We start from the raw sequence: 61386 nt of genomic DNA, 5'->3' as shown, positions 1-61386 counted from the left end.
ATCCAAAATATATTTTCATTACTCGGCAGCAAACACAAAATATTCTCGGAATATTTTCATCCATTTTTACGTAATTGTTTCCTTTTTTATCACCAGAACACGTCACCATCTCTTCTAATTAGATAGAGAAAAATTCTCGACATAATGACCATTGAAAATCTCCAAAAATAAGCAGAAGTTAACCACAAAATACTCGGTATGTTTTCTTCCCCTGTTCTTCGTTCTTCACTGTTTTTCTGTTGCTGCTGCAGATTTCTCTGTAGCAATTCTATCGACTCTGTAGCCTCCCCCAATCACTCCATGCCCCTGCCTTCGACTCCAGAAACTTATTTATACCTCTTCCGACCAAGAAAACTTCTCATTAATCCAAAATATCTTTTCATTACTCGGCAGCAAACACAAAATATTCTCGGAATATTTTCATCCATTTTTACGTAATTGTTTCCTTCTTTATCACCAGAACACGTCACCATCTCTTCTAATTAGGTAGAGAAAAATTCTCGACATAATGACCCTTGAAAATCTCCAAAAATAAGCAGAAGTTAACCACAAAATACTCGGTATGTTTTCTTCCCCTGTTTGACGAGATTAAACCCAAATCTTCCTTATCTACTCACACTCGTGTTCTGGGATGGAATTCCTTGTTTAACTTGGCTTGATTGGTCGAATCTTGTTGAATGAAGAAGAAAATATTCTCCCATGCAATACGTATCATCCAAAAATCTCGTGATAATCTCCCATGCATCAAATGCCCTGATTTCTTCTGCCCGACGATGTAGCCCAAATTTACCAGTTCTGGTGGACTTACCAGTCCTTTTTGGGTCTAATAAAGTTATCACAAAGAAATCAGCGATTGAATCTCTCCCTAGAATGCCCAAAAATCAAACCCTAAATTCTGTTCTTCACTGCCATATTTTCCCGCCAAAACTGTTCTTGTTATTTCCATCAATCGTTGATTATCCAACCAAATGTAACTGAAACAAAGCATATTACCACCTATGTTTAGGCCCTAGGAACAAACCCATTTTATTTCAGCGCTTTAGTCTCTTCTTAACGCCTTCAAATCTTCAACCCTAATTCTGCAGCCATTTTCCCGCCAAAGTTCAAAATTCAAACGAAGAAGATGACTGCCCCTTATCCAGATCCAGTGTCCCTTTAGCAATATGGGGTATATTTAGTAATTCTTGGGGTGCGAACAGTAATTGGGTTACCCCTTAGTAATTGAGGTGCCCCTTAACCAGCGATGAGAGTCCGAATAACACGCGTCCTCCGGGGTACAAAAACCACTTTTCGAGCAACTTTCTCCATAAGAGCTTATTTCACAAAAACACCTACAAACAAGTTTATTAGTGATAAAATGAGTCCTTGCTAATGTATTTATGTGTGAAAATGTGTCGCACTTTCGTGCTCATCAGTAAAATTATTAGTTATACCTTGCACATTCCATGAAATAATTTTGATTTTGAAAACAAAAGAAGTTAAACAAAACAAAGGATTAAAGAAAATAAGAATTACCTTAGCTTCCTTTGTGTTGCAGTTTTGATTATCCCTTGTTGTGACCATTTGAGTTGTATGTGTGTTCATATGATTGTCAGAGCTTGAAGCAACATGTTCGAAAATAGGACTTTCTGGAGCATTATTCCTTTGCCTTTTTCCTAGCCTTTCTCCTACATCAGTTTTATTTCCAGCAACAATGTTGGCTCCAATTACATATCCATCCTTTTGCGGGACAAACCCATTTGCTTTAACAATGTTCTTTTGATTAAATTTGGAACTTGATCACCCCCCCCCCCCCAAATAACAATCTGCTTCCTTTCTCCTTTTTAGTTTCACCAAAGAAATGAGGCTTTCCATGAGCCTTAGCAAGATAGTCAGCAGCAGCCTTACAAGCACCTTTAGTATGATTAAGAATGTAACAGTTGGGACAGATCTTGTGTGGCTGCTTCTCATCAAAAAACTTAATCCACCTTGTAGAACTACATTAGTTATTGCCATCACACCCCTTCCCAAAGGAAAATTAACATCAACTTAAACACAAACTTTGACATAGTCTTCTGCAACTAGAATTGCATGTTCAGGATCAACTGCAATGCCCTCCCCCATAATCTTTCCAATCTTAGTTACATCCTTTACATTCATATGCTCAGGAAGAATCTTTTTCAGCGGAATCCAGTAACATTGTATCCCCAGGTTCAATTCTTGATAAATAATTTCAGAATTATATACATAAAGAATAACAAGTTGACCATTGATACACCAAGTTAGAGTATCAAAAACCTTCTTTCAAGTATCTTGATCCTTAAAGAAAAATTCTATTATATTGTTATCCAACTCAAAAACTTTAAGGTCTCATTCTGGAATAAAGTCCCATGTAAAAGCAATAAACTTTTCCACCATCTTCAATCCCATTTTTCCTTCAATAATAATGTTACCAACTGTTAGAGCACTGCTCGGTCGAACTCGCAAGCGTTGCTATCTCAAGTTTAGTTGCCAAAACTATAAGTCTTGATTTCTAGTCTACTTATAGCTAAGTCTCAGAGGATAGAAAGTGTAGCTGAGCTCTAGACTCCACGGCGTTCATCATGCAAAGAAGAAGAACTACTCAAAAAACTGCTGGAACTTCATCAACTAAAAGGTATGTGGAGACTTTTAACTTATCTATCACTCAAAAAGTCTATTTACTCTATCTCCTATCTTGAGACAAAAGTCGTATTGCTATATAGACTTCCATTATACACATTTGCTATTTTGTGCCGAGTTTATCTCGCTTATATATTTCTCGAAATATGTGTTGGTAAGCTTTCTCTTTGGCCAAGTTCATCTTTACAAGTGACGAAAGTCATATTGATTATTTAAATATCTTGAAAATCGCTTTGATGAAAAATAGTGTGTGAATAACCTCTATTTAACATCCTCTAAGAATGTTTCAATGATTGAAATGAGAGTTTAGAATATATAACCTTTAATGGGTATAAACATTGTATGTGAACTCATACTTGTGTAAGTCCAAAATCCTTGAACCAAAGTATGCGTACTTTGCTGCTCAGGATAACCGGAAAGTCCGTGTACCTGTACGCGTACTTCCGGAAGTTAACGTCCCGTGAATTTCTGCTGGAGTTTGTGAACTGAAAAAAAACTCAATCCGGGTACTAAAGTATGCGTACCGGTGTGCATACTTGAGTGGGTTATTTTCTAAAAACGGTTTATTCGTGAACTTAAACTCATATAAACTAAGGAATGCATATTTGCAAACCGTGGCTATGATTTCGAGTGAATCAAAATCATTTTTGCTTCGATTGTGTCTTGTATACTTCTATGAGATCTAAGCAATTGAACAACTCTCTAACTAGTTCTTTTGAGTCATTTGAACTAGTTATGGTGAAGATGAATATGGTTGATATGAAAGTGCTCATATGGCTAACCATTTGGTTAAATACTATTGAACCAACTAGGTGTACACATTTAGGTACGGTTAAATAAACATAAATGAACGTGCATTTCATTTGTGTATAACAAGCTAAGTTCGATCTAACGGTTGAAAAATATTAGCTTGAATCTAATCAGGTTTTCATCTAATGGTGAATATTGAATGCTTTGTTACCAAGGTAACTTAGATTGCAAACCTTGATTTAGAGACTATATAAAGGAGAACTCTAGCAACTGGGAAACCTAATCCCCATACCTCATGTGTGATACTAGTTGTATAAGCGAGAGTCGATTCTCCTTTAACCTTAGGTTTCTACCGAGACCAAGTAGGTTAACGACTTGAAGACTTCATTCGGACTGTGAAGCCATACCCAACTATTTTCTTTGTAGTTGTTGATCTGATCTTGATGTTTCTATCGTGATTGAGTACAATCGTATGATTGGCTTGAGATTAATTTCTCCGATAGGCAAGATAGAAAAGTAGTCACAAATATCTTCGTCTCATCGTTTGTGATTCCACAATATCTTGTTCCGCTAGTCGATTAAGATTATTGTGAGGTGATTGATATTTCTAGGATGTTCTTAGGGAATATAAGTCTTGTATATCAATTGGTTCCTGTTCAGCTTGATTTATCAAAAGACGGAACAAAACTCGTAGGTATTTCTATGGGAGACAGATTTATCTATTCTTTTAGACTTTTCTGTGTGATACATATTTGTTTATTAAAGTCTTCAACTTTGGGTCGTAGCAACTCTTAGTTTTGGGTGAGATCAACTAAGGGAATAAAGTGCGTAGTATCCTGCTGGGATCAGAGACGTAAGGAGCGCAATTGTACCTTGGATCAGTGTGAGATTAATTGGGGTTCAACTACAGTCCAGGCCGAAGTTAGTTTGTAGTAGGCTAGTTCTATATAGCGGCTTAATACAGTGTGTGTTTTCAATGTGGACTAGGTCCCGGGTTTTTCTGCATTTGCGGTTTCCTCGTTAACAAAACTTCTGGTGTCTGTGTTATTTCTTTTCCGCATTATATTTTGTTATATAATTGAAATATCACAGGTTGTTCGTTGAATCAATCAATTGGTAAATCCGACCTTTGGTTGTTGATTGAAATTGATTGATCCTTGAACATTGGTATTTGGTACCGTTCAAGTTAATTTCTCTTGTATTCAATTAGACTCGCAGATTTCTATTTGCTTGAGTAAGTATTGAATCGAGAAATTGAGATATAACTCCTTGATATATTTTTTATTAAGATTGAGTCTGATGGTCTAGTTGATTCTCCTGAAAGTATATTGGAGTTAGTCCATACAGATTGCTAAGCGAATTTTTGGGTGAGGTTGTTGTGCCCCACTTTTTCAATTTGTATAAGAGCAGGCAAACACGTTTAAAGACCTCATAAGTCTGTGTTTGTAGCGATCTGACTCTATGGACAGAAATTTTATCTCCATAAACGTACCACCAGTCTTCGGTGGCTCAAACTACTTGTGGTGGAAAATCGCTATGCGTGCTTTTCTTCAAGCTCGTGATTTTCAAAAATGGGTACATGTTGTTAATGGCTATGATCCCCCGGTTAATACAGAAGGCGATGTATCTATACCAAAGAATATTGGTAGATATAGTCCAGAAGAAATCCTTGCTGCAAAGCGAAATTCTGACGGCTTAAATGCTATCATACATGCCATTACCCCATACCTTCAGCATCATGTGACTACGTGCACAAAGTCTAAAGATGTCTGGGATATTCCGTATTTTAAGGGAATACCTGTGAAAAAGAATCTAGGCTTCAAAACCTAAATTCTGATTGAAAAAACCTTCGTATGGCAGATGAAGATTCATTTGATGAATTTAATCACAAAGTGTCTGAAATTGTTAATCTATCTTTTGCATTGGGTAAGACTATTCCTGAAAAGGATATTGTGATGAAGATTCTCAGATCCCTGCCATCTAGATACGATTCTAAGAAGCATTCCATCGTTGAAGGAAATAATCTCGAAACGCTTTCCAGAAATACTCTGGTTTGGAAGTTAAAGATCTTTGATCATGAGCATACATCCAAATCTGGAAAGGATGTTGCTTTCAAAGCACAAAAGAACATTAAATTACGTGACAAACGTAAAAGTGTTTGCATCTCTAAAGATGATCTTTCTGAGGCTGATTCATCAGATGAAGATCTTGACAAGTCAGTCTCGTTGATCACAAGACAGTTTAGGGACCTTCTTTTGAAGAGAAGTAAACGGTTCTCTAGAGAAAAATCCAAGTCATCAGATAAACCCCATAATCGTGTTCCTATTAAAAACAGGGATATTGATGAAACTGATGACGAGGATATGCCTAAGTGCTTTAAGTGTAAAGGTTTTGTTCATTTTTCAAATGAGTGTCCAAATCGAAAGAAATACACTGGGAACAAAGGTTTTGCTGCAACTCTTGATGAAATGTCTGACAACTATGATTCTAATGAAGACGAAAAATCAAGTATTGCACTTCTTTGTGAAAATATCGATTCTGATAATTGTACATCAATCTTGATATTCTTTCAGTAGAAAACTCAACCAATCTGGAAGAAAAAGTTTTCCTTTCCTTTGGAAACTCTCTGTCTAATTTTTCAGGTTCAATTATGTGTCTAGCAGCTTGCACATCTCGGATACCTGAGTCATATTCCAGGTTGACATGCTCATATTGTTCGCTCAAGGGCCATGAACTGTCAAAGGGTTTCAAGCACAAACACAAATTGAGACATGTCAACAAACTTCAACGAAGAGCAAATCGATTAGCAAACAAGCTTAAACTTGTTCAAAAGACCGCAGAGGTATGTAAGATTTTATCTTCGTCAAAGAAGTTAGTTTACAAGGATAAGACAAGACCATGGGAAAAGTTATGGTATAAAAACTATGAGAAACATGGTTCTATGAATTCCAATCGAAAGGGATATGGTGGACATATTATTGTTCATCCCAGCACAACTTAAATTGTGTTGGTTAGTGCATCTTGTCTCATATGCCTGATTATAAGAGACAAGATTTTGCATACCTCAGGCTTTAAGGAAAAAAAAATTAGTTGTTTTGATTTTCTTTTGATTGTTTTTTCTCTGAGAGAATTTTAAAGTCTGGAATTCATGCCACTTTTCAAATCTAATTGATATTGGAAAGGACTTCCCTAATTAATCAATAAAAGAGGGTTAAAATGGACAATTCTGCCTTTTATAGGGTTGAGAGTTGTGTGTACAGGAACCTGTGTGTTTAAAGGTTTCGTAACCCTACATATCTTTTTCCTTCCTAAAACTCTTTTTAACCAAATACTGTTAGCTTATTTTGTGATTTCCTCTCACAAACTCGTACGCATATGGATACTCCAAGCATCTGTCTTCTGATGGAAAAGATGTTAATATGATTGTTAAACCATCAATTATGAAGGGAAAAAAAATCTCTGATACCTCCAACTTTGAAAAGACAAAGAAGGAATGTGAGGAAGCAAAGAGTTGTTCCTTCAAATTCTCAGAAGCTTTCTGATATTCTTGAAGAGTTAAAGGAGACAAGAAAGGAGATTCAGCAAATAAAGGCTTTTGTTTTGAGAACTCTTGAGATTCAGAAGGCCCTGGTTCGACATCTTCAGCCTAGAAGGTTTGTTGGAATTGACTCATTCTTCATGAACCATATGTTCCTATCGCTGTTGACAACAAGGAGTTCGGGGACGATAAAGAATTTTTCAGATGTATCAATATCTAGAAAAACTTCTTATGAGAATTTTATTCTTGTGTTTTTAAGAAGAATAACTAGAGTTTGGAATAGACATTATTGTGATTACAATAGCTATGTCCAAAGATTTTCATCTTCAATGTTTTTAGATTTATTTGTTTAAATTCTAAAGTTTATTTGGAAGATGATTTTTTAGTATCAATCTTTATGGCTTTATATATTGTAATTTGTTATGGGATATGTGTGTTTGCGTCTGTGAACTGTGATTGTCCCATACATTGTCAAAAGTTAAGTCTTTCATGTCGATATGCAAGTATTGATAAAAGATTAAATGAACTTTTGACAAACAAAAGTTAAGCCTTTTATGTCATTGTGCAAATATTGACGGAAGAAAGGATGAGCTTTTGTTTACAAATATTAAGTCTATTGTATGTCATTGTGCAAATAGTGATGGAAGATAGAATTAATCTTTGTTTATTCCGCAGTATTGATCTTCCCTGATCCATATTTTTTATGTATATAGTGTGTGGCTCCGTAAGTTCTCTTATGTTGAGCATTTCCGATTAAGTTAATCATGGGTTTTCTTGTGGTTAATTTAATTGAGTTTTTTTTATATAAATTCATATTCTTATGTGATTTGTTGTTGTCCAAATAAATCCTTCTTTTCTTGTGAAAGTAAGGTCGCTCTTGTTGTTCTTTTGGGAATGACATTTTATGGGGGGGAGTTCTTAATTGAACTTGTGCTTAATTGCCAAATCTTTGTGGGGAGTGCGGCTGCGGAATATTGTAGGGGTTATCTTGTATCTTTATAAACTCCTTGATGAATGCATTTAGTTTCGGCTACATGATTGCATCTAAAAAGTTGATATGTGCTTTCTTTTGGTCATGAAGTGTCTCTACGGAAATTTCATTAGGATCCCACTAGTTTTCGTACCTTTGCCAATTTTATTGACAAAAAGGGGGAGAATTAATGTGTAGTTCACACTACAAATACATATGGTTTTCGGATCATTATGTAAGGAGAGTGGTTTCCATGTGAGATGGAGTATTGACTAAAGGGGAGTGATACGTATCACCATAGTATTGTTGTCGAAGTTGTGATACAATTGAACTTTGATGTTGTGTAATAATACTATGACACTGTGTAACAATGATTGAGAGTTTTTTTTTCTCATTGTTATGGATACGGATCTTCAACAACGATGATGTTGCATTGGATATCTTTGGAATCATTAGAGTACTTGGAAGTGACAAAGATTTCGAGTAATGTTGAAGAACCAAGGAGATCATGCATGTGGAAGAGAAGCTACAAAGTTTATTTATTTTGTATTCCATATGTATTGATAGTTTTGTCACTAAAATTGACAAAGGGGGAGATTGTTAGAGCACTGGTCGGTCGAACTCGCAAGAGTTGCTATCTCAAGCTTGTTTGTCAAGTTTAGTTGCCAAAACTATAAGTCTTGATTTCTAGTTTGCTTATAGCTAAGTCTCGCACTAGGATAGAAAGTGTAGTTGAGCTCTAAACTCCACGGCGTTCATCATGCAAAGACGAAGAACTACTCAAGGAACTGCTGGAACTTCATCTAGTAAAAGTTATGTGGAGACTTGAACTTATCTATCACTCAAAAAGTCTATCTACTTTATCTCTTATCTTGAGACAAAAGTCGTATTTCTATATAGACTTCGATTGTACACATTTGCTATTTCGAGCCGAGTTTATCTCGCTTATCTATTTCTCGAAATATGTGTTGGTATGCTTTCCCTTTAGTCAAACTCATCTTTACAAGTGACGAAAGTCATGTTGATTATTTCAATATCTTGAAAATCGCTTTGATGAAAAATAGTGTGTGAATAACCTCTATTTCAAATCCTCTAAGCTAGAGTCGATTCTCCTTTAACCTTAGGTTTCTACCGAGACCCTGTAGGTTAATGACTTGAAGACTTCATTGGGATTGTGAAGCCATACCCAACTATTTTCTTTCTAGCTGCGTGATCTGATCTTGTTGTTTCTATCTTGATTGAGTATAATCGTAAGATTGGCTTGAGATTAATTTCTCCGATAGGCAAGACAGAAAAGTAGTCACAAACATATTTGTCTCATCGTTTTTGATTCCACAATATCTTGTTTCGCTAGTCGATTAAGATTATTGTGAGGTGATTGATATTTCTAGGCTGTTCTTAGGGGATATAAGTCTTGTATATCAATTGGTTCATGTTCACCTTGATTTATCAAACGACGGAACAAAACTCGTAGGTATTTCTGTGGGAGACAGATTTATCTATTCCTGTAGACTTTTCTGTGTGATATAGATTTTTTTATTAAAGTCTTCGACTTTGGGTAGCAACTCTTAGTTGTGGGTGAGATCACCTAAGGGAATCAAGTGCGTAGTATCCTGCTGGGATCAGAGACGTAAGGAGGCAACTGTACCTTGGATCAATGTGAAATTGATTGGGGTTCAACTACAATCCATACCGAAGTTAGTTTGTAGTAGGCTAGTATCTGTAGCGGCTTAATACAGTGTGTGTTCAATCTGGACTAGGTCCCGGGGTTTTTCTGCATTTGCGGTTTCCTCGTTAACAAAACTTCTGGTGTCTGTGTTATTTCTTTTCCGCATTATATTTTGTTATATAATTGAAATATCACAGGTTGTTCGTTGAATCAATCAATTGGTAAATCCGACCTTTGGTTGTTGATTGAAATTGATTGATCCTTGAACATTGGTATTTGGTACCGTTCAAGTTAATTTCTCTTGTATTCAATTAGACTCGCAGATTTCTATTTGCTTGAGTAAGTATTGAATCGAGAAATTGAGATATAACTCCTTGATATATTTTTTATTAAGATTGAGTCTGATGGTCTAGTTGATTCTCCTGAAAGTATATTGGAGTTAGTCCATACAGATTGCTAAGCGAATTTTTGGGTGAGGTTGTTGTGCCCCACTTTTTCACCAACCAAACTGATTTCCTCACTTTCCTCTTCTTTATCATCAGTATTGTCAGATTCATGATACTCCAATTCTTCAACATCACCAAGCTCTAGAGCAGCTTGCATAAACTTTTTTGCCAAGTCTAAGACTGGATTGAGCTTGCCTTTTGAAATACTTGATAATTATTAAAACTATGAGATATAAAACATAGAAAAGATCCTTTATAAGGTCTCAACCCTAGAAAATTTTGGGATTGACTTGAATTGAGAAAGATATTCATCCGAGTATTTTTATTTGGAGAAAATATGATTGACTGAGTATAATACTTCAGAAGGAAATTTTGTTCAGTAAAGGTAAGTTCACAGCTATAAAGAAGACCGATAATTACGGGACGAATTAATGATTTCTGTTTGTAACGAACATTTTGAATTTTGAATTTCACTGAGGCGGGACCTTTCCTAAACCGCTGAATTGTTGTAGCAACTCGGTATGGAACATCTCCAGAAAATCTAGCTTAACAATATGCGAACACACAATAGCTTCAAAAAGCTTCATAGCAACTTTTGCAATCGCATGAATCACAACAGAAAACAAGGTAAACCTCATTTGGGATAACACTAACTGCAAACACATTAGGAAGAAAAGAGATTAATGAAACATAATATCAAGAGACTCACAAATAGATTGGAAAATCTATCGAAAATATTAAAAAAAAAAAGATCTTAAAGAACTAGTGATATTAAACTGATTAGAGAGGTAAAGTAAGAGAATTTTAGTTTAGAAATTGGTCTAAAAGATAAAATAAAAGATGAAGTTAGAATTCTGAGTCAACTCGGCAAATTCGCCCCCCATGTATCTTTGTTTTGGAAGTAATAAGGGTAATAAAGGTTGTTAGTTGTGTTTGATAAATGAGAAAGGCAATGACTAAATACAATCTACATTTAAGTTAAATACAACCCAAGTTACAAGTCTAAAACTTTATAGACCTTATTTACATGAGTAAACAAAACTCACGTCTATCTTCATCCCTGCTTTTCACTTTTTTTTCTTTATAATTGACATTAATGGATGAACTAAAACATCTTAAAATTCTAAGAGTTTGATTACCCAAATTAATTATTGATCTCTCGTAAGCATTTCTTTATACTTTATTATTTATGGATATATCACCCCATTATTCATAATCTCAATCCAATTTATCTTGATATCAAGCTATTTTTGTTTAATTCTAGCTTTACAGGTTTTGGGCTAACAAAACTCTAGATATAGTTAATCGTATTCAAAGTTAAGAACAACAATGGCAACAACCAAAATATTAATGGAACCCTAAAAAAGGACTGGATCAATATAAGAAGCGGAAATATACGTGGTCAGAATTTTTTTTTTTTTTTTTTTTCTTTTTGATATCCATGTGCTTGAAACACAGGGATAAGCAAAATTCTAATTTTTAAGAAAGAAGAACACACAAGATGATTAAGATAGGTTTTGTTTACCCACGTAAATTAGGTGTGTAAATATTTAGGTTGTTTACTTTGGGTTGTAATTAAATTAAATGTAGGTTAAATTTAGTCACTGTCATGAGAAATTTGTGCGATGAACTTATCAAATTCGTGTGTGAATTCTTCTTGCTGCATCGAGAGGCTGTGTGAGAATCTTTTTTTGCAGCATTGGAAAACCTGTTGTAGATGAAGTTGCACTCATCATAATCACCATGATTTTGATGTTCCCATTTGTAGTAATGCAAGGGACAAGTCATTATATTTGCTTGAGAACACGAGACACCACAAAATCCAGGGGTTAAAGGTCTACCACAGTAAGGCACCAGGAGCCTCCATGGCTAAGCAAGAATGCAGTTTACAATTGACATCATCATCAGAAAACACATAGGATGTGTAATGTAATTAAAATAGGCTAACTAGAAAACAATAAAAAAATTATTTTATTTGAAATATCTTTCAAGAATACATAACACAGTTTGGCTAAGTTTGCCTATGTAAGTGGTGGTCCAGATTTGTCTAGAGAGAAGATAAATCAACGGTCATGGTTTGTTCAACTTAAATATTAACATAAGTGTTTTATTAATTTGTGTCTCATTAATTTCTCATAATAAATGATTTATTAATTTTATATCATATCAATTACCTCATAATAATCAACGGTTTTTTAGTTCTTGCTTAATTCTTCTTGTGTTTGCCTATGTAAGTGGTGATCCAATGATCATGATAATTTTGTATTATATGATTTGGTATCATCCTCGAAATATTTGTTACCCATCTTTGTTGATCGTGTCAAAAACAACCAACTATATTTTGCACAATACAATGTTACCCGTCATGTAATTTTTTTTATTATTATTTTTGATTCAAAAAGAAAAAACCAACAAGGGATAATTAAGAAAGAACTGAAAAACCGTTAATGGTGGTGGTATTGGTTTTTTCTTTTTGAATCAAAAATAATAATAAAAATAAAAAAAATTACATGACGGGTAACATTGTACTGTGCAAAATATAGTTGGTTGTTTTTGACACGATCAACAAAGATGGGTAACAAATATTTCGAGGATGATACCAAATCATATAATACAAAATGATCATGATCATTGGATCACCAATTACATAGGCAAACACAAGAATAAATTCTCATAAGAAGTTTCCTAAACAATAATTAAGCAAGAACTGAAAAACCTTTGTGCTATCCGTTTCTAGGTAATCCTGATTTTTATTCAAGGAAAGCTCATGATAAGCAGTGGATTTAACCATGTCTTTCTCATCATGAGAGAGATTGGAACACGGAAAAATCACAGGAATAGTATGCTGATTTGGTTTACTAGAACTTATCGAAGAGTATCGATCTTTCTTCATAGCATCACAAATGCAAGAAGTCGCATTTTCTTATCTTAGTGTTTTCAGTTGACATTCCAGATTTTCAATCCTTTTAATCCAGACTTCCTTTTCCAGTTGAAATTTTCTCTTAATTAAGTAGAGATGTTCGGTCAGGAGATCGAATTTTTCTTCTGGAGAAATTTGATTGTTTATCATGGAATAATCAGAGTTGTCGGAAGAACAAGGGTGATTATCATCAAAATAAGTGATAGCACTTCCACATACTTCTTCCTCGGGATAGTAGTCAAGAGTTGACATCCATGCTTTGGTTATCTCACTTGTTTTCTTATCGGGAACACCAGAAATGTGATGACCACATTTGTAGCACATGGAAGAAGTTCCATCATCATAGTTTTTGTGAACTTTCTTATCAATTTTATTGATCGAGGAAGATTTTTTACGAGACCTTCTTTTTCTTCTCCTAAGAGTTTTCTTTAACTGTTTTACACACAGTGAAAGAGTAGAATTAAAGCAATTCTCATCCTTTAAATCAATCAATTTTGGACACAGAGAACTTACATCAGATGTAGCAACGGAATTGCAACTCATTCGAAGTTTTTTTGTTTTACTTATTTCAAGATAAAAAATCTTTAGCTTTCCTACCAGAGAATTTCTGGATAGAGTATCAAGGTTATTTCCTTCAATGATGACATGTTTCTTAGAATCGTATTTGGTTGGCAATGATCTGAGAATTTTCATCACAATATCCTTTTCAGAAATAGTCTTACCCAACGGAAAAGATGCATTAATAATTTCAGTCACTTTGTGATTAAACTCGTCAAATGAATCTTCATCTGCCATACGAAGGTTTTCCCAATCAGAATTTAGGTTTTGAAGCCTAGCTTCTTTTTCACAGGTATTCCCTTCAAATACAGTTTCTAAGATATCCCACGCATCTTTAGACCGAGTGCACGTAGTTACATGGTGCTGAAGATCTGGGTAATGGCATATAAGATAGCATTTAAACCATTAGAATTTTGCTTTGAAGCGAGAATCTCGTTAGGTTCATATCTACCAATATCCTTTGCAATAGAGACACCATCTACTGTAACCATTAGAGGATGGTAGCCATTAACAACATAAACCCGTGATTGAAAATCACGCGGCTGAAGAAATGCACGCATGGCAATTTTCCACCATAAGTAGTTTGAGCCATCGAAGACTGACGGTGCGTTTATAGAGATAGCTCTTCTGTCCATAGAGTCGGATCGCTTACAAACACAGACTTATGAGTTCTTAAACGTGTTTTACAGCTCTGATACTAATTGAAAAAGCGGGGTACAAAAACCACACCCAATATTTCTCTTAGCAATCTGTATGGACTAACTCCAATATACTTTCAAGAGAATCAACTAGACAATCAGACTCAATCTTGAGAAAAGTATATCAAAGAGTTATATCTCTATTTTTTAACTCAATCCGCAATAAACAAATAAGAAATTACGAACCCGATTGAATATAAAAAATAACTTGGATGGTATCAAAAACCAATATCCAAGTGTCAATCAATTTAATCAACAACCAAAGGTTGGATTCCCGATTGATTGAACTTACGCACAACCTGTGATATTTCTATTATATAACAAAATATAATGCGGAAAACAAATAACACAGACACCAAAAATTTTGTTAACGAGGAAACCGCAAATGCAGAAAAACCCCGGGACCTAGTCCAGATTTGAACACCACACTGTATTCAGCCGCTACAGACACTAGCCTACTCCAAGTTAACTTTGGGTTGGAATGTAGTTGAGCCCTAACCAATCTCACACTGATTAAGGTACATTTGTGCTCCTTACGTCTCTGAATCCCGGCAGGACTCTACGCACTTGATTCCCTTAGATGATCTCACCCACAACTAAGAGTTGTTATGACCCAAAGTCGAAGACTTGATAAGCAAATCTGTCACACACAGAAAAGTCTATTGTATAGATAAATCTGTTTCCCACAGGTAAACCTATGTGTTTTGTTTCGCCTTTTCATAAATCAAGGTGAGCATGAACCAATTGATACACCGGACTTACATTCCCGAAGAACAACCTAGTAATATCAATCATCTCACAATAAGCTTAATCGTATGGCATCGAAACAAGATATTGTGGAATCACAAACGATGAGACAAAGATTTTTATGACTACTTTTTATTTTGCCTATCGGAGATTAAATCTCGAGCCAATCTTAAAGAAGATAGTACTTAATCACGATAGTAACCACAAGATCAGATCACACAACTACATATATAATAGTTGGGTCTGGCTTCACAATCCCAATGAAGTCTTTAAGTCGCTAACCTACAGGGTTTCATGAAAAACCTAAGGTTAAAGGAGAATCGACTCTAGTCGCAACTAGTATCACACAAGAGGTGTGGGGATTAGGTTTTTTAGTTGCTAGATTTCTCCTTTATATAATCTTCAAATCAGGGTTTGCAATCAATGTTACCTTGGTAAAAAAGCATTCAATATTCACCATTAGATGAAAACCTAATTTGACTCAAGCTAATATCTTTCAAACGTTAGATTGAACTTAACTTGTTACACACAAATGAAATGTACTTTCATTTATATATGAGTAACTGTACCTAAACGTGTACACCTTGTTGGCTCAATAATAGTTAACCGAAGTTAGCCATATGAACACTTTCATATCAACCATATTCATCATAACCATAACTAGTTCAAATGACTCAAATGAAACTAGTTCTAGAGTTGTTCAATTGTTTATACTCATAGAAGTATACAAGATACAAGTGAAGCAAAATCGATTTTGATTCACTCGAATCAAGTCATGAACATTATAGCCACGGTTTGCAAAAGATTGCATTCCTTATTATATAAATGTATTAGTTCATGAACAAACCGATTTTAGAACATCATCCACTTAGGTATGCATAAGGGTATGCATACCTAAATGTTCGGACTAAGTTTTGGTTTCGCCAGTACGCGAACTGGTATGCATACCATCCAAACTCAGCAGAAATTCTCGGACCTGAACCTTACGCCAGTAGCGTACCGGTTTGCATACCAGGTACCCAGACTTCTCAAACCAACAAGTACGCATACGGGTATGCATACCATGGTTCCCGGACATGGATTACATATATGCAAGCACGCACACTATACTTAAATCCAATTGTTTTAAACTCTCATTTCAACCATTGAAACATTCTTGGAAGACGGGAATAGATGTCTCACACAAAGTATTAGCTTCAAAGCAATTTTCAAGTGATCTAATGATCAATACAAAACATTCCAAGTCTACATCAAATGACTGTCTCACACAAATCATGTAAGATGTTACCAGGCGATTTTCACATGATCATCTTTTGACTTTTGTCAAGAATATAAGATGAACTTGGTTAAAGCGAAAGCTTACCAACACATATTTCGAAAAATATGTAAGCGAGTTAAACGCAGCTCGAAATATCAAATGTGTATAAATGAAGTCTATATAGCTATACGAATTTTGTCTCAAAATAGGAGATAGAGTAGATATACTTTTGAGTGATATATGAGTTCAAGTCTCCACATACCTTTTGTTGATGAAGTTCCACAATCTCTCCTTAGTAGTTCTTCGTCTTCAATCGATGAACGTCGTGAATTCTAAAGCTCAACTACACTTTCTATCTTAATCCGAGACTTAAATATAAGTAGACTAGAAATCAACACTTATAGTTTTGGCAACTAAACTTGATAACAATCTTGAGATAGCAACGCTTGCGAGTTCGACCGAGCAGTGCTCTAACAACTACTTAGCATAGTTGATGTGACATTTTTTTATCCACAAATTTCTTCAATTTTATGTTATCAATATGATTGAGGAAGAATCTTACACATGTTTTGATTTACTTTTATAAGTTTATTTTTTTTCGTCTCACACATGTATATCTCAGCCTTCCAATAGCCAAGGGTTCTTCATTTTTATAACTCTCACATTTGCAAAAAAATAAATAATAGTTTTTGACTATAATAGGGAAAATATTATGGGCTTTTGCTTCACTCCGTAGAGCCTCAGTTATCAATAATTTCGGAACCCATGTATTCATAAACGTCATGGAGTTGGATTGGCAATTTAGGTATAAGTATTGTTAGATGATCCATTCTTTTTGAAATTTTAAATTACGGTGGGATGGAATAGTAAATGGAGAAAATATCTATTTTTGTTTTTAAATTTTCATGTTGGGACAACATTATTACTCCACCCAGATAATAAATTGAAATAACATACTTAAGTAAAATAAAAAGATTAGGTAACCCATTATTTTTCTGGAAAAACCTATTTGAATATCAAAATTATTACCCACGAAAAAACGAAGCAAGACAAATGTGAACAATATCGTATTAAAAAACATCTCGTGCCGTTATGGCACGGGTTAAGTGCTAGTTATTATATGATAGATAGATAAAGATACATCAGTAGCCAGTTTTTCATTGAGTATATCAGGATGATGATGCCACCATTATCCTTCGTTACAAAGTTACAGACAGATTTGGCTAAACAATCTGCCGCTTTATTATACACCTTTGGAACATAATTACAGGTCCAGTTACACTACTGTTTATATATCTTAGCACACTTATTTAACAAAGAAGATGACTGCCAAGGAGGGAGAACCAAATCTTGTTGTATACACATAATTAAACTTTTACAATCTGGCTCAAAGATAACTTTATCCAAATTATGACTTAGTGCCCATTGCATAGCTTCAACTTGGGCACTTCTTGAAGCTATGCAATGGGCACTTCTGACTTAAGAAATATTGAAGTATTTCTTACAAACCTTTTATCCATATTGTTTAGCTTCAAGAAGTGCCCAAGGTTCATAATTGTAGTGATTGCATGAATGGAAGGATTGTCTGATGAAAAATTAATAGCAGAAGCTGGAGAAATCCAAGAGGCAAACCAGTCATGCAGATTGAGATACTGTTGAAGATGATTATAATGTTGTGGTAGACATGTATTCTATATTGCAAAATGACAGTTGAAGAATAAGTGGATGGCATCCTCAATATGATTAGTATCACACAACATATGTATAAGTCCTCTTGAGTTTCCAGAATTTTAACCAAAAATATGTACTAAGAGAAGAAGGTATAGAAGGTGAATGTATACTGTACAAGTGATTGTAATTATAGGTTGTAGTGAATGTACCAGTAGAAGTAAGAGGCCAAACTAAAGTGTCTTCTTGTTGTATATTAAGAGGAATGGTTAAGATTGAATGTACATGATGAGTAGTAAAAAGTTGATGTAATAATGAAACATATTGTGATTGGTCTGCATTAATCAACTGACCCATTGAATGTCATTGGTAGAAAGATCATCCAACTTATACAGTGCCGAAGATTCACAAGAAATCCAGTGATCCATATATTCCAGTACCCACCTGCCACTTAGAAAATTGATGAATTATTTGTAATCCATAAGTGATGCTCTGCTAAATTCAGCTCGAGTTCTTAGTGATTGGAGGAGGTTCATGTTTAAGATCATGGAAACGAAAATACTTACTCTTTAACAATTTAACCACATCAGTAGAAGTATTATGGATTAAATTTGAGGCAAGTTTAACAAGCATTACTGAATTGTAAAAGGTTAAGTTTTTAAGACCCAAACCTCCTAGTCTTTTTTAGTTAACCTCATTTTGTTACAAGAAATGAAATGTTTGTTATGATGATGAGGTGAACTGTTCCACCATAGTTTCTCTGAAGATGGTCCATCTAACGAATAGTAAAATCTGGAAATTTAAGAACTTGCATGTGGTAAGAACTCATAATACTTAAAACTGAGTTAAGCTAAGTAGTCTTACCAGCCTGATTGATTATCTTACTATTACATCCTTGTATCTTATCATTCATATGATCCAGGATAGGTTTGCAGTTTTCAGTTCTTGACATGTGCATAAGCAAGGGAATACATAGGTATTTTTCACCTAGTCTCATTGTTTTCATTTGAAGAATGTTAGATAATCGAATTCTGACAGAAGGAGAAACATTCTTGCTGAAAAATATAGTGGACTTATGAAGATTAACTACTTGAACAGAAGCACAACTAAACTGATGCAGTAAACCTTCAAGAAAAAGTAAAATATCATCTGGGAAGAATAGATGACTCACCTCAGGATAATTTTTCGCTACTTTAATACCTTTCATATTACGTTGGATGATTTGAGTTTGGATAATCCTAGATAGATAATCCATTACAATGAGAAAAAATTAGGGTGATAAAGGATCACCTTGTCTAATTCCACAGTGAGAGTAAAAGCTTCCGAAGGACATCCATTTATGAGAAGCGAAATACTGGTTGTACTAATGCATTGCTTCACAAGTTGAATCCAATCCTGATGCAAACCAAGTCGAGAAAGAATATCAAATAGTCTTAAACTGCAGACATGTGATTCTTCTTCTTGTTATAGTTAGCACGAGGATGAAAATACGAACATATCATGGGACTAAGCTCTAGCTTTTTGCATGTAAATACCAAATACCAAAAGAGTCTTAAACTGCAGATATGTGATTCTTCTTCTTGTTATAGTTAGCATGAGAATGAAAATACAAACATATCATGGGACTAAGCTCTAGCTTTTTGCATGTAAAAGTCTTTCTGAATAGATAACCATTTTTCAAGAGAATGAGTTAAAGTAGAAATTCTTGGATCAGAAGTTGGGATATTCATATTATAACATTAATGATTAAGCTGTTGATAAAGAGATTCAATATTTCCAAAAGAAAATTTCTTCCAGAGTTGAAGATTATGTATAGTATGGTTAAGTTTTGAGTAAAATTGATAAGAGGGTGATCCTAAAAAGGATTGAGACCAACTCTGGTTAATTGTTTCAGTACAAGAATTCTGTGAAAACCAACATCTGTATAAACTAAAAGGAGAATCTCTACGAGTAACTTCAGTGGAAGTTGATAACAAAATCGTTTAATGATCATAAGCTACTAAAGGAATATGTTGCAGAAAAGCAGTACAGTAACTATTTATCCACCTGACATTAACTAAAGTTCTATCAAGATGAACTGCACTGTAATTAGTATTTGCTCTGTGGTTGGACCAAGTTGTTGCAGAACCATAAAATCCGATGTCTACTAAACCTAGTTGTTGAATAACATACCTAATATGACTAGAGTGATGATTATGACTAGTTCGAAAACTATGAGTTTCAGAATCATTCAAGGTAAAATTTAAATCACCAATTAAAACCCAAGGCAGATCCACTTGAGGTTGCATTTTCACCAAATAATCCCACTATTCATTGTTTTCATTCAGGTCATGAGCACCATACATAAAAGAAATAAGGATATATTCACGATGATTATGAGTATGGAAGATGGCATGAATTGTATGTCTAGTAGTATGCATGATTTCTAAGTCAATACCAAGTTTCCAAGCTATGGCAATACCGCCAAAAAAACCAACACAAGGAGCATAACAAACATTAGGATACTTAAATTGTTCTAAATAAAAATGCATATTAGAGTTTTGAGTTTTGGTTTCCGAGAGAAGAAAAAAAAATCAGAGTTATAATGAGAAATGTAAAAAGCTAAATAATCCCTAGTGGATGGATTACCAAAACCCTAACAGTTCTAGGAAAAAAGTTTCATTTTTGAGAACAAAAAAGTTAACCAATACACAAGAAGAAAGATAAAAGACAGGTTGTAAAAGAAATGTAAAATAGTAGGAAAGTTTTGAAAATGTACCTATTGTCTGTCAAGCGTGAGATTATGATCAAGAGGTTGATCTCTAGCAACAATGTTCGAAGATGTTGGCTCAAAATTCACATTGAATTAGCATTATCTGGTTGACTAGTTGATGCTTGATGACTTGTAGAAGCTTGGTCAGTTTCCTCATCAGAGAGAACCATCGAGTCCATGTTACAACATCTCTTTCGACAAAAAAATGTATGCGGAAACAGAATTATTAGTAGCACTTATGATAGCTGAATTTGGATGAGGAATTACTCTGTCAGCGAGTGCAATCGAAAAGTTAGATTGAGCATCAGTACCCGTGAAATATGATAAGAGCATACCATCTAAAGGACCAAGATCAGATGTATCCAGTTCTTGAAGATTGGATTTTCTCTAATGACCATGCTGCATAAACAAATCAACAAGCTCTTGTGGATTTCGGATTGGTAAGATCACTGGTTCAACAACAGGGCCAAAATGTCTTATAGTGCTTTCCATATTTATACGCCTTGTCTTCCTGTCATTGCATAAACCAATATCATGATTCAGAACTCTACATTCTGGACACAATTTGTAAGGTTGTTTTTCAAAAAGGAAACTCACCCAACGAGAACACCCGCAGCATTAGCAGCATGAATAACTTTAGTCATATGAGTGTTAACATTCATCATTATCATAGCTCTAAACTTTGTTGAAGTTGTAGGATGAATTCCATTTGGTTCGACAACAATCGTTTCATCAACCATATCTCCAGAAAGTCTTAAAACCTCTGGGTAAGTGAACTCATGAAGGAGATATTTGTACTCAAGCCAGAATGGTGAGGTATCAAAGTTAAGATGTTGATATGGAAAAGAGGGATGCCAATATCTAAGAACTATAAGGTGTCCATCAAAATTCCAAGCACCTCCAAATAAAATTACATTTTTATCCTCAGTAGTATAGAATTTAATAGCATATGTATTGGGTTCCAGTGATCTTACCAGTATCAGCCATTGATATTGCGTTTCAAATGAGGCCAAACAAATCTAGCAGATTTCTCCGCATCTTGCCATAACTTAATACCAGACACAAATAGTTTACCTGCCAAACAGATTTTCCAATCTTTAATTTCTTAAGGTAGAGCAGTAGTTGAGTGAGTCACAACTCTAGCTCTAGCAGGAATATTTCCTAGTCAAATACCATATGTTGAGAGATGATGTTTATATTATCAGACATCGAATGATGTATAACTTAATACCAGACGCAAACAGTTTACTTGCCAAAGAGATTTTCCAATCTTTAATTCCTTGAGGTAGGCATTAGTTGAGTGAGTCACAACTATAGCTCTAGCAGGAATATTTCCTAGTGAAATACCATATGTTGAGATATGTTGTTTATATTATCAGACATCGAATGATATTTAAAGGTAAGATTTAGAGAAGAAAACTGAAAGGATAAGAGAAAAACAAAGGTTGTGCAAGTATTCATAGAAACTGAGGATAAGAACTGATAATAACAATAGGTAGGTGTAAGGATGAGAATCATGTGTCTATGATAAGAATTGAAAATTGTTGAAGTTTGAGAAGGTGAGTAATATATAATATCATCGAGTGTTGAGAAGTTTGTATATGGAATATGATACAGGTAATTAAAGGTTGCATATCCAATCTTAAAGTACCAAGTAGTTATTGTGATCAGGAATGTAATGATAATTATGATGCACCACTGCATATAAGATTAGCCAACAGACCTCTAACCAATTGAATTTAAGCCAACTGAAGATGAGAGACATTGTTGTAGCCACTGATACAGACAACATGACTTCAATACTGCATACACCACGGTTGAAAAAAGAACAGAAGGAAACAAAAACCACATTAATAACGGCAAAAGAAACAGAATAAAACAACCAAAATATGATAGCAAAACCCAATTATTCGAAAGATACGATTAAAATTAGGGTTAGATTTTCAGGTGATAAGAATGGAAAAAGGTTAAAGATGTCGAAAAGAAAAAAAAAATTAAGAACACAGTTATGATACAATCAAATAAGATGAAGAGTAATAACAGAAATTGGAGAAAGAATGGACAGGAATTAAAGTTTGACTAAGTTGACCGAAGTTGACTTTTTTTCACTTACTTTTCTCTGGATAAGAACGAGAGATCTTAGAACATTTAACTATCTGATTTCTGTTCATAACATGTTACTTCATGGGAGATCAATATCGACAACAGCGTTAACACAAACTAAGAGTTGAACACTGCATTTAATCACTTAGGCTGGCCCTAATGGTATGCCAAGATTCAAGATTATCACCGGATCCACGTCACCAAAACACAACGCACGGGCACAATGGGGATCCGAGATTCCTAGTAGATACGCCTTTTGAACCTGCGCGGCACGCCGTTTCTAACATCGTATCATAAGAAAACTCAAATGCGTCGTTCCTAACAGCGTTTTGACCGTGTTGACCGGTCAACACGCAGTTTCAAAGTGCGTGTCCTAGAGAACCCTAAACCATACAGAAACCGCACTCCTTCTCTTTTCTTTCTTTCTCCCTTCTTCTTCAACCTAAACCCGTAGAACCTCACTTCCCATGGGTTGATTCAAGATGCTTTAATGTTTAATGAGCTAAAATCTTTCAAGGGTTTGTTCTAGAAGCCGTGGGGAATCTATTGGTGATATTTTTGGGAGATTTCATCAACAAATCAACACAAGGTATGAAATTTTATTTTTGATTGATTTTGTTGATTTTGGGTTTTTGAATTTAGTTACAAAGGATAGATTTCGATCTTATTGAATGTCAATACTTGATTACGTTGTTATGGAGTAGTAGGGTAATTTTTGAATTGATTTGAAAAAATGGAATGTCAACTTAGGATTTTGACTATTTGGGTTCTTTTAGGTGAACGGCGTGCGGAAGAATATTTCTGTAGAATATTCGCTGGTACGCATTTAGGAACGGCGTGTGATGCTTTTTTGATACGCAGTTTCAAAGCGTGTGTCTGGATTACTTCCATCTTGGATCCAAGCAAAACGAAGCACTCTCTGGGAGTCAAGAAAACAGTGCGTCAAAGAACGACACTTCTACAGTCAGAATCTTGAATGTTGGATCCCATTAGAGCCAGCCTTATAAGCTGAAAACAGAAGCTCCCCTGCAAAAGGAAGGCTGAGATTAGCTTGGTGCCTTCGGAGTAATTTTGACACAAGCAGAACAATCACTTATAAGCTGCTTAATGAGAGAAAAACAGTAAACCCAGCAAAAATGAAGAAGAAAACAGTAAACTCAGCAAAAAAGATAAAATTCAAAATTAGGAACAAAATGGAACTTCATCGAATGTTGTAACGAGGTTTAATTTTGACACTAGTGAACAAGTCTAGTATGTATCGATTCAATGATCGTGTATCTTTGGAACGTATTGCTTTTCCCAAAAAAAACAAAACAAAAGGCAACAATAAAAAAACAACAAGAGCACATTTCCCTCTTCCTGCATTTGCTTTCTCCACTCAATCATTCACAAGCTTCCTCCCAGTCATCAACTACTTCAGCAACCACTTCTTTATCACTCTTATCTCCTGCCATTGCTTCCTGCTTCGGTTCTGTAGAGGTAGAAGAACTTCCTATCTGATAATTACCAGGTCTTCTCTCAACTCCACCAGATGATAATACTGCAGATGATTTTGAGACAGAATCTTGGTCAAGAACGTCATACCGGTTTATCGATGCCGTAATTGGAGTTTCCATTCCTCTCCAAACCGCGTTCTGGACATCCGCTGGATTGTTGATCCAATTCTGATCAACACCCCACGAATCTTCTCCCCACGAGGCTTCCTGCACAACTGCTTTCTTCCATGAGTTGGCCTTTGGAGCCCCTGCAGATCCTACCTCCTTGGAAGTTCCCCACACATTAGTTACTGTTGGTGCAATAACTACAGCAGCACCATGGTACGCAGACCCATGATCTAATCTTCGCAGAGCAGTAGCTGCACGACCTGGATCACTAAATATTGCCAATGCGTTAAACTCATCCAACCAGACCAATTCGCATTCACCACCAAATCTCAGGACCAACGCATTCACGTTAGATTCCCTGGGTAAATCTAAAAGAGCCACAACAAGCCTTTGATCCATATCTACCAAAGGATCAAAAGCAGGTGGATTTGAGGCGGTGAGAGGTACAGACGAACCCTTAACACCAAGTATTCGGGCAGGGGCTTTGGATTTTGTGGTCACGTGAACAATCAGAAAACGTTTAGGCTCCCACCCTGCTGAATGGACTGATAGCTTCCATCTCCCTGCAATTTGCCTTACTGCATCTCTCTTTTCCTTGACCATTGCACAGAAAACATGAACCCTGAGACCATTTGAGGTATTCCCTTTACCCTTGCCAAGCACCAAAAACTTGCATCGCTCCTCTATAGACAAAACCCACTTGGGTTCTCGCCTAAATAAGTCTTGAAGCTGCTCAGAGATGACAGACTGGTCACCTAGATGAAGGGCTTCCAAATTCAGGAGAGGAACTTTAAAAGCATCAGCAAGTTTCCTCTGTCGCTCCATCTTTACACATTCATCATCACACACTAGCTTTCTTTGTCCAAGAGGAACTTTGTTGCCGTTTGCTTCCACAGGCTTCAGCGGAACTGGTAACTTGTGAATTAGCTGAGCCTCAAATACTGTATCGCTGGCAAACCCACCAGTGTTACCACCAGCATCACAAGGAACCGTAGCACTAATCCGACCACACAAACATGTGATCGTCACTGGAAACTCACATCTACGTTCAGGACAAGGAGATGAAGGGTGACATGAAGAGGTACATGTATGCTTGCAATCTCTCCTCGGAGCACCACAAACCTGGCCACAAGTTGATCTTGAACCAGAAGTAGACGTGCAGGAAGTATCACATGGAGGCGGGTGACATGTTCTACTGCAAGCATGCATTCCACATTGTCGAGTTTTTCCACAAAGTTGATTGCAACGAATTTCTTTCGAGCCACAAGGAATATTTCGAAGAATAACGTGTCCGCCAATGCATTCCTTTGCCACGGGAAATGAACAAGGTGGGCAATCCCCAAAATGGCAGCCATGAGTGGAGGCATGGCCGCAAGGCTGAGGAACCGAACAAAGCTGCTGACATGATGGAGCCGGTGTTCCACAAGGCTGCGGGGGTGGGATCGAAGTCTTACCACATGCACAGGTCAGATCAGTGAAGATTGTCTCGAGACATGGTGGACAATGACCGCTATGACAAAGAGATTCACAAGAATGCTGCCCACATCTTAGCTTTTTCCCGCAAATCATTGAGCACAAATGTGGATCCCAATCACCAGAGTATCTGGTGTTAGAATTCGAAAGTGGGCAACACCTCTCACTGCATCTATGCCTTCCACAGTTCTTCTTCCTCCCACAAGACTTCTCACAGGTAAATGTATCCTTCTCCTTTTTGTAGCATTCAGCGAAACGTGAAGAAGACCCACATCGACATTTTTGGTTAACAGTAACCACACAAGGTGAACAAACTCCAACATGACACGTCTCCTTACATCTGTGAATCTGACAGGGTAGGGTCTTGTCACAGGTGTTAGAGCAAGTTGGAATCGGACTCAAACAACTCACCCTTTCCTTCTGCAATAGTGTTTTCCCGCAGGGACAGCTCTTGATGTTTCCTGGCATTAGTTCACATTCTCCGCATTGCCCTGGATGACAGACCTCTCCACAAGTATGATTACCGCAAACAAGGGTTTTCGAACAAATTGAGTTACACGAGAAAACACCACCTCCACCAATCAGCTCACCTTTCACGGACATTTCTCCACAGAGGACAACCTCCTTTTTCTTCTTGCAGAAACAAGAAGCATCCATTGGAACCTCACAACTTTCACAAGGTCCTGTATGGCAAATTTTGTTGCAGTGATGACGCCCGCACTCAAGAACCTTATGGCAAAGCTGACCGCAAGTAAGCACAGATTTCCGATCAGAGCACCTAGTTGTAATCATTTTTTTCCCACAAGGGCATTTTCGAGCAGGAGCAAATGCCTTACAAGGAGGACAAGGACCTGGGTGACATTGCAAAACACAAGCATGTGGACAGCGATCTTCATCATCCCCATTCTGCAGCTGCTTCTCCAGCGGCTTTCCACAGTGTTCACCACATGAATGCGGTGTGAGATACAAATCAGAAGGAGGGTCTGGTCTCTTTCCACAGAAACAGAGATATCGAATTTCCTTGGAAGTAAGAAGTTGTACAGACTGACAACCCGGGCACCTCCAATTCAACCCTTGGTTCTTCTCAGCTGATAAATCAACAGAAGTAGGAGCTCTCGCCCACTTCTTAATACAATTCATATGAAAAATGGAGTAACAACTAGAACAAGACCAAATTGGAGCAGACCTTCTAACCATATCATAACAAATCATACACTCAACTGTCCCTTTAGTAAGTTTGTCTTGAATTTCTTGAACAAGCTGAGGAAGATTAGAATTCAAACTTTTTGACACCTGAGCTGGTTTCTCAACCTTCTCTTTCCTAGGATTATTAACTGGTCTTGACACATTACTTCTTTGATGATGTTGATGAGTGAAATTTCCTCTAGACCGACTTTCATTGTGATAAGAATTCCCACCCCCACCACCACCATATCCTCCCCCACTTGGAACTGAGTTATTAACATTGTAATAAGAACTCCCACTACCACCATATCCTCCTCCACCAGTCGGATTGCCATTATAATTATTATTAAAATTCCCACCGTATCTTCCCCCATTTGGAATCGAATTATTAAAATACGATGATGATGGTGGCGGCGGTGGAGTTTCCAGTATAGCACTACTACCAGATCCTCCTGCACCACCACCACCGCCACCACTACCAATTACAGCTCCACCTCTAGGAATCCATGTTTGACGATTATTATTACTATTACGAACAGGAATTCTCGATCCCTCTCTTCGATTATCATTACGTACTTGAAAGCTCATTATTATCTTTTGAAAAGAGAGGGACTCACCCAAAAACAACAAAAAAACCCTAAATCTAAATCAATGAAATTAGGGTTTTCAAGTAGTACCTGATAATAAGATAAAATTAAGAGAGAGATAGAAGAGAGATTATCAAAGAGATTTGATCGTTTAAGTGCTATCCTCTTCCTCTTCCTCTTCCTCCTCCTTGTTGGAAGCTTCTATACAGTGTGTTCTGTTTTTTTCTGGGTTTTTTTCTTTCTCTCACCCTTATTTTTGGTGTGAGGAGAGCACTGAGAAGAGGGCTGAGGAGAGATTTGATGAAGGGAATTCTATTATATTTGTGGGGGAAATACACAAACCTTGGGGCCAAAGGAAAACTATCAAGTCATGTGTCAGATTTGTTGTCCTACCCCAAAATCAAACCGCCACATACTCTCATCTTCGTTCCGGTTTCTATTTATTTTTATTTTTTTATTAATTTAAACAAATTGTTTAATATTCTGCAACTGGGCACCAAACAAAAATTTGCGTGATCGCTACTTCTGTAGTGCAGCCGTGCAGGTCGTCTTCAATACTCTGAGGCGGTTGATGTAATGGCATAAGTCAATTTTTGTTGGACTTTCAAAGGAAGTGTTCTTCTATTAAGCCAAGAAGTGAATTAATTTGCAGGGCAAACAAGGAATACAGGAATAGGCATGTGGAAGCAGCTGACCCCCGCTTGTTTCTATCTGGCTTTGTCCCCGGAGCTAGGTAAATTTCGAGTGATGCAGGAAAGAACTTTAGCAAAGCCAGGAAGTATTGCGTGTTAAATCACTAAAGATGAGGAAGCTACTAGCAGTAGCTGTAAAGATTCCTGCAAGGCTGTAATGTGACATGGGATATTGCCACGTTTCGTTAGTCTTCCTAATGAGACGTATCAACATCTTGATTTGGGCAAAAAAATGTAACAGAACCTGGAAATGGTCATGAATATGATTTGGAATTGGGATATACAATGTTTTCTGGTTTACTTTTATATATAGTCTTTACACAATGGGATGACTAGTAGTTTGTATTACAACATTTTAATATTCAGCGGATCTTTTTTCTTTTTCAAATGGATAGCTAATATTGACTGTGTCTGGAGAGTTTTGTATTAACGTTTACCCTCTCGTAGTTGTCAGGTCTCCTGTGTTGTCTGCTTCAGTACATGTTGGAGAATGGTTCTTACCAGTTCGAATGTATCTTCTTCTTTGAAAGAGCTTACAAACTTCACTGCAAGAATGATAAAACGAGTCATTATGATCAGAGGTGTGATAAGCTCGCACCAATTGATCAGATGGCTAAAATGGTCTATCATGCTGGTATAAAGGACACCAGGCAGAGTTACATTTAAAAATTACGTAAGAAATACTACGTAAGTTTGTTTCCGTTTCTTACTTAGTGGCCTTTCTTCACTCTTAAGTACTCTTACATTTATGCTTACAGTTCAATTGACTGGCACCGCAGGTTCATAGTTTCGCCCATTTGGTACTTAGGTCTGGGTATATTGTCCTGGCTCTTTTGATGAAGGATGGTATATCTGCTAATAAAGAAATTTGTAAACCATAACCAATTCTCAAGCACTGTTCGTGTCTGGGAAAAATGCAACTGACCCCTAATGACATTGACACTTTTATATACATAATGATGATAACGGGCTGTATCTTTATCATGTAAATAAAATTAGAAATAACTAACAAACAGGGTGGGTAAGGTAATAAGAAACAGAAAACTTATGTGCGGAATATTACCCCAAGAAAGAAGAGGAAACTCATGCTCTTGCTTAGGAACAGTTATAACGTATGAGGCGACCTGAATAAAAAAAATGTGACGAATAGTAAGGTTTAACCAAAGCCACATAAAGGGACATGGGGAACAATAGCACTAAAGGGGGTATTAATTGCTAAGATAACAAAGAGACATGCCAGAATAGCTGCAGCAAGAAAATCGGGAGAATTATACAGAACTGATGTCTCTTCTGTTTCATATAGAACATCCATTATGTCCATACATGCTTCGAGTTTTACAAGATCTCCTACCCGCGCCAGTTTCCTGAATTAGGCGACACGAAGAAAAAAAAGTGAATCAATCACCAGGGTAAGATCTTGTTTTGACCAAATATTCTGATAGATAAACAACTGAGATATTACAATACAAACCACAACCTTCAACAAGACAAACACAGACTTGCGAAACATTCCAAGAAAAAACAAATCTTGAACCAAGGTACCATCGAAACATGCAGTTTGACCAATTACACTAGTTAGTATCTGGATGCATGTAGAACTTACCTCAACCGAATTAGAAAGTCTTCTAAGAAGACATAAGCAACATTCGATGCACCAATCTCGAAATCAAGCACCTGGAGATGCTACGATGAGCTCAAGTAATATAAGAGAGCTCTTTCTCAACAGACTGCAAATTTCTTTATTAACGAGATTTACCTGCAATAAAACCACCTCCTGCAGTATACAACCGTTCTCATTAGTAACCCGTAATTACCGAAAAGGAAACGGAAATCAACATATTAGCATAGAGAAGGTAATTTACTCACTGCTTCAAGGAAATCTCGTGTAGTATAGTGTTGTTCCTTTATAGCTACATCTCCCAAAGACTTCAAACTTTGTACAGAAAGAGGCCTAGTATCATGTATCTATTTCAACGAACAAAAAATAGTTTTAACAAAATAAAAGAACAAAACAAAAGAGGACAGCAAATGGTTCTGATGAAGCTCAAGACTTACTTTACTCGACACCCAAACTGAAACGAGAGCAAGTAATTGCAAGTTGCATTGTCTCAAAGGCTGCAAAAGCCAGTTATCGCCATGCTTCTTCCGTAAAGACCTAGATATAACACCCCCACATAGTTTAGTACTAAGAAAACTAATTATGCAGCAAGGACAACAGTGATAACATGGCTGGAAGAAGTAAACAAGTTGCATGAAATCCAAATGGAAGAAAATATTTGTTTTCCACTTTCCACCCTAACTATAAATTCGTCAGCACATTTTATCATTTCAGGGCAACATACTGCCATGGTGTACTAAACAACCCCATTCCTAGTTACTGGTCCAAGGACTCCATTTAGACTGATCAGAATTTCCTATGCAATTGCAATATAATACGTAATAGTCGATTTAAGTGTTATAACCAAATTCTTTCCTTCAATTCCCTGACTGTACCAAACAATTCACACATACCCTAGCCAAGCATAAAATGCTAGGATATCATATCCATTGGGTATCGGTCCATACACAGCTGACATGTTCAGTATCTCATCCTGAATTACTTCTAGGTCAATTCTATTGGTCCTTGTGGGACTACTTCATTTCATTTCATTCACAAGTTTAGATTTCTATAAAAATCATTAAAAAAATAAAATCAACTACCAGATTTATAGATTATTGATGTAACGTATCTACATGAGGCCACAAAGAACGAAATCAACATGATGAAATTCTTAGTTGTGTGATAAAACCTGTTATTATTTTTGATAGATGGTAAAAAGCGTTCAACAAAGATTGATAAAGCGGTGTATTTCACAACTGGAGTAACGCCAAGTTGCTGCAATTATAATAAATCAAAAAATCAGAAACATAATAAAAAGGGACAAACACTAAGAAAGAAAGAAAGAAAGAAAGAAAGAAAGAAAGAAAGATAGAGATTAGGGTATTAACCAGAGATGAGACGATGAGGAACTCAACAGCTGAACGACGCAATCCGGCGTTCATATCAAGTTCTGGTCATTTCAATCTGTGTAAACTCGAAAACGAGTTGAATTGGGGCGAATGCCCTATCCTTTTCTTCTTAATTCCCGCTCAAACTAAAGACCATCAAATACAACTGAGAACTGAGAAGTGAGAAATGATGTTTTAAGGAATGGGTGATAGTGGGGGTAAAATAGTAATTCACCACTATATAATGCTTTAACTGACCGGATTCAATGTTGGAAATCACATGTAAATTTTTTAAGGAGAGGAGGAGCAGCAGCAGCAGAACAGGGGCTGATTCAAAGTATTCTGACGATTGAAAGTATTCTGACGAGATTACCAGCCCGGAGTCTAGCATATTACCATAATACCATCTGTGTTTAGCAAGGGTCCATGCTTTGATTCATGGGTTCCTTTGGTTTGTTTGCCTCCTACGGCTTACTTCATGCTTCAGCAGGACCCGTAGGTACATGTAAGGGCATGCCTTTGCTGTTTCTAAGTATCACAGATTCACAGGTATTCCCACTCATATCATTTGTGAAGATAAAAAACCGATCTAAATTCCTCCTGATAGTTTCAAGAGAAGCTTGGAGTCATAACAGCAGTGTCAGGGCTGAATTCCTCTTGATAGAGTTTCAGCTGATCGTTCGTGTCAGTGAACCTGAAGAACCATCTGTTCCACTTGGGGTTTGGACTTGACTACAGCCTAGACTACAATTAAGCACTTAGCAAGAGGTGGTCGAACCGTGGTTATCACCATTCACCCACCATCCAGCAGATTATACCAAATGTCTAAAAAGTTGTTATTGTTTTCAGAGGGAAGCCCTATCTACCATGGATCACTGTCAACCCAGCTGGATCTCTTACTCGATCTCACAAATGGTACATAATATTTTCAATGTGAAGAGAGTAAATGGATTTGTATTTAAAACCATAACACTGTCAACTTGAAGTTTCAGAATTCACTTGTAATTAATAACATACTATAAAGTACAGTTTCGGGTATATCACTTCCAAAATAACCCGGTAAAAGTCTTTCTTGTCAATGAACTCGATGGAACTCGCTCTCTCAGCTGTACACACACAACTGCGTATGCGGAGAGCCTCCAATGAAGTAATACAATCCCACAAAAAAATTGTGAAAAAGAAAAGCTAAAATATATTTTCTTTTTACTTGGCTTGAAATTTGCAGCTATAGGCGAGAGGACCAGGGAGAAAGACTCTACAAAAAGCTCCACCAGAAATTCTTCATCTTATAACTATTGGCACTTGTCCTTCACAGCTAGTGCTGCAGCTCTGTACCATGCTGCTACTGCCATGGCACCTGGGTCAGGAACAGTTGAAAGGATCTCCTGCGATATATATGAGGAACGACCCGCCTGTAGGAAAAGCATACTCAGATTTATAGGTGAAGCAAAACTTTAAGTTTCAAAAAAAAAAATGGTCTCTGATCACAGGACTACAAGTTCCATAGATCTAACATTGTTCAACACATTTATTCAAAGGATTCTGTAGGGGACTGACCTGTGCTTGCATGTCTTTGGTTGATTCAGCACCACTGGATGCTGCTTCAGACGATAGAAGAAAAGCAGTAGGAGGATCATCACCAGCAACCAACCTCTGTAATCACAAAAGATGGATAAGTCAAAAAAAAAAAAAAAAAAGCAAAAATTATAATGGAACACATTAAGAACAAGAGATCACCTCGTGAAGAACAGTCGATGCGGGAATAAGCGCATCTAACATTGTGCGATATCCTGCACTTGCTCCTCCATACTTGCTAACAGCCGCAATTGATGCTTCAAGTGCAGCAGCCCCTGTACCATACACAGTTGGAATCAGGTTAGATGTTTTAGAAACTGGTGTGTTCGGGAGGCATTTCGTCACCACAACTGACATCATGCTATGGCAACCAATATGTACACCACATTTCAGCAGCCACATGGTGAAAAACAAGTACAATTGTGGACTCAATGTCTAACATTAGACAACAAGAACACACCATTAAAAATGATAAGGTATTTATATGGTTAACTCTACCATCCTACTGACAACTGAAGACCTTTGAAGTGCCCACCAATCACACATTAGCTGACCATGTCACAACCGACATGTCAGTCCATGGTCAGGAAGGACAGGTACATTTGCATAAAAGAGCATATTCTCACATTGTTTGGGTGAAACCACTGATTCACTATTTTCCTTTAACTTCGCATATGCCGCCTTACAGAATATGTCATATCTGCACATGAGAAAGAAGTAAGTACTTATGAAGGATGAAACCAAATCACTGACGAACAGCCAAGAAACAAAAATATAGATTACATAGTAGATAAACTCAAAAATAAGATAGATGAGGTACATGATTCCACTTGTCCCTCCCATAACCCTTCGGATGGATGATGCAATTTCATTTACTGTCTCTGCTGCATCATTCAGAGGATAGCTGGAAGGATGAAACAAGTGAATAAGACCATTGCAAAGGGGTATCTGAACTCATACAAACAGATAAGCGAACTTTGAAGATATCAAAACAGTCGTCATTACTATTCATATATATTTGATTGCCCATCCAACATAATAGCGAAACTTATTCAGTAAACTGATACAATAACAACTATGTTGTTTGAGGACAACGAGCATTAGCCTCATGTATGCTCAGGAAAAATGCAGCTACACTAGGCTAATCTTAGCCTTATTTTGTGTGATTCAAAAGTATACATGCTCCACATCCCTGGATTCCTTTTTAAGTTACTTGATCTTTACTTGCTCTACTTTCCCACAGGTCAACAAGTGATTTACAAATATCACTGAAGAGAACTAAAGTATTCACAAGAATTAGTGGATAAGAACCTCTAACCCACAAAACAATGTTAACCACGTGTACCGAGGTAAAAAAAAACGATACAGTTTCGAACAACAGATACTTGAGTTAAAATATTGCTTCCAGTTAGGTGGTTGGTTCCACGTGTGTTCTCGGAATTGATAAAAACTTTAAAAAGAAAAGATACCAAGGAAAACATTGAGGAACTTACTAGCTCTTCATGTCCTCAAGAATAGCCACTGCACCTCTAAACATCTGTAAAACTTCCATGAATTTAGATCATAATGTATCAACGGATTCGGAGCATATAAAGTTAATAACTACTATAAAACTGCTTAGGAAGGCAACTTACGGTTGATCCACAATCACCGTCACCCACTTTGCCATCCCATTCATTCAAACTATCTTTGAGATCAATAATCGCATTAGCCGCAGCTTCAATACCAGCCTCAAGTATAATGCCATGCACGTTCAGTTGCTGTGGACGACTGGGTTCCTAAAAATGAATGCGCAGGAAATTGAATAAAGCATCCAGATTGGAATAATCTTCGTTCCACGAGGAATCAACTCAAAGTTTATACATAATTTCACAGTACCTCATCTTTCTTTCTTGCATGACATGGTGGAACTGGAAGAGGAATCTTAGCAGGTGGGCGAACTCCTGCAGCCAAAATATTGCTAATAAGCTTAGAGTAAACTAAAACATTAGGAATATATAGTGGTAAAGATGATATCACAATACATAAAGTCACAACAAATTTTAGTTCCTACCAAATCGCTGGGACATTTAACATAGCACGAACCTTTGATAAGGGACAACAGACATAAAAAGATAATCACAAGATGATCCTCTAAATCTTACCATCAGCACCAACTGGCCATGAAGGAGCCCTAGTTGGAGCATCCAATCGCTTCAATATGGATTCATCCGCCTTCATGATGGATATCGAAAACCCTGTAAACACAAGATTGTTAACAATAAGCTTGTTTGTGAACAGAAAATTACTTCGGTAGAAATACTAACCCGCCATGTCAAGAGAAGTCATGAATGATCCTGTATACACTTTGTCAACAGCCAGTCCATGTTCCAATTGCAGTTGTGGAACTGCCTTTCCAGCAGCTATCATCAGTTCCATTAATGGGGTGGCACCTAATCTGCATTTAGCAAATTAGCTCAAATAGTCAGACAACCTGAAACATGCATATGCAAAAATAAATCAGTAACCCATTACATGCATGGCTCCACATATGTAATAATAACAGTACTAGATTAAAAAGCAAACTCCGGATACACCCAACCATGTCACATATTACAAAAATGCAACTGCTTGAAGTCTCACTGAAAGATAAGTTCGCACCGAAAGTTTTGCTTAACTGAAGGTATTGGGAAACTCAAAAATGCATAGGCTGTTATTTTAGCATCAAGCAAAGGTGAGTCCTTTGAGGGACTGTCTTATATTGAAAACTTGTGCAATATATCTAACTAAGCAAATTCAGCAAACGCCCATAAAACTTTTAGAAAAGGTGTCACCCGAACTTGGAAATTGGAATCTCACCTGAAGATGGTTGAAATGGTGATCAAGAAATGTGATTGGCCTACTCAACCATCAGTTAAACATGCCCTGATCTAAGAACATTCAGCCTATAGACTAATTACATTCACACATTTTAATGCTTCGTTCCCGGTACACATTTTACTACCACGCAGGGTCCAGACTGTATTGTCACTGGGTTTTCATAATAGTGTTGCTAAGGTCTGAATGTTGTTTCAGGACAATAATAGAGTTCAAGTATAATTTAGGCACATATACCAATCAGGAGTGTCCTAAGCATGTGATATCATATTCCCCAACTGTATCCAAAATGTGCAATAACACTTTTAAGAATTCTTGTTAAAGTAAAATGAAACATTAACATGTCTGCGCATTCTCCACTAAATTAGTAAAGCACTGGTTAGGACCCATATGTTCCTGTAAGCGAAGAGTTTCCCGCTCACAAACCCTGGTCAAAAAGTTTATAATCCATTAAATCAGAGTAACAGAACGCACCCATTAATCAAGAGCACGACTCTACCCCCTCTTGTAATTGGCACATATTGAGTTTCCTGCAACAAAATATGATGGAAAGATTATGGTTGTTTCTTACCAGTATACTATTGTGGTAAGTTAACATCATGTACATTATCTACATAACTTGTCGTTCCAACATTGATATGGATCATGTTTTTCCTGTAGGATATCAAGTCAAACACCAAGAACGCTTCTTGCAATTGAAAGGTGATTTAAAGGACAATATATGACTGAGGTAGCTTTTAAGTTAATGTTGAAAACACACCGTTGACAATATTTGGTTGAGAACATGAGAAATCACTATATCCACAGGTTGAAGGTCTACCACCGCAGCACCAGGCTCTCCATGCTGAAATATATTATATTTTCCCAAAAATCAGTATAATACATGTAATTGGTTACTAATACAGGTCAACAAACAAACAAGATATGCCATGACATAAGCATAATGATATCTTTAACTTGATTAAGCAGAGAATATTTTGAAGGTTAGATATAAAACAGACCAGCAGTACAAGATAAGCAAATTGTCTGGCTAAGATAATCAAACTTTATGGCCTTAGCCTCTTAGGTATATACACGGTGGATAAACAAATACATTTCTCCCAGGCCTCAAATAATTGCCTAATTCAACACATCAAGAAAGAGAAGACACATCTGACTTGGATTAACAATAACATTATTCACTTACAATTCCAAGACCAAGCTCCATTTTCCCTGAGCCCAGACGATCTGATGTGACCTGTCCAGGCAATGTGCAAACTGACAAAGCAACTCCCATTGTACCAACCGATTCAGAAGCATTTTTTGCTTCAGCAGTGACATCAGCAAGATCTTTACCAGCAGCTGCAGCTGCCCCGGCAACTTTGTGAACAAGAATAGTCCCAGCTAAACCTCTTCGTCCAGCTATGCCACGAGGTGGTGGGAGAGCACAATCATCTCCAACAATAACCATCTACAAGGTGCAAACATCACATTTTTAGTCTGTGTTATTATTAGTTACTCGAAAAAACTAGTTGGTAGATTACTTCAAGATAAACTGACAGAGATTTATACCTCTACTTTACAACCTTCAGATTTAGCTTGCTCAGCCGCCAAACCGAAGTTTAACCGATCACCAGTATAATTCTGTCGATGAATAAGTGATAAACGACTAAGGGAATACACCACTATTGCACATATAATAATGAAATGCAACCGAATATGCGTAAAACTTCATAAATGTCATTAAGCTAGCACGGCTATTTGTCGACAGTTACACTACCTTGACAATGAGAAGGCATCCCTTAACACCAGTTACAGCTCGGATGCCCTAAAATGAACAATACGTCAGTAAGTTAGAGATTCAAGTGTAACTAAAAAAATACACTAAAGTATAAATATAAAACTGAAAACACTATACAGCTAGGATGGAGTCCACTGGCGGAGAGGCGAAAACATCCCCGCAAATAGCTGCTGTCAACATTCCTTCCCCAACAAATCCAGCATGAGCAGGTTCATGCCCACTACCACCACCTGAAAAATAAAATCATCTAGCCATAAGGTTGCGTTTCAGACTGCAGTTCACATGACTGATGTTCAGCAACAATCCCATAAAATCCTACGTTCTATTGTTGCTAGGTTAGTAACACATGCCATATATTTCTGATTGCCAAAAACAGTGAGTATGTGCAGGGAGCTTAACCACATAATTCTTTGTTAAGTATTTGTCTTCATTTTCAATATCATTAGAGATCTTTAGTGGTAATTCAGTAGCTTCCAAAAGTAAAATCCTAAGTCAATTGTTTAGTTTCTTTCTTTAGTATTTACTCTTCCAATTTTACTTGCACATATCAAAATTATTTTGTCTTTTGTGACCAGATATCTATACCCAATTCAATTTCTATTTGCAGTTTCTTTACCATATTTGTTGGATCCCAATGGTAGTCCAAGAAAACAAATACACAGATGCATTTTCCATATGTTGAGATATGAAAGACTTTAAGACTTTATATATACCTGAGATTACTGCCACTTTGTCATAGGTTGAACTTGAAACATCAGCGCGCACAACAACTTTAATCTACACCATTATAAACATAAAAACATCTATAAATATCAATTCTCTGAACCAGATTCAAGAACAACAACATCGCAAGAGATAAAAATAATTAATTACCTGAGGGAAACCATCCAAGTACTGTAAGTTCGGATAAGTTTCAATTAAACCTTCGATGAACTCAATCACAACATCTACAACAACAAAAATACACGATCAACACCTCAAAACATAGGAAAAAACAATTCGATGAACTCAAACAATGTACATTTTCAACAATCAATTCCCAAACAAAAACCAAAAAATTGATCAAAAAAAAATCTCATCAAAAAATTTAAAATCTCCACTAACAACGAGAGAAGGTGAATCAAAGTAGAAAAGAACATGCAACGAATTGAAAATGCGAAAACAAACACACAAACCATTTGGATCGTTGATTAGTTTCTTTCCTTGAAACGCCATTTCTCCTCACAGCATTACCAGACACAGTCAAACAAAAAAATCTCCGATAATCTTCTCTAGAAATCTTCAGGAAAAAAAAAAACGAAAACCCTAAGAATTTTAGAGAGAGAGGGAGAAATTTGAGTCTGTGAGCTCTATTTCTTCTTCTCTCCACTTTTGCTTAAGACGGGGATTTAAATGGTTTGCTTGTCAGAACAAGTTAAAATTCACAATTTACATTAATACCCTTATACTAAATTTTTATGACTATTTTTATCTTCTTAAGTTTTTCTACTACTGGATAAAGAGTGCGCCGTCTTGTACCCCAGAACTTGCGTAAACATTATCCACTTTAGGTTCAGATTTCATTCACTCATCTCTTGGTAGGTGGGGCAACCTACGGATTAATATCTGCTATAATAATTGACCTAATGGGAATTGGATGGTGGGATGATATGTGTAAGTGTTCACCTACGTTGGAGTAGGTGAAATAATACAGAATTCTCTGACACGTCTCTGGCCCACCTCTAACCACTCAGCTAATTTTATGGATCCTCATGTATCTAATCTAATGTACTGCATGAGTCTCTAATGGGGCACACACCTAATATGTGGTCTCGATCACTCTTTTCTTCCAACATTTAAAATCTTTTGCTTTTAGGCATGTAATGTGAAAAATTCTAGCAAGCAGCACTGAATTAACTATTTACCCTTTAACGTGTAGTCCTAAGTAGAAGTGTTGTTCGGGGAAGCCGAAGCTAATTTTAAAAGTCAAAATCAAAAAATTATTGGCTTTATTAAAAGTTAATCTGTTTTTAAAAGTCATTGTATTCTCAAACTAATTTGTGATTTGTATAAGTCAAAAAGCAATTTTTAAAGAGTTATCCAAACAGGTTATTATTCGTTCATGCAATGTAAAAACATAAATCAGACTTTTAAAAAATCGATGTTTTTATTACAATATTTGCATTGAAAAGATATTAAAAGAAATGGTTGTGATATTTCTTTTCAATGAAATAAAAAGATAAAAATTCTAAAGTAATTGAACTACTAACAAAAACGATACTCATTACAAGAAGAGAAAAAAATTCTGGGACGAAAGAAAGGTAAGACGTCATCACATAAAAGTCAAAAGGAATGATAAATCTACTTTTTAATTCTTTACGAACAAAAGAAAAATATCAGGATTATAGCGCTTAAGAACGATTTTTCTGATGTAATCAATTAATTTATAGCAAATGATCTTTTTAAGTTTCATTTGGCTTTCAATTGCAATCAGTTTTTCTCCAATATTCCTCGCGCAACATAGATAGAGTCGTAGACAAAAGCTTGGTGTCAATAATTATTAAAACTAAAAATCTAATAATTAAAAAGAATGGTATGTATTTTTCTGATATGCATGAAAAATACTACAATTAAAAGGACAGTCATATATGAGTCAATTACTAGCCAAGTTTGCTCGAATTACTGACATCAAATATGACGAGAACGAATCTTAAACTTGTTGATATTTCTGAAATAGGTGAAAACATTATTCTCTAATTATATTAAAGAATTAAAAGTCGTATTCCTACAATGGCGATGATTTCTTTTTGGAAACTTGTTTTGGTAGATAGTTACTCACCAACGACAATATTGGGGTATGCAGACATGCTCAGCATCATGCAAGGACCTGGGATTTTCATACATAAAATCGACATTGTCATTTGTTCCTATTGATTGCAGATTTTTTAATAAGTACATTAAATTTGGACATTTCCAATTAAAATATTCTAAGTGAGAAGAGTTTGTTGCTAGTCTAACTAAGTGTATACCCGTTGTGTTTTGATCTCTGATGATTTTGATTCTGTCCGCTAGGACAAAATAAACTGCTTCAAAATTTCCATCGTTCATTTGACAAAATCCCAGATCGAACCTTCCTCAAACTTCTTACCTATAATTTTCCTTTATCTCCTCCGGAATTGCATCATCCTCTGCCTGAAAGTCTATAATCATAGATGGTGACAAATTGACAAAGCCAGAACCCCTTGAAATAGTAAAGCTAGTTTCTTCCGTTGTGGTAAAGTGGTGGTGACCGGTTGTTGTTGATAGTGTTTAAGTAAAGCAAGCAAAAACACCTCATTGGCGGACAATTTACCCAAAACATGGCGCACTTATTGTTTACTAAAATGACCTTGTATGATCTGATCGTTGGGAAATACCAGTAAACTGTTTTTGACTTATTTGTACAAGGGTAACCCAGTCATTCATTAAATGATTTTTAGTCCAGACTTTATACTTTGGACCACAACTTTTTGGACTCGTGACAATAAAAACGACTTAGGAAACTCGTACCTAGGAAGTCAAGAAAGATAACAAAGGTGGCAAACAAAAATGGAAAATCAAAATTAGTAAAAGTTTAAGATAATGTACATCTCTTGTTGGATTAGGATAATTTACTAAAATCAAATCGTAATTCATTTGATTAAGAGAAAAACTTTCGAAAATGATTTCAATGCTCTACTTTTATTGATAAAGAAGTGTTGACAACAAGCACGATATTACACCAGATCATTTATCGCAGAATCAATAGTATGAAGCCTATCTCTTAATATGTTACAATGCAAGACCTGCTTAGAAAACTAGAAGTTGTAGCTAATTTCCGCAAAAATTTGGTAACCTCTTGCAACAATATTGATGTTTTGTTCCGCTGTTTGTTTAAAGAAAGAACCTAAACTTATTTGGAAATATGAATAAACACAAGTTTTAGAAAGTTTTGTATGTGAATCCAGATTAAGTTGCATTATTGGTGAATACCAATTTTATATGATTTCCGTGTCTCCACGTCGGTGTCGTGTTTGCGCTGTTTGCGGTATTCGAGCTCGTCCGGATACTTAAACCAAGAATGGCGACGTAATATAAGAAGAAGCATCAAAGCATCTAGTTTAAGATTATCCTAAACTCTCTGAAACATGTAGTTTAAGATTATCCGCAAGCTTTTTAGTACTTACCAAAATGAAATTGAAGATTCTTGTTGCTTTAAAATTTTGTCTCTTGCAGTGATAAAGATTGAATGTTCTTTCTTTTCTTTTTTCCCTTTCTTTATTATGGTTCTCTTGTCTATAGCATGTCGATTTTTGTTTCGATGATAACTTAGGATCTTTTTTAATATATTTATATTCATAACAGGCGATTCTTGTTTTTCATGACCCGCATGCGTGGTTGTGGCAGAGCCAGAAACATCCGTATCGGGAGAAACTTTTTCTCTTTTTAAATGAAAAAATGTTGAAACTAGAAAGTAAGAAGGAATAGTTGGGGGGCAATCGCCCCCTGATTGTCTATACAGCTTCTACTCCCAGACAATGCTAGAATATCAACACAATGTCGATGTATGAATACAAGAAATCTTGCACTATTATAAAAAAGAAAAATGCAGGCTCACGTATTATGATAGAGATAAGTAGATTATGACCTTTTCTTTCCTTATGTTGATTACCCTATTAGACCATCATACTATTGTAGGATGCATATTTCTATGGTATTATTTTCTTGAATTATCAGTTCGTAGACTTTTAGTTAGTTTTGGTGGAAATGGAAATGCTTAGGTAGGTTTGATGGTGATACGACAAGACGTACAAAATACGATAAATGGATTGGTTTCTTTAATGAAATTTTAGTATATGCTTCGCTAAACAAATCCTTTTCAAAGATTTTAGGCTAACTGGTCTTTCTTTCTCACAGCTAAGCACCAACTCATTTCTTATCATTAAGAAACATAATGCAAATAATTGGTGGCAGTGACACCGTGAGAGCAGGTACAAGTTCCGCAAATGTCACATCACACCTACATTCGGAAATTTGAAGAGCTCCCAAAATAACACAAGTCATGAGAAGCTCGACCTACCTCATCCATCAAGGAAGAAGGAATAACAAGCTGTTAGCACCACAAGACTATACAAATATCACCATCTGCCCCAAACTCAGAAAGGATAAGACCACAAACTAAAACTGTACAGTTCTCTGGTAGGGCTGAGGGGCCATAGACATGTGAAGGCTCCCGTACCTAAGGTTTCTCAAAGCAAAGTTTGATAGAGCCTTTCATCCTATTACAGTTGCCCATAGAAATGGAACAGGATTGATTGTGCACGACCTTTATGATCTTTGCAGGGGGGGAACCGGATGAAGGCGATGGAAGAAAATCAAAATGAAAGTACTTAGAATTTTCACTCGTCAACAAGTAGATTTTCTTTAAGCAAGACAAATTAGATTCTGACCACAACCAATCTCATTGACGAGAGCTTGGCCGGATCGACCTGAAAGTTAGGTTAGTTTAATGAAAGGTCTGAGCCATCGTTTAGTATCAAAAAGAGGTGTCATATGATGATTTTGGTCTCCTAGCACAAGTTACATAACACCTTCCTAAATCTTGAGCATTCTAAAATTTTCAAGGATTCCAAAATAGCACAAGACGTGAGAAACTCAATCTTCCTCGTATACCTTGGGAGAAGGAACGAGAAGCACGGCAATGACAAGCCTACGCAACATCATTAACCGATACAAATGCCTCAAAAAAGCTTTTAAATTCAAGATTATGCACTGCATTATAAAGGTTGCAGAAAGTGTACTATGTTTTTTTTAACCTAGCCATGGATGGAACGAGTTAATATGAAATTTTAATATGCAGAAGCAAGAGAACGGCACTATATTTCCTACTTTTAAGTTCCCAGTCCTTTGATTCTGCTGCAAACATTAGTCTTTTACAGTTTTAAGGAGTTAAAGAGTACCAATCATATTTATAGGAAACTAAGAAGCGTTCATGTACCCGCTGAGATAGAGGGGAAAAAAAGATCAACACTTCTGTTATTTCTGTCCTTTCTCATTCCTTGCCAACAGCACTTATCACTTGAGGAGAGATCTAGTTAAATGTTCTCGGGCAGTAGCTAGTGCTTGAGAGATGGTCTGCAGAACAGTTTTCAAGGAATTTGAAAAGCCATTGGGAGAGAGAAAAAGAGTATTATGTCAGAAAGAGAGAGAGAGAGAGTACCTGCTCAGACAAAGATGCCGCATTGTCACCACCATTAGATGCGACTTTAGCTGCAATAATGCTGGCTTCGTTGTCAAGAATATTCCTGCAGCAAACCCAAACCGGTCAAATCATCAACTATGCTACAGCATCTGAGCCAGATTCTACATGATCTATATTCAGAAAATTTTGACAGCTAAGAAGATGCATATGCAGTAGTGGATAGTTAAATCCCCCTGATGTCCACTATAAGTTGAGCAAATGTCTTTCTAAAATGCGCAATATATTCTCCCCTTACACCCTAATATAGTTAAGAGCAATCAGAGTTAGCAACAAGTAAAATATTTGATGTCTTGCCTTGCCTATCGCGTGTGTCAGACAAAGTTACATTCACTCTTTCATCTACACATGAATATTCTGACAAGTTCCGTAGTAAAGATACTATTAAGAAGGAGCCTGAATTTGTACATGCATTCAGATGCAAAGGAAAAAATTTATACATACCCTCCGTCAACAATCTCATCAAGGCATAAAAGGATAAGATCCAAGTTCTCGAGTGCTGTCATTTTATCCAAATTGTTCCTGGGACAATCGGGAAAGCAGCTCGTCAATAAATTATCACCTGCAATCTTGAATTCAAAACAAAATTAATAAATAAGAAGAGATGCGGCTAGAAAATGAGGGTCCCGTACTCCCGTTACCTGAGAAGGAGCGCAACTGCATCAAAGAATGCCTGAAGAACAGTGGCTAATATGAGCTCATTCTCATTGTCACCGCCAGTAACAAAAAAGTGCAGATCTTGAATAAACTTATAAACGACAATGTGGTTCTCAAACATCGCAATCTCCGCTGAAATAATTGCACAGTAGCACATTTACAGAGCAGACATTGTATGAAAAGTTGGCCATGGTAAATAATGAGCTTTGACTGTCATTTGAAGTGATATCACAGACATGGACAGAAAGAAAACTTAAGCAACAAGGCCACACATTTAACTTTCAATCCAAATACTAACATGGGAAATTCGTTGTAATCATTGAAAGATGTCATTTACAAGACTGAAATTACAGGTTCTAATTTTGCAGTTTCATGTGATGCCATTACTTCTTCTAGGTTTATGTGATTGCCAGGAAGGAGAAATTTTGTCTACTGTTCCACCTAGTTGCCAGACTTGTTATCATATTGGTTGTTGCACTTTTCCTTCTAATGCCTGAATGTTTTTCCTTTTTGCATGTATCTCTCAAATAGATGAATCTTTAAACTTGAAATGTGTAAATTTGACACTACTCACTCATCTTTTGAATTCCCCTATGGGCTAGCACATAAGAAGTCAAAGTTCAATAAACAAGCACAACTTTTAACACTTCATGAGACTGTACCAGCTATCCAAATCTCATACTTTCATATGGACCAAATAAAAGAGCATATGCAACGACATAATCTGGCCTCAAATTAAAAATGAGAAATGAAATAATGAATTTTTGGTCGAAGTTTTAAAAAAGAAGATTATAAAATTTTACTCGAAATCACCTTCAGTCCGAGCATTCGTCTTCTGTGTTTTTGTAAATATAGCTTTTTCGAAGGCTAACTTTGCACTGTTTGTTGGCCAGTCATCTGAATAGTACTTCACAGCTACTCGCTTCCCTTCCGAATCCAATAGAAGGATGTTTTTAATCAATGGAAGAGTTTCCTGCATTGCATAAGACCCTAAAATCAACCTACTAATCCACAAAGCATAACATCATAGGCAGGCAGACAATTTTTCACTATAGTAAGTTAATAACAGTGGATAAGAGACAACTTTTTTCCTTTTACCTTAAATGGTTTAAATTTTGAAGTTCAACAAATCATATTTTTCCTTCTACTAATCTTATAAAGCTATCAAAAATTGTTTAAACATCAATTCTGTCTTATAAAATTGTTTACTGACAACATAGACTAGTTAGTTATTCTTATTTGCTTCACTTTATTTTTCTTTTCCTATTTGTTTCCTTTTCTCCTTAAAGACAAAGGTATCAAAAGGAGGAAGGTAGGAATAGACGAATAGTTACCAGTAACCAATCCAACAGCAGTAACAAACTAAATTCAGCTTCAACTAGCTACTTGGTTTCAAAAGATTCATACCAGGCTAAGCCATCTACACATTCCCAATTTACCTAACCACCCAGAACATCGTGACATAAAGGTAGAAATAGTTACGATAAGTCGATAACCGACCCAACAACAGTAACAAACTAAAGTCAGCTTCACCAAGCTATTTGGTATCAAAAGATTCGTACCAATCTGAATACCAATTAACCCAACCACCTAGAATTTCATGACAGAATTCAACTTCAAGGTAGAAATAGCTATGATTACCAACCCAACAACACTAACAAACTAAAGTCAGCTTCAACTAGCTACTTGGTATCAAAAGATTCAAACCAATCGGAATCATCTACACATTACCAATTCACCCAACCACCTAGAACATAGTGACAGAATACAACTTTAAGTGCTCGTGTGAGAACACGCTTGAGACACGAAGGCGCCGAAATAACACCGCATCTAATGAAATTTCAGCTACATGTATTAACATATGGCACATATGTGCTTACCAGATAATATTAACCCTACATAACAACATACCAATTCAAGTGAAATTATCATAACAACACTGACCAACCCTGAATTTTACATCAAACTAAGAAACTACTAAACCACATTCACATTCCCCAAACCAGTACACCAAAACTTCACCAGTAATTGTAATCCTGTTCAATTAGCTTACTAGAGTGTTCCTAAGAGAGTGTAACGCTGTGGAATGGTCAATTGGATGCCCTTTTGAGATAAATGAATATGTTTAAGATCATACTTGTTCACACACAAACATAAACTAAACCATCAAATAACAATCAATTCACATCCTAATTTTTACAGAGACGAACGAAACTCATCTCTATTTACAAATAAATCACAACAGATCTATATACTTTATTCATGAATAGATCCAAAAATCTACATAGAAACAATGAAAAGGTAAAAAGGAAAAAAAAAAAAGTAATGGAATTGAAGAAAACAGATTGTGAAAAATTACCATGAAAAAGTTTGTTTCTCTACAACTGAGGAAGCTTTAGAATCGACGAGATGAGCAGTTATCTCCCAAAAGAAACCTAAAAGAGATCCAGATCAGAACTTAATGAGAAATCTGTGAAATGTGAAAAGAAGAGAAGATCTCTACTTGTGATCGAAGAAAGAAAGAAGGAGTGGAATGGAACTTACAGTTCTGGGTAATTGGGAAAAACAATTTCTAGGGGGCAACGATAATATACTCCCGTACTTAGCGAAAGTACTTTCAATACGAGTTAGGGGTGCACATACCCTACCCATATCCGTCAACCCTACCCTATCCGCCAGTTTTTTAACCGTATCCTACCCTATCCACTATTTGGCGGGTAGGGTGGCGGGTAAAGATTTTCTTAACCGCCAGTAAACGTGTAGGGTGGCGGGTATAGGCTATATCCTACCCACCCTACCTAGGAGTGCACATACCCTACCCATACCCGCCAACCCTACCCGCCAGTTTTTTAATCGTATCCTACCTTATCCATTATTTGGCGGGTAGGGTGGCGGGTAAAGATTTTCTTAACCGCCAGTAAACGGGTAGGGTGACGGGTATAGGCCATATCCTACCCACCTTACCCGTTGTGCAGCCCTAATACGAATCGTGTATCGCGTATTTTTCAATTTTACCGCTGCTGGGATCCTCGAGGAGTGCAGCACCTTGTTTGTTTGATGAATAAAATTTTGATGCGAGTGTTATAGATGGGGGCAAGTAGAGTTTACTTTCAGGGATTAGTTGTGGGAGAGTTTGAAAGATTTTAATGTAGTTAAATCCCTAGGAATTTAGAGGAAGTGTATAAGAGTCTAGACAATTTGGGGGAGTTAGAGCATAAATCTCTTGTTTTTTGAGAGATTTTGTCCAAGCACAAAAACATCATGAAACTTCCTCAAACTCCCCCAAATTGTAAACTCCCTATAACTCTAGTGTTTTACGACTAACCGGGAGTTTAAGAGATTCTAATCAAATCTCTCACCACTAACAGGGGAGTTTAAGGGATTTTGAGGTAGTTTTAGAAACTCCCTAGTGTAGTTGCAGGAAATCCTACACTACACCCCTCATGTGATTTCATTATTACTCAACTCATTTTTAGATTTACACTCTTAATTTTATTGATCAATCTTTGAATGTTCTTACAAGAAAAGATAAAAGAATCAAGAATGACTTCTGCTTTAGACTTTCTCTCTCCTATTTACTTGTTTCTTACTCAAAAAAGATCTCCCCTTCCTTTACAACTGAACGACTATTTATAGGGAAATACATAATTGATGACAGCTAATCTGTCCTTTATTTTCGGATAAGACTTGCGACATTCTCGCAACCTTACAAATCTTAATCTCGCAAACTCTCTAATTTTGGCAGGATCCTTACATCTTTCTCATGATTTTAGCTGACGTCGTTTACTATATCATTTCTGAAATTGTTCAGCGACTCTGTTGTGTTGTGTAGTTGATAATTTCGCTGAGACATTATCGTTGCGAGATTCTGATCTTACATCTCGCCTCTTCTCATATCTTCTCTGCAAAGTAGAGAATGATGTGAGAAATGCCGCAGCTGTTCATCTCTTCATATTATGCATTTATCACACGTATTCTTTCTTCCATCTGTTTCTTGACACGTCTTCTGTAACCGCTGCTTTTCAACCGCTCACATCTTTTCTTCTTAATGATGTTTATTTCTTCGAGTAAAAAAATCTCCTTTATATACTCTTCTTTCCACTTTCTTTTTACTTTCTCTTCTCTTTTTATTCTCTCATCTCTGTAACTCTGTTATTTTTCTGCAAGTTCTGCTACTGTAATTTTCCCCCTTCAATCTTCTTACTTTTTATTCATTCCCATACTCTATATTCAAATATGGCTCCAAGTGGTCATAGACATGAGAAGAATTTAAAACATGCCCAAAAAGATCTTGCTAATAAAGGTTTCATACTCTCTACCATTCCTGGTGAAAATGTCAAATCAATTCTTTCTGTCAAACTTTTCTCTGATCAGTACTATGATGATCAATCAATCATAATTTCGCTAGGTCAGATTCTCGCAGGTCTCTCTATTCCTCTTTATGACCCAGATCTTCCTTTATTCTATGAAATTCTCGCTCATCCAGGATTTTCGCGAGCTATCTTCCAACTGAGTGGGGATTGCATCCGTTTGATGCTAGAGTTCGCTAACTGTGGTGTTGGTAAAGGATCTATGTACTCCAAAGAACTTAGGGATCCTAAATTCGCAGACCTAGAGATAATTGTTGAGAAATACACAGTATCGAGTTTCTTTGAGAACTATGAACTTATCTCCATGAAGAAAGAGAATACTCGCTGGGGTATTCGCTTCAAAAGGAAAGATAACATTGATGAAGCTAAAATTCTCATGCAAGATATTGACTGGCACTCTGGAAAAAATACAACTCCTCGCCAATCCAAAGATGATAAATGGTTTGTTTTTCCTTTAATGCTAAAAGGACCTTACATTGCTGGGTCAAATGTTCTTCCTGCGAATCTCGCTGCTTATCAACCTTGGGTTTTCTCTTGGCTCGAGAAGGAGAAAGAGGTATGTTTCTTCCCATTTGGTTCACTTTACATTTCTTTATTTATCTTTATTATTTTGTTCTCTAACTCTTGCGACATTCTGCAGATCCAAAAACTGAAAGATAGTTATAACAGGACTGGGAAAGCTAGTACTCTGTTAGCTTTTCGTTCATACACAGATGAGGTAAGAAATTTTTCCTTATGATTTTAAACTGTATATTGTTGCTTTCATTTCTTATTTCTATCTGTGTGTGAAGATTATTGCTGAAATAGAAGAGCCTGTTGATATTGCGAAGACTGGTGATAAAGGTAAAGGTGCTCTTCACAAAGGAAAATCAACTGCTCCTCCTTCAAAGATAAGGAAAGTCCGTTCTTATTCTCCTTCAAATATTCCTCCTCAAAAAAATTACGAAAGTGACAAGGATGATGAGGACAATGATGATCTTGTCGCAAGTGAATATTTTCCTCCTGAATCTTCTATGGCTAAGCTCTCTGGCCTCTTTTCTGATTCTCTGCAAGTAATGGGAGATAAACAATTTGCCAACACCTGCAAGGCTCTTGCTACACTTTGCGATGCCCCTTTGCTGGATGGTGATAGTTCTCTTCATGGAGTTTCTAGATCAATGACTCCCGACTTCTTGCATTCCCTCAATAGTCTGATGTATTTTTATTCTTTTATTTCTTCATTGTCATAACTCAAAATTTCTTTCTATATTAATATTTTTTATATTTTCTCGCAGACTGGAAAAGCTTCTTTCGTTGTTGCCTCGGATCTAGAGAGGAGACGCGAAAATCTTGAAAAGAAGAATCTTCAATTTCGCACAAAGAATGAAGAATTGGAAGCTGAAGTTAAAGGTCTTTGCGAGAAAAATAGACAACTAGAAATTGATTCTTCTTCATATAAGAACAAAATTTCTAGTCTTCAGCAAGCTAATAATCATCTTTATGGTATGTTACTTTTCTCTTTCCCTTCATTCATTCATCCTGTTGTTTTATCTTATTTAAATGATCATTTTTGCAGACATTTATGGTCTTTCTGATGAAGCTACCCTTCTTCGTTCATTTCCTAATGCCTTGGATAATGATACCCTTCTTGAGCGTCTTAACAATTCCTTAAATAGCTTCTCAAATGATAGAATTTCATCTCTTTCTCTAAATGAGCTTAAATCTAAATTTCGCCTCTTAGAAATTGACCATAGATCTAGTTTAGGCTTAGCCAACCGATTTAAGCGTCTCCTTCTTGATTCTAAAGAGAAAACCAATGAGTTAAGAACCAAAATTAGCGGTCTCATAGATGATAAGGATCGCATCTCTGATCAAGGTGCTAAGGCTTTGGCGAAATTCCAAGAGACTCTTCTTGAAGTTCAACTTGAACGATATGAATCTAACCGCAAGAACTTCGAACTCTGCGAAAGGGAAAATCATATTCGTTCTCGTCTTCTTATAAGTAATGAGGATGAATTTGTTTGGGATGCAAAAATCTTAGATGATGCCAGAAAAGATTTAGGTGTAAATTTTAGTCTCCAAGTTGAGCATACAGCCTTGATTAGAGATATGATTTCTGACAGAGAAGGTTACTAACTGCTCTTCTTTACTAATCTTTTGCTTCTTATGAATTTTCATCAAGTTAATAATTGATTGTCTTTTGCTCGCAGATTCTGAAAGTAGATATCGTGAAAAGATTGAAGAACTCGAAGCTGAAAAGGAGGAACTCGCAAAGAATCTTTCTTCTCGCAACGACAAGTATTCAAGATTAAAGAATCAAATCAAGATCACCGTTGCGAATTTTAAGAATGATACTATGCATTTTCGTAATCAAACTATCCAAATGGTTTGTGACGATCATAATATCCCACATTCTGATTATCCTTGTCTCTTGGAAGAAATCCCACAAAATACTCCCAGTTTGATTATCTCTGATAGCGAAGCTGATGATGAAGAATCTGATGGTGATGAAGGTTCTGATGGTGATGAAGATTCTGACGCAGACGAAGAAGGGAACATGTCTGATGAAGATAATGAAGGATCAACTAAGAAGTATTCTTTATTTTTTCTTTGATTCTTTGTAATACTTGTACATTTATTCCTTCTTTCTGTATATTTGTGTTTCTTTCATTTTGACTTGCATTCATTAAAAAAATTCTTCCTTGCAATACAGTTAATCAATATAATCATTAATTTTTGAATCTTTGAGTAAATCTATCATATGGAGACAAATAAAATTTTCTAATTTCATACATTCCCATACTTGCCTCTGTTATTTGTATCCAAATGAGAGATTTTATAAATTTTTCTTATTTTATGCCTCAATTTCGCAGTTAATTATGTATAATTTCGCTATCTTATGCGAAGTGAATTTTGATTCTTTTCAAAATCTCATTCCTGTGTGGTCTTATTTTGCCTTCCTAATTAAAGGTCTTATTATGCTACCTCTTGTCATTGGGACAAAATCGCAGGACGTCCTTGCACTTTCATGCAAAAACCCATTGATCTTGCCTTAAATTTTTTCTTTTGTATTATGGCCTCTTCAGGAATGTTGCGATAATATGACAGGTCTAAATATTCTTGCGAAAATAAAGCCCCATGACATTGCCGTCTTGCGACGAAATCGCAGGATGTCTTCGCACTTTCATGCGAAAACCCATTGATCTCGTCTTATCTTTTTCTTTTGTATTATTGCCTCTTCAGGATTGTTGCACAAATATGACAAGCCTTAATACCCTTGCGAATAAAAAGCCTCATGACATTTGCGTCTTAAGACACTTATCAGCTCCCTAATGGAGGGTTCCGCCCTTATCTCCCCCCTGTTTGCCCCTTCAAGGAGGCGTACTTCTACCATACAAGGTTAGCTCCTCTCATCCAGTCTTAACAACAACCAGTTGTTTTCGCAGCCTCTTATCCCTTTTACCTATAGGGCTTATGGTTACGAGACTGCACCCTAAGTGGGGTTTTCTTCAGGCCGAGTGAAGTATAAGCCAAGACTTGTCAAGAATGGCAAAGTACGCTTCAAACGTCCCTGGCACTCTTGACTCAACCGTGTACCTCGGCGCCTTGATCAGATCTGCATTTCTTGGGAGAGTCCTTATTACCTTAGTCGCCCAACCTAAGTCATATGCTTAAGCTGAGAATCCAAGGTGCCTCTCCCGGATAGGCTTTATTGACCCCGAATCTCCATGACTCAGGTTCTGGTGGCGGTGTAGCCTTTCCCTGAGCCATGCAACAGGTACCCCCTTATATGACGTACTTTAGGTCTTACATTTGCCTCTTGCGAAATTGTATTCGCGAACTAGGGTGTACGCCATAAAGGTTCGCCTCTTTCTCTTTTGTCATTTTTCTCTGATTATTTTCTGTAAAATTCATTATCTCTGCGAGAGTCTCGCACATCACCAATTATATTTGGATTTCGCAATCTCAATTTTATCATTCAATCAAATGTATTTTTGAGAATTGTACTTATTGAGAAAGTGTTGCAACAACTTAATCATTCATACATTTCTTGTTTTTATTACCTTTGCCATCCTCTGCTTCTTTATTATTTTCTGCTACTGCTTCCTTGGTAGTGGTATGTTCATCATTTTTATTCTGAGCTAGCACTAGTTTCGCATCATCTCTTCTCCTTTTCTTTCAATTGCATCCACCATCAACCTCTCACTTCTCTGTGTATCTTTGATTTTGTGTCACCAATTTTCCTTCTTGTTTGCTCTTCCTTCGCAAGATTCTATCTCAGTTTCGTAACACCTCTTTCCTTCAAACCAATATCCCTTTATGATTCATACACCACTGGGGTGAGGGAATTTGATGCATTGGTGGAAAGTTGAAGCTACACCTAGAATTCCATGTAGCCAAGGTCGACCAATTAACGCATTGTAGGGTGATTCTACATCAACGACACAGAATAAGATTTCGAAAGATATTCCCTTCAATGGAATTCGCATAGTAACCTCCCCTTTAGGCTTGTTAGCAGTACCATTAAAACCATATATCTTATATGTTGATGGTATAAGATCATCATCTCTTCCTCCCATAGTTTTATAAGTATGATAAAATAAGATGTTCACAGAGCTTCCAGTATCGATTAGAATTCTACCAATTGCCCATGAATCTTCAGCTTCATCATCCTCATCTTCTTTAGGTTTTGGATTAATTTCTAATTTTACCACCAATGGATTATCATGCATCTCCTCACCTTCGGGAATCTCTTCTGCAGTAAAAGAAATAATCTGTTTTTGCCATTCCTCTACTAGTGAGATTTTCGCAATATTCATAATTTTTCTTCCATCGTTATCTCTTGCGAACACTCTACTCAAAAAATTATCATGAAAATCTTCAATTGTCTTATATGAGTGTACGATAGAGTGACAGAATAGATTTTTTGCTTTTGCACCAACTTCTATGAAGAATGTTTCCTTCTTTTTCATCGTGTTCACTTTGTGATGCTCTGGTGGCGGTGGAAGTGGTTGAGATTGTGGATGCCCTACCAAAAAGTGGTTTAGTTTTCCTTGATCTATCATTCTAAAAATAATTCTTTTTATATTTCTGCAATCATTTGTTGTATGTCCATGAAAATGATGATATGAACAAAACTCATGGCTTCTGTGGTTTGGAGGTGGTTCCGTTCCCATGTTTCATGGTGTTGGTATATTCTCCATCAAAATTATAGCTTCCCATATTTTCTCCACACTTGCATTTAGAGGCGGCATCTTTATTTCTTACCATACTACCTTGTGACCTCCTTGTCCTCTACTATAGTTTTGTCTTTGACCTCCATAAGTTTCTTGTGGTTGATCGAGTCTTTGAATCTTGTTATTTCCACCACGATTGTAGAAATTTCTTTCTCTTTCATACTCCTCTTGATCTCGGCTTCCCATAGCCACTAGTTTCTGTTGATTGTTACCCGTCACCTTCTCTTGCTGTACTTGCGAAGTATTCTCTACTGTATTTATTATCTTGGGTAATAAACTTGCATTAGCTGTTTGTGAGTTGGTGTTCGCAACTGGATATGATTCCATTTCATTTTGCCTTTCCTCTAGAGCAATGTATTCTTCTTGAAGTTCTCGCAGTTCAGTCATTGCGATCGTATTCTTGACTCTGAAAATTTGGACATACAATAGGTTTGTTGCAAACATAGCATTGATAAATGATAATATAAGATATCTCTCATCTACACGGCCAACCATTTCGCTACACATAGTTCCCCATCTTTTAGTCAGGTGTTTCAAACTTTCGCCAATCCTCTGTTTTAATCCAAACACATCTTCTATACCAGGTCGCGAAGAATTATTACTTATATATGCCCATAGGAATGTAGTCTGCAAATGATTGAAGGATGTTATTGTGTTCTTTGGTAGACCTTCAAACCATTTTAACGCCTCTCCTGTTAAGCTGGATGCGAAACATTTGCACAATACGGCATCATGATTTCCCCATTGTAGCATGCACCTCACATAGGCTTTAATGTGTTGAATTGCACAAGTTGTTCCATCAAAAATGCTGGTTAATGCGGGCAAATTGCATTTCGGTGGTATTCCTCCTAATTGTACTTCCCTTGTAAATGGAGTTTTCGCAGCTTCTTCTATTGCTTCATCCAATTGTCTTCTGCCTACTTCTCCTCTATTATTTAGCATTCCTCTCATTTCTTCTAATTCTTTCAAGATTTGTTTATTTACACCTGAATTTGATCCATTGGTCTTTTTAATTTCGCCTCTCTTCTTCTGCGTTCATGTCTATCTTCTCTCGCGAAATTTTGCATTTCTTCTTCATTATCCTCATCTCGTCTTCTTCTGCGATTCTCTTCCTCATCTCTATCTTGAATTCGCATATGATGATGCCTTTCATTTTCCCCTCCATGATTTTGTTCATTTCTTATCAATTCATTCGCTGTCTTTCAGCCATCCTCTGTACTCTATCATCCTCATTGAGATTACCGTTATTCCGGTTTTGTGTACGCCTTCTTTCTCGATTGTCGTGATTGTTCTGGCGAATTGTCTCCTGAAGCTCTTGTTCTTCCATTTCCGCTCTCAATCTTTCACGTTCGCAGATTAAACGTGCTTGTTCAGCATAATGTCTTTCAATTTCTTCTTCAATGTCTGTTGATTTCTTTGAGTTTCTTTCATGTAAAATTCTTCTTCCTTCTCGATTTCCTTCGCCATCTTGGTCATTTCGTCCCTGACGTTGTCCGTTCTCTTGATTTCCACCATTTTGCCCATCATCAAAAGTTTCATTTTGTGGAACGTAACGATCATCACTCTTTCTCTATTTTCGCGATATTCTTCATTAGGATTTGATATTTCTTCTTGAATATTGTTTCCAGCATTGATTGTGGGTGAGTTTCGCCTCATTTCTCTTCTAGTCGATCTTGAATATGATTTTGTAATACTTCTCGATCTTCTATTCTGTAGTCTCATATTCTCCATCCTTAATTCGTGATTTTGCCTTGTTAGATTTGCACGTTCTTCTGCCTCAGCTCTTCTTTCTTCATATATTCTTCGTCTCAACGTTTCTAACGCTCCAATTTCCTCATCTCCATGAATTATTCCTTCATCTGCTTCTTGATTTCTTTCTTCCTGTCTATGGTTTCTGTTTTGTTGCTCTTCTTCTACTTCTTCTGCCGAATTTGATTGCCAAGTGTGTATACTCACCCTATCATAATCTGTATTCCTCCCTTGAACTAGTGTTTGTTGAATTGGTGATTGAATTTTATTTTCTCTATTACTTCTCATTCTAGTAGATTCTCCCATTTCACTTCTTTCTCTCCCAGTAATTCTCTTGGTTCTTCTAACAGTAGTCGGTTGTTCGGATGTATTTCTTCTTCTAGCCATTTCTTCAATGTTAACAATATTGCAAGAAATTATGGAAAATTCTTAATCAATCACTCTAAATCTTCCCTGTTTCTAGCGCCATTATGTAGTTGCAAGAAATCCTACACTACACCCCTCATGTGATTTCATTATTACTCAACTCATTTTCAGATTTACACTCTTAATTTTATTGATCAATCTTTGAATGTTCTTATAAGAAAAGATAAAATAATCAAGAATGACTTCTGCTTTAGACTTTCTCTCTCCTATTTACTTGTTTCTTACTCAAAAAAGATCTCCCCTTCCTTTACAACTGAATGACTATTTATAGGGAAATACATAATGGATGACATCTAATCTGTCCTTTATTTTCGGATAAGACTTGCGACATTCTCACAACCTTACAAATCTTAATCTCGCAAACTCTCTAATTTTCGCAGGATCCTTACATCTTTCTCATGATTTTAGCTGACGGCGTTTATTATATCATTTCTGAAATTGTTCTGCGACATTGTTGTGTTGTGTAGTTGATAATTTCGCTGAGACATTATCGTTGCGAGATTCTGATCCTACACCCTAGAAATCTCTCACCACTAATTTTAAAATATTTTGACAAACTCCTCCACGACTAACATGGAATTTGCCAACTCTATTGAAATACATTGAAATCTCCCACGACTAACACCATTTTTTTCATTCTTTATGATATCTAATTCGAGATTTCACTCGGCTCATCATCGCTATTTAAGTCGGGTATCACTTTTTATTAACCCGAACTATAATCAAAAAGTTTAATCACTCTACTAATTTAATAACTTTTGTTTGCATATATTAGTTATCAAGACCCCTTGATTTCTATTCAATTTGCTTAATTTTTGTTGATTTCAACTGATGGGATCCTAGTTAATTTAAAATATTGATCTTTCATAATGTTGGAAACGATGCACAAAAAACAAAACGAATCTCAAACAGCTGAGTCGCGGACTAGGTCGCTATCTTTAAGGTGTTTCGCGACTCTGCCTCTTAATTGTGCTAGCAGTCAAAAACTTGTCGAAAACCCTATGGGATAAAAAAGCTGATACTCTCTTGATCGATTTCTCTGCACCTTTAGAAATCGAACCAACTATCACTCTTTCTAATACTTGCTCAGAACTCAATAGATGTAAAACTCTGTGTTTTCATCTTCTCCAAAAACTGTCTTTTTATAACTCAGAAAATAATCAATACATTTTTAATGAAAATAAATCAGGCTTTAATGCACACATAAAATCCTCTCACAAGTTATAAAAAAACGGTCAGAATATAGTTACTGAATTAATAACATTAATCGACAATAATAATTACTTAAAATACGTTTTGAAAGTCTAAATTAAAAACGGCAAAAATAAGTTTCTGGATCAGCAGACCTCCCAAGACCCCAAGGCCCTGCTCCCGGACTAATGTAATATAAGTATATAGTATTGGTGAATTTGTTTGCAGAATTCATCGTTTCCAGGAATTCGTAATCCCATGGGATTACGAATTTTGGGATTCATGTAAATTCCTTGTGTGTTTGGTAACTCAATTAAAGTTCCTAGGATTTATAGAGTTTTCTTGTATTAAAGTCTTTGTACCGTTTGTCATTACCCTCAAATCTTAAAATTGCATATATATATGGGGTTTAGAGTTAAAAAAAAGTGGGTCCATAAATCCCTTGATAAGTTTCCCAGCAAATCCTAGGGGGGAGGAGTCGGACTCCATATGGAGGATTTGCTGGGAAACTGAATCCCGTAGGAAACATGATTCCAAGGATTCGGGCAACCAAACATGCAAAGGGAAATGTAATTCTACCAAATCCCCTGAACCCATAAATTTCACCTTTAAAATTCTACATCCAAACCTACCATATATATTATATATACCCTAGTGGAAATGTATGGGGGTGGGATTTGAACCCATGCCTATAGTGTGGGAGCTCAAAATAATACCACCACACTATCTCTCTAACTTTGGAAAAAAATTACAAAACTATGTTTTTTAAATATATACCCTAACACATAATACGTTAATTAACCATGATCATTACAGATGCCAGTAACTTTTATCAAAAGAAAAGCAAACAACTATAGGAAATGTTTCCAAAAAAAAAAGAAAAAAAGATGAGGATGTCTCAAGCCTTCACCTAATTCCAGCAATCTGAGCAAAGTGGTTCTATAGAAAAGGTTTCCTCAAGTTCGACGACATTGATGCACAGACCGCATTAATAACACCGTTACAAACATTATTTACATGCCTTGCAGGCAGGGGCGGAACTACATCCAGGCTTCTTCTGGCTGAAGCCACCCCCAAATCAGCCCAAGTCCATGTTTTTACAGCCTATTCTATATTGCTCAAGCCAGGACTGCACCAAATGTCTAGTTCCGCCACTGCTTGCAGGCCTAAGGTTTCACCTTTTTACTTGGGAAGATCTCTGCTGGACAATCATAAACCATCCGAAAGAACAAAACATCTCATGTGAAGCTCAATATCTATGGCACAATCATCATCACTGCAAGACAGGGAGTACTGTTGACCATAGAACCTCGGATTTTTAACATAGGACTTATGTTTGCACTTATCCTCACCAATTAAGGACTTCAACTCTTCAAAGTGTCTATTGCACGTCATAAAATTCACCAACTCTAACCTGCTTAATCCCACTTATTGGTGTATTTCTAGACTTGAAATTCTTCAAGCGTTTCAGGGTCCCCTCAACAGTTAGTCTCGCACATCCTAGAACATTCAGCTTGATTAATATTGGATTTCTTTCGAGCACACGCTTCAGACTATCATCTGTTATCTTAAAACACTTGACCAGACTCAAAGTTCTCAAGTTTCCTTCAGCCCAGTTAGCTATCTGCAGAAAATCATCGTGTGTAATTCGTTCCCTCGATGCCAGCTGATCTATATGAATATCCCTCCACAAACGAGCATCACTCTGAACAGTAGAGCTTAAGAATTTGCACACACTCTCGACAGATAGAAGATCTTGTACATTCATATAGCTAACGGGACATAGCTGAAAGCAGCTCGTAAGGGAATTCTCCATCCGCGTCCAAAGCACTCTACCATTCGTCATCACCACATTATCCGAATGAAACTTCATAGCAACATTCATTCCAGATAAAACTCAAACAATCTGTATAATATCTTATTCGTCACCGCCACATTATCCGAATAAAATTTCATAGAAGCATGCCCTTCTTAGAATTACTGAGTTACATTAATTCATTCCAGATAAAACTCAAACAATCTGATTTAAAAATTGGAAAATCATCCTCAATCCAACAGGTGATTGCTGCTGTGACAGTTCAATTTAACTAAATTCATGCCAAAAGGGAAGGATCCATCACATAAAAACCGATTCTGATCCCCAAATTGTATTCCGGTGGCTTATTTGGAATCACCGGACGACATGAGATATTCAAAGCTATGTTTGAAAGGTAAAAAGTTAACTTATTTTTAATCGGTTACCATTTTCGGACATACCAGTAGACTTTTTCTTTTACTTCAGACATATCGGTAGACTTTTTCTTTTATTTTATCACCCAGGTGGCATCATATCATAGCTTATATTGAGTTACGCAAACTGAAGTATAACAAAGGTTCGACCAAGTTTACCATCAAATGAAAGATGAAAATTTTGATGCAGTCTCTTTTATCCTAGGAAAGCTGATCAAAATCAATAGAAAACAAAATTTTATGACAGTTGAACTTCATAACATAGTTTTTTACTCTACTGATTTAGAGAACTTTAATTGAAAAGGACCAAATCTTCTGTATTTGTTTAATCAAATTTAATCTGTAAAGATAAATCCTAATGTTTTCGATAACTCTTGTGTAGTTCTACCAATGTTTGGTGTTGTCGACAACTCAACAGTTGGCCATGTAACTGCTGAGCTGCCATTCTTTTTGCTAGTTTACTCATTATTTTATATATAAAAAACAACACTTTAAAAAGGTCTGAGGCATACAAAAAGGCAAACAACTACAGGAAATGCTTCCAAAAAAAAACCTATATGAAGGATGAGGATGTATCAAGCCTTCACCTGATTCCAATAATCCAAGCAAAGTAACTCTAAACAAAAGGTTTCCTCAAGTTTCGACGTCATTGATGTACCGAATGCATTGATAACATCGTCAAATGAAAAATCTATATGCCCTGCATGAATGAGGTTCCACTTTTTACCTTGGCGATTCTCTGCTGGACAATCCTAAACCATCTGAAAGAACCGACATCTCGGGCAAAGGTCAATATCCATGGCACAATGATCATCACCACAAGACAAAGAGTATTAATGTGCATAGTACCTCGTATTTTTAACATTGGACTTCTGTCTGCAACTATCCTCACCAATTAAGGACTTCAACTTGTATTTGTTGCACGGCATAATGTTCACCAACTCTTACCTGCTTAATACTACCTAGTATTGTATTTCTAGAATTGAAATTCTCCAAGCATTTCAGGATACCCTCAACAGTTAGTCTCGTCTATCCTGGAATATTCATCTTGATAAATCGTGGATTTCTTTCGAGCACACGTTTCAAACCATCATCTGTTATCTTAGAAAACTTGACCAACCTCAAATTTTTCAAGTTTCCTTGAGCCCTGTTATCTAGATGCAGAAGAGCATCGTCAGTAATCCATTCCCTCGATGCCGACATATCTATATGAATATACCTTCACAAACGAGTATCACTCTGAACAGAGAATTTTCAGACACTTTCGACGGACAAAAGATTGTATACATTCATATAGCTAACGGGTAACAGCTGAAGCAGCTCATACGGGCATTCTCCATTTGCGCTGAAAGCAGAAGATGCATTGTTTAATCTCTCATTCGTCATCGCCACATTATTCTAATGAAACTTCATAGCAACATCCATTTCAGATAAAAATTCATTCCAGATAAAACTCAAATAATTTGATTTTGAAAATTGGAAAATCTTCCTTTATCCAACATGCGATTGCTGCTGTAAAAGTTCAATTTTCCTAATTTCATGCCAAAAAGGAAGGACCCATCAAATAAAAACCGATTCTGATCCCCAAATTGTTTTCTGATGGCTTATTTGGAATAACCGGACGCTATGAGATTTCAAGGCCATGTTTTAAAGGTAAAGATTTAACTTATTTTTAGTTGGTTACTATTATAGGACGTACCAGTAGACTTTTTCTTTTACTTCGAACATATCTGTAGACTTTTTCTTTTATTTTACCACCAAAGTAGCATCATAACATAACTTATATTGAGTTACGCAAACTGAAGTACAACAAAGATTCGACCAGGTTTACAATC

General features: G+C 36.4%; 5 protein-coding genes across 20 annotated transcripts; all 5 read right to left on the bottom strand.

The window, feature by feature from the left end:
- Positions 1-17307: 17307 nt before the first annotated feature.
- On the bottom strand, positions 17308-22866 carry LOC113282550. 5 transcript variants are annotated; one of them, XR_003327011.1, is made up of 6 exons: positions 22338-22619; positions 21212-21688; positions 20950-21125; positions 20621-20805; positions 19153-19257; positions 17308-18306 (listed from the first exon to the last, which is right to left on the bottom strand). XR_003327011.1 is itself a non-coding variant. In XM_026531584.1 (4 exons), exons 2-4 carry the CDS (start codon positions 21599-21601, stop codon positions 21002-21004), a joined length of 303 nt encoding a protein of 100 aa, XP_026387369.1. In that variant the 5' UTR covers positions 21602-21688; positions 22338-22619; the 3' UTR covers positions 20813-21001. The 5 variants fall into 5 exon arrangements, 1 of the variants encoding a protein (XP_026387369.1); XR_003327010.1 differs by lacking the exon at positions 17308-18306 and adding an exon at positions 22728-22866 and having other exon boundaries at positions 18975-19257; positions 22338-22416; XR_003327009.1 differs by lacking the exon at positions 17308-18306 and having other exon boundaries at positions 18975-19257.
- A 1008-nt stretch (positions 22867-23874) lies between these two features.
- Positions 23875-27867, bottom strand: LOC113282549 (NF-X1-type zinc finger protein NFXL1-like). The gene has a single exon (XM_026531583.1). It carries the CDS (start codon positions 27565-27567, stop codon positions 24100-24102), a length of 3468 nt encoding a protein of 1155 aa, XP_026387368.1. The 5' UTR covers positions 27568-27867; the 3' UTR covers positions 23875-24099.
- Positions 27868-28491: 624 nt separating this feature from the next.
- LOC113282547 (cyclin-J18-like) lies at positions 28492-31512 on the bottom strand. Of its 10 annotated transcripts, none has more exons than XM_026531579.1 (10): positions 31247-31512; positions 31048-31133; positions 30314-30413; positions 30125-30223; positions 30015-30032; positions 29862-29941; positions 29496-29622; positions 29322-29382; positions 29003-29110; positions 28492-28803 (listed from the first exon to the last, which is right to left on the bottom strand). In XM_026531579.1, exons 1-9 carry the CDS (start codon positions 31298-31300, stop codon positions 29040-29042), a joined length of 696 nt encoding a protein of 231 aa, XP_026387364.1. In that variant the 5' UTR covers positions 31301-31512; the 3' UTR covers positions 28492-28803; positions 29003-29039. The 10 variants fall into 10 exon arrangements, 8 of the variants coding, with proteins under 8 accessions (XP_026387364.1, XP_026387360.1, XP_026387366.1 ...); XR_003327006.1 differs by having other exon boundaries at positions 28666-28803; positions 28969-29113; XR_003327007.1 differs by having other exon boundaries at positions 28666-28803; positions 28969-29110.
- Positions 31513-32185: 673 nt separating this feature from the next.
- Positions 32186-38822, bottom strand: LOC113282546 (putative 3,4-dihydroxy-2-butanone kinase). 2 transcript variants are annotated; one of them, XM_026531574.1, is made up of 19 exons: positions 38633-38822; positions 38331-38404; positions 38171-38234; positions 37575-37687; positions 37437-37484; positions 37229-37300; positions 36864-37127; positions 36438-36521; positions 36152-36207; positions 35128-35258; positions 34966-35058; positions 34700-34764; positions 34456-34599; positions 34315-34358; positions 33642-33725; positions 33448-33521; positions 32984-33096; positions 32804-32899; positions 32186-32658 (listed from the first exon to the last, which is right to left on the bottom strand). In XM_026531574.1, the coding sequence occupies exons 1-19, from the start codon at positions 38670-38672 to the stop codon at positions 32539-32541; spliced, it is 1779 nt and encodes a 592-aa protein (XP_026387359.1). In that variant the 5' UTR covers positions 38673-38822; the 3' UTR covers positions 32186-32538. The 2 variants fall into 2 exon arrangements, 1 of the variants encoding a protein (XP_026387359.1); XR_003327005.1 differs by lacking the exons at positions 32186-32658; positions 32804-32899 and having other exon boundaries at positions 33320-33521.
- A 4369-nt stretch (positions 38823-43191) lies between these two features.
- On the bottom strand, positions 43192-46912 carry LOC113282545 (coatomer subunit zeta-1-like). 2 transcript variants are annotated; one of them, XM_026531573.1, is made up of 6 exons: positions 46730-46912; positions 45184-45343; positions 44355-44502; positions 44158-44235; positions 43675-43759; positions 43192-43589 (listed from the first exon to the last, which is right to left on the bottom strand). In XM_026531573.1, the coding sequence occupies exons 1-6, from the start codon at positions 46730-46732 to the stop codon at positions 43530-43532; spliced, it is 534 nt and encodes a 177-aa protein (XP_026387358.1). In that variant the 5' UTR covers positions 46733-46912; the 3' UTR covers positions 43192-43529. The 2 variants fall into 2 exon arrangements, with proteins under 2 accessions (XP_026387358.1, XP_026387357.1); XM_026531572.1 differs by lacking the exon at positions 46730-46912 and having other exon boundaries at positions 45184-45349.
- Positions 46913-61386: the final 14474 nt, after the last annotated feature.

The sequence above is a fragment of the Papaver somniferum genome, chromosome 5 (assembly GCF_003573695.1).
Source record: "Papaver somniferum cultivar HN1 chromosome 5, ASM357369v1, whole genome shotgun sequence".
NCBI classification, from domain to species: Eukaryota; Viridiplantae; Streptophyta; class Magnoliopsida; order Ranunculales; family Papaveraceae; genus Papaver; species Papaver somniferum.
The sequence above is the reverse complement of the archived record's forward strand: the minus strand, read 5'-3'. Positions and strand labels throughout refer to the sequence as shown.

Excerpts from the sequence above, each read along its gene's own strand:
- LOC113282550 (XM_026531584.1), bottom strand. Across the intron at positions 21,126-21,211 it reads GCTGCGGGTGTTCTCGTTGG|GAAGACAAGGCGTATAAATA; the intron begins GTGAGTTTCCTT and ends ATGCAATGACAG.
- LOC113282549 (XM_026531583.1), bottom strand. The coding sequence starts at position 27,567 with ATGAGCTTTCAAGTACGTAATGATAATCGAAGAGAGGGATCGAGAATT.
- LOC113282547 (XM_026531575.1), bottom strand. The coding sequence starts at position 31,300 with ATGAACGCCGGATTGCGTCGTTCAGCTGTTGAGTTCCTCATCGTCTCA. Across the intron at positions 30,414-31,047 it reads TCTATCAAAAATAATAACAG|GTCTTTACGGAAGAAGCATG; the intron begins GTTTTATCACAC and ends TGTTATATCTAG. Across the intron at positions 29,623-29,861 it reads GACTTTCTAATTCGGTTGAG|GAAACTGGCGCGGGTAGGAG; the intron begins GTAAGTTCTACA and ends CGCCTAATTCAG.
- LOC113282546 (XM_026531574.1), bottom strand. The coding sequence starts at position 38,672 with ATGGCGTTTCAAGGAAAGAAACTAATCAACGATCCAAATG. Across the intron at positions 35,259-36,151 it reads GTCGTGCTCTTGATTAATGG|ATTAGGTGCCACCCCATTAA; the intron begins GTGCGTTCTGTT and ends TGCTAAATGCAG. Across the intron at positions 34,765-34,965 it reads ATGGCCAGTTGGTGCTGATG|GAGTTCGCCCACCTGCTAAG; the intron begins GTAAGATTTAGA and ends TTTTGGCTGCAG.
- LOC113282545 (XM_026531572.1), bottom strand. The coding sequence starts at position 45,349 with ATGCAGGAAACTCTTCCATTGATTAAAAACATCCTTCTATTGGATTCG. Across the intron at positions 44,503-45,183 it reads GACGAATGCTCGGACTGAAG|CGGAGATTGCGATGTTTGAG; the intron begins GTGATTTCGAGT and ends CAATTATTTCAG. Across the intron at positions 43,590-43,674 it reads CGGCATCTTTGTCTGAGCAG|ACCATCTCTCAAGCACTAGC; the intron begins GTACTCTCTCTC and ends ACTGTTCTGCAG.